Genomic DNA, 70944 nt, shown 5'->3' on the forward strand with positions numbered 1-70944 from the left:
TTTATCTCTATCCTATCTCTTTGTCTAAAACAATTCTTGTGTTTATGTCCCTTGTGGATGGTGGACCTCATTAGATCCAGCTTACACACACAGCTGAGGAAAGTGTTTTGCTGTTTATTAAACTGTGCAGTGTTTGCACAGGAGAGCCGGTGGAGCTGGTGCACAGGACCTGCAGCATCTCCTGCAGAGCTCAGTGGAGAAGTCTGATGGAGGAAAAGTGATGCAATCTCTGGTGGCCAATGAGGGAACCGGCAGACTGGGGGTGGGGGTGAGGAGCCAGGTTGTCCATACAGTGTCCAGCCTCAAGGGACTGTTCTCCTGCCTGTCCAGATGTCTTCAGGAGACCCTCTGGATCAGTGTCCATTGTAGAATGCTGCTGTCACTTCTTCTATACACTGGAAAATGACAGAAAACACCCTGGAAAGAAAAAACCCTTCTTTATGAAATCTTCTTTGAAATCTTCATCAGCAAGTGTCCCATTGAAACCTCTCCAGTTAGTTCTACAAGTCTTGAAGATGTGAATGAAATTACAGAAAGAAACATCGCTCTCTAGGACTTTCTGTGTTTTAATGAGTCCCATGGTGTATTTGGTGCTGAGACCATGAACCTCAGATACCAAGCACAGACTGAAGAATCTGCTCAAGAAGTCCAAGCCAGAAGCAAACTCCAAAGTACCTTGAAGCATTAATGGGCCCCACTGAGGGCTGTTCCTGACAAAGCCTCCCCAGGGACTCGTTAGAGCAGATAATTGGAGGCAGTGATTGCATCAGGCAAAGGCAAAGTGCAGCAGCTCTGATGCTGAGAAAACTCTTGGTTTGTCTGATGAAGGACAATGGCCAAGCCTTGAGCCCCTGCCCCTGGGAAGGGAGATCCTGTCCCTCACGTGTGGCTCAGGGCTCTTCCTGGGGCTGTGGGGAGTGCGATGCCCAGTGCAGGACAATGGTGTGACACTCCCTGGGGGTGCAAGGAGGCAATGGGTGCCATGGCCATGACAACCATGTGTCTCCTCTTAGGCCACGGTAGCAGGGACGTCAGCCATAGCCAAGGGGACAAAGACCTTGTGTCTTTCAGGGACATCCAGCCTTGCCAGTGCCCTTGGCCATCTCACCACAGTCCATCCTGCACTGTCCCAGGCCTGTGGCTGTTTCCCCACAGGCTGCAGACACCCCATGCGCTTCCCCACCTTGTTCTCACCCCAGTGTGTCCCCACCTGTGCTGCTGTCTCTCCATCCTCACCAGCTGTTCCTGGAAACACAAAGTCATGGCTGATCCAGACTCCCTCTGAATGACCACAGCACTGACATTTCTTTATCCTGAGCTCCACTCTGGGCCTCAAGAGCTGTAGTTTCTGATGGTTTTCCTTTCTCATCCTGTTTCCCACTACAAAAAAAAAAAAAAAAAAAAAAAAAAGTGCCATCATCTTGGAAAGTGATTTTCAAGAGTTCTTGAGCCACTACTATCCTTCCCTGTCAATGTTCTACCCCAGCCAGCAACTAAGACCACAATAGCTGCTCACGTAGTCCCCCAACCTATTAAGTGCGATATGGAAGATAACCGAAGGGAACGGAGAAACCCGTGGTTTCAGAAATAGCATTTTAATAAGACAATAAAATAGTATAATATACTACTACTACTATGTATATAATTAAATTAAATGAAATTTAAAAATTAAAATGAAATATAAGAAATGAAAGTAAATTAGATTTAGAAAATACACTCTGTACAATCCCTCATGTAACTCCAGTCCTGGAGAAAGGAGCAACTTGGTCCCAAACAACCAATCCCAGCAAGACAGAGCAAAAAGGCCCAAGGGCCAACTGCAAAATGGCAGAACAGCAAAAAACTCACAGTATCACAGTATGTTTGGGATTGGAAGGGACCTCAAAAGATCATCCAGTCCAATCCCCCTGCTGGAGCAGGAAAACCTAGGTGAGGTCACACAGGAACATGTCCAGGCGGGTTTTGAATGTCTGCAGAGAAGGAGACTCCACAACCCCCCTGGGCAGCCTGGTCCAGGCTCTGGCACCCTCACTGGGAGAAGTTTTTTGTCACATTTAAGTGGAACCTCTTGTGTTCCAGATTGATCCCATTACCCCTTGTCCTATCATTGTTTGCCACTGAGAAGAGCCTGGCTCCATCCTCATGGCACTCACCCTTTATATATTTATAAACATTAATAAGGTCACCCCTCAGTCTCCTCCAAGCTAAAGAGACCCAGCTCCCTCAGCCTTTCTTCATAAGGGAGATGCTCCACTCCCTTAATCATCTTTGTTGCCCTACGCTGGACCTTCTCCAGCAGTTCCCTGTCCTTCTTGAACTGAGGGGCCCAGAACTGGACACAATATTCCAGATGTGGTCTCACCAGGGCGGAGTAGAGGGGAAGGAGAACCTCTCTCGATCTACTAACCACCCGCCTTGTAATACAGCCCAGGATGCCATTGGCCTTCCTGGCCACAAGGGCCCAGTGCTGGCTCATGGTCACCCTGCTGTCCCCAGGACCCCCAGGTCCCTTTCCCCTACACTGCTCTCTAATATGTAATTTCCCAACCTATACTGGAACCTGGGGTTGTTCCTGCCCAGATGCAGGACTCTACACTTTCCCTTGTTAAATTTCATCAGGTTATTCCCCGCCCAACACTCCAGCCTGTCCAGGTCTCTGGATGGCAGCACAGCCTTCTGGCGTGTCAGCCACTCCTCCCAGCTTAGTGTCATCAGCAAACTTGCTGATAGTACACTCCATTCCCTCGTCCAAATCGTTAATGAATATATTGAATAATACTGGCCCCAGTACTGACCCCTGAGGCACTCCACTAGATACTGGCCTCCGACTAGACTCCGCACCATTGACTAAAACTCTCTGGCTTCTCTCCTTAAGCCAGTTTGCAACACACCTCACTACTCTATTGTCTAGACCACACCTCTTCAACTTAGCTGTGAGGATGCTGTGGGAGACTGTGTCAAAGGCTTTACTGAAGTCAAGGTAGACCACATCCACCGCTCTGCCATCATCCATCACCCTTGTTACATTCTCATAAAAAGCTATGAGGTTGGTCAAGCATGACTTATCCTTGGTAAAGCCATGCTGACTGCCCCTAATAACCCTCTTATCCTTGATATGCCTTGAGATGGCACCCAGGATAAGCTGTTCCATTACTTTCCCAGGGACAGAGGTGAGACTGACCGGTCTATAATTACCCGGGTCCTCCTTCTTGCCCTTTTTGAAGACTGGAGTGACATTTGCTTTCCTCGAATCCTCAAGCACCTCTCCCGTTTCCCAAGACTTGGCAAAGATGATGGAGAGCGGTCCAGCAATGACCTCAGCACCCGCGGATGCATCCCATCTGGACCCATGGATTTATGGATGTCCAGACTATTTAATTGCTCCCTAACCCAGTCCTCATCAACTAAAGCAAACTCCTCCATTGACCTGGCTTCATCCAGGGTCTCAGGGGTACAGGGCTCCCCAGGACAGCCTCCAGCAGAGTAGACAGAGACAAAGAAGGCATTCAGTAATTCTGCCTTCTCTGTATCTTCTGCCACCAGGGCACCCAGCCCATTCATCAGTGGGCCTACGTTGCCTCTGGTATTAGTTTTATCTGCTATGTATTTGAAAAAGTTATTTTTGCTGTCCTTGACCCCTCTCGCCAGCTGTAATTCTAAGGAGGCCTTGGCTATCCTAGCTGCCTTCCTACATCCTCTAACAGCAGCCTTATGTTCCTCCCAAGTGGCCAGCCCCTGCTTCCATGACCTGTAAACTCTCCTCTTCTGCTTGTGCATACCCAACAGATCCCTATTCAACCACGCAGGCCTCCTGGCTCCCTTCCTTGACTGCCTACATGTGGGGATGCTCTGATCCTGAGCGTGGAAGAAGCAATTCCTGAATGCCACCCAGCTATCTTGGGCCCCTTTTCCTTCAAGCAGTCTTGCCCATGGGATTTCCCCCAGCAGTTGCTTGAAAAGGCCAAAGTTAGCCCTGCTGAAGTCCAGGGTTGCAATTCTACTTGCTGTTCTGTTCCTGCCACACAAGATGCTGAACTCCACCATCTCGTGGTCACTGCAACCCAGGCAGCCCTCAACCTTTACTGCTTCGACCAGACCCTCCTTGTTAGTGAGGATGAGATCGAACAGCACTCCTCTCCTAGGCGGCCCCTCCACCATCTGCATGAGGAAGTTCTCATCAATGCACTGGAGGAACCTCCTGGACTGTGGCTGGCTGGCTGAATGGTCCTTCCAGCAAACATCAGGGAAGTTAAAATCACCCACAACAACCATGGCCTGTGACTGTGAGGCCACTCTCAGCTGCCCATAGAAGGCCTCATCAACTTCCTCAGCCTGATCTGGGGGCCTGTAACAGATGCCCGCAACAGTGTCACCCCTGCCAGCCTGCCCCTTGATCCTGACCCATAGACTCTCAACTCGCTCCTCATCCGCTCCTGGGCAGAATTTAGTACATTGTAGCTGCTCTCTCACATAGAGAGCAACTCCACCACCACGCCTGGCTGGCCTGTCTTTCCTGAAAAGGGCATAGCCATCCATGACCACATTCCAGTCATGGGAACTGTGCCACCATGTTTCTGTAATTGCCACCAGATCATAATCTCCGGACCGAACACAGGATTCTAACTCCTCCTGCTTATTCCCCATGCTGCATGCATTGGTGTGCAGGCATTTCAGGGAGCGAGCAGAGCACACCAATTTTCTGCAGAGGGCTCAACTATTTCCTATAATCTACGTTCAGGGACTGATTCGGTTGTTTGCACAGAGGTGGCCACTGCCTCCAACATACCCTGGGGCAGCTGAAGCGCCATGTGGGACTGGGAAAAGTCTCCCAGGACCTATGGGAGCTCTTCTGGAGCACGAGCTGGTAGGCGTGAGCTGAGGTAGGGGACCTGAGGGGTGGTGCAGGGCTGCTGGGTGGGCTGAGCAGGGACTTCAGCAGCACAGCAGCTCATTGTGTCCCTTTGGATGCTGCTGTGAGGTCACTTCTGTCACAGGAACTGACTGACCAGCAGCGGGAAGGCAAATACTCAAAGGTCATGAAGGCCATCAGAAAGCTGCTCCCAAGATGAGGACAGATTGGGGAAAGTCAAGGGGAACTGGGACAAGAGAGCTTGGAGATTTGGGGGAGGAAAGAATGGCTTGGCCAACAGAGATGAAAGTTTTGGAGGGTTTCAGGTAACAGTGACGTCGCTGTGACATTGACTGTGAAAACATTCATGTCAGGCCCTTACCTGGGCTCTAAGCAGTAATCTGAAACTCTAACCTTATCCCTATATGCTAGTCCTCACCCTGACAGTAATGCACTACTTTAAACCCAAACCTCAGAATTTACCTCTAAGCCAAATCCCAAACCCATAACCCTTTATTCTTAGTCTTATCCTTTTACTCACTTTAACCCCTACCCTGTATCACTAGCATTAAAATACCAGCCTCAACCTTCGCCCTCACCACAACCCTAAAAGAACCCCTAGCTCACAAAGCTAGCCCATACCCTTAACACTAACCACGCACCTAAGCAGATTGCCAGATGCTGAAATCCTAACTCTGAACAGCAAGCTCTAATCCCTAAATCGAACACCTCATCCCAAAGCTCTCATTCCCATGCTCAAGCCCCATCACCTCCAACCCCTCTCCCTACCCTACTGTGGTGGAATGCAACCCCCCTTCAGTTTGGAGGGAGCAGGCATGTCTCCCTCTTTCTCTGGTACTTGAGGCCAACAGCTTCTTTTGTTTGGCCCCAGAGCACCCTGGCCAGGCCCATTAGGAGAAGGGAGTGCCGAGGCGCCAGTGAGCCGCTGGGTTCCTGCGGCCAGTGTGGGGGATGTTTGGAGGCTCCAGGGGCACCCACAGCCAGTGTGGGGGTGCAGAGAAGCTTCTGGAATGCCTACAAGTCATAATCTGACCAGCCAGTATAAAAAACGGGACTCTCGTCGGTGACTCCGCCCATTGTGCGGGTCCCTTGGAGCACGAGCTTGGCCACTGCTGCCGGGAGCCACGGGCCCCCCCCCGCTCACTGGGACTGAGACTCCGCTTGCCTGCCGCCACGTGTGTAAGTAAAACTTCTCGCGGATTGCGAGCATATTTATATTTTCCGTGCACATTTGCACATATACTTACTTACACATTTGCACGTGTAAGTAAGTTTACCCTCGCACAATCGCGAGCGTACACTTCCCGTACTCAGTACGAGTGCGTGTATCTCTTTAAAATAATCCTGCACCATGTTTGGCGAGTGTGTGCTCCTCTGGGACTCAGGGCCGGCTCTGGCATTGTTTTGGTGCAGCCACGTGTATGCACACTGTGGACCGCCGGTTGTATTAGTTGCTGCCCCTTTAAGTTATTTCCTCAACTGATATCCGAACCTGTATTTAAGTCACTTTTTGGAGTGCTAAAACCCGGTTTCTCATTGGTTTAATAAAAGTTGTTGTGGACTCTGTTGTCCCTTAAATTAACCTCGGGGTGCCTCCGTGTAATATTTCGTGACACCTACTTAAGCAGTTTGGCGCGTTGGGGCAGCCCAGAGTTATTCTGGAGCAGCCACGGGGCATCTGAAGAGGGATGTGCACCAACATGCACAGAGCTTGACTGTTGTTTGCAAGGTCACTGCTGCCCTAGCGCCTTGCAGGACTGGCATGGAGATGCACCTGGCAGCCAGAGGAAGACACCAGCAGGTGCATGTGAGGCGTGGAAATGACCTTACAACCCTCGAGATTGTAAAGCAGGTATGCATTTACAGCACTGGCCACACGGGGAATAATTTCACCTACTACCTGTGTGTATTTCCAGTAGTTGTGAGCTTGGTTAAATGCAGTAAAGTGTTACATAGTCATGACAGTTCTAGGAACGCCTGTACATATTCAGAACGTGTCCCCGAGAAGGCGGTTCTTATTGCAATGAGTTCAGGAGACCATTTCCACAGTCTCCACCTCCGGCTCCTCCTGGTTGCAGCTGCGCAGTGATCGTGAACCCGGGTCCTCTTCTCTGTACCTTGGGTCCAGTGTGATGAGTCGGTTGGGACTCAGACTGCTGAGTTGCTTAGAACAGGTGTATCTCCTGTCCAGTGCCCAGGTTTCTGTTCTCTAGTTCACCCAAGGATGCACCCAAGGATTATTATTTTTGCAAGGTGTCACCAAACTCCTGTTTCTTGTACAATAATTTCCACAAAGCTAAGCAAGGTTAGGCAATAGTGATGTGGGTTAAGGGTTAGCTCTCTGTTAGCTCTTTAAGTCTTTAAGTGTTAGCCTTTTAAGTGTTAATTAGTCGATTGTTAATTCCCTGTATCAAGCTGGTGGAGGTGAAGTCACCCTGCCCAGGGTGGGGGAGGATGTGGCTGCCAGCACCCCGGTACCACCCTGGTGTGTACACGGGGACAGGCACAATGGGGCACAAAAGGTGCTAAGGAGCCATCACTGCCCTATTGGAGGCTCTGGATCTCAGGGGGATGTGCAACTGCCACGGTGGGGCATTGTGATGTCACTGGTGATGTCACAAAGGGCCCCGCCCAGGCACGCCTTTAAATACGGGGCAGGGAGGCGTCACCCCACCGTGGCCTGGTCCCGGTGAAAGAGGAGACGTGGCCACTCTCACCACCGCTATGTCCCATCCCTGGAAACTGTGAGGCCACTGAGAGCCAAACCTTCCCATTCCTGGACACCTTGTGCCACTCAGGGTAAAATTTCCTGTCCCTGGACCCATTAGGGCACCAAGACCTAAAATGTCCCATCCCTGGACCCCGTGGGCCACCAAGAGCCAGAATGTCCCATGCCAGAACCTAGATATCCTATCTCTGGAGTCTTCGGGCCACTAAGACCTAAAATGTCCCATCCCTGGATCCAAGATGTCCCATCCCTAGACACTTTAGGCCACCCAGGCCCAGAAGGACCCCATGAAGCCACCAAGACCCAGGTTGACCCATCCTTGGAAACTTTGGGGACACCAAGTCCTAAGATGTCCCATCCTTGCATTGAAGATGTCTCATGCCTGGAGACTTTGGGCCATCCAGGCCAAAGTGTCCCATCCCTGGACCGTGTGAAGCCACCAAGATGCAGGATGTCCCATCCATGGTCACTTTGGGCCACCAAGATGCAGGATGTCCCATCCCTGCACCCAAGATGTCCCATCTCCAGACCCCTTGGGCTACCAAGGTCAAGATGTCCCATTCCTGGACCCCGTGAGGCCACCAAGACCCAGGATGTCTCATCTCTGGACCCCTTAAACCACCAAGACCTAAAATGTCCCACCCCTGGACACTGTGGGCCACCCAGACTTATAATGTCCCAATTCTGGATCCAAGATGTCCCATTTGCAGCCATCTCGGGCCACCAAGACCTTAAATGTCCCAACCCTTGGATCCCTTAGACCACTCCGGCCAAGATGTGCCATCCCTGAACCCCTTAGGCCACCAAGACCTATAATGTCCCATCTCTGGACCCCTAGGGCCACCACAAGCCAGGTTGTTCAATGTCAGACCTCCAATGTCCTATTCCTGGAAACTTTGGGCCACTCAGATCAAGATGTCCCATCTCTGCTCCCAAGATGTCCCATCCCTGGACACTTTGGGGAAACCAAGACCCAGGACGTCCCATCTCTGGACCCAAGATGTCCCATCTCCAGCCCCCTTGGGCCGCCAAGACCTAAAATTCCCCAACCCATGGACCACCTAGGCCAACATGTCAATTCTGTGGATACTTTGGCCACCAAGACCAAGATGTCCCGTCTCTGGACCCCTTTTGGCTACTAAGACCAGCATGTCCTATATCCAGCCACCTTGGGCCACCAAAATGAAGATGTCCCATCTCTGGACCACTTGGGCCACCGAGAGCCCGGATGTCCCATCTCTGGACATTGTGAGGCCACCAAGACCCTGGATATCTCATCCCTGGAGCCAGATTGTCCCATCTCCAGCCCCCTTAAGCCATCAAGTGCCAAAATTTCTCATCCCTTTATCCCTTGCGTTACTCAGGGCAAGATGTCCCATCCCTGGGGCCCTTAGGCCACCAAGACCTAAAATGTCCCATCCATCCAATGGGTTGAGGGGGATCTCCAATGGGCTTAGGGATCTCCAATGGGTGGGGGGGGGATCTCCAATGGGCTGGGGGATCTCCAATGGGTTTGGAGATCTCCAAGGGGTTGGGGGATCTCCAATGAGTTTGGGAGGATCTCCAGTGGGTTAGGGGGATCTCCAGTGAATTGGGGGAACACCAATGGGTTTGGGGAGATCTCCAGTGGGTAGGGGGGGCTCTCCAATGGGCTTGGAGGATCTCCAGTGGGTTTGGGGGATCTCCAGTGAATTGGGGGAACTCCAATGGGTTTGGGGGGATCTCCAGTGGGCTGGGGGATCTCCAATGTGTTTGGGAGGATCTCCAGTGGGTTGGGGGATCTCCAATGGGTTGGGTTGGGAGATCTCCAGGGGGTTTGGGGGGGATCTCCAGTGGGTTTGGGGATCTCCAATGGGTTGGGTTGGGGCATCTCCAATGGGATTGGGGTGATCTCCAATGGGCTGGGGGATCTCCAATGGGTTTGGGGGCGACATCCAATGGGTTTCGGCATCTCCCATGGTTGGGTTGGGGGACCCCTGATGGGTTTGAGGGATCTCCAATGGGTTTTGCAGATCTGCAATGGGTTGGGGGATCTCCAATGGGTTTGGGGGGATCTCCAGTGGGTTAGGGGGATCTCCAGTGAATTGGAGGACCTCCAATGCATTTGGGGGGATCTCCAGTGGGTTAGGGGCATCTCCAGTGAATTGGAGGACCTCCAATGGGTTTGGGGGGATCTCCAATGAGTTGGGGGGATCTCCAATGTCTTAGGGAATCTCCCATGGTTGGGTTGGGGGATTTCCAATATCTTGGGGGATCTCCAGTGGGTTTGGGGATCTCCAGTGGGTTTGGCAGATCTCTCGTGATTTGGTTGGGGGATCTCCAATGGCTTTGGGGATCACCAGTGGGTTGGGGGGCATCTCTAGTGGATTGGGGGATCTCCAATGGGTTGAGGGATCTCCCATGGTTGGTTTGGCGGGATCTCCAATGGGTTTGGGGGGATGTCCAATGGGTTGGAGGATCTCCCATCTTTGGGTTTGGGGGGATCTCCAGTGGGTTTGCTGGGATCTTTAATGGGCTGGGGGATCTCCAGTGGTTGGGTGGGGGGGGATCTCCAGTGGGTTTGGTGGGATCTTCAATGGGTTAGGGGATCTCCAGTGGGTTTGGGGGATCTCCCATGGTTGGGTTGGGGGAATCTCCAAGGGGTTGGGGGATCTCCAATGGGCTTGAGGGGATATCCAATTGGTTGGGGGATCTCTCATGGTTGGGTTTTGGGGGTCTCCAATGGGTTGGGGGATCTCCAATGGGTTTGAGAGGATATCCAATGGGTTGGGGGATCTCCCATGGCTGGGTTTTGGGGGTCTCCAATGGATTGGGGGATCTTCAATGGGTTTGGGGAATCTCCCATGGTTGGGGGATCTCCAGTGGGTTGAGGGATGTCCAGTGGGTTGGGGGATTGTGAGAGTTGGTCTGAAGATGGAGCAGTATTTGCCTGACCATCGCCATCAAAAACTGAGAGAACTGAGGCCCTGACTGAAAGAACAGATGGACAATGACTTGGAGAGAGGCCCGAGGAGCAGCATTGTGTTGAACTGTTTTCTCCGATATGGGGGGGCTCCTGCTTACAATGGCTGCTGTGTGGACTTTGCTGCTGCTCCAGCCAAACCAGCCCCCGCCTCCTGAAAGCTGTTGTTATGAGGGTCTCTTTGACCCAGGGACAATCGCTGCCATCCAGAAGATGTGTTCTCACCTGCAGCCTCAGGTACACTTGTCCCTCACCTGCTTCCCCAAACAATGGCCAACAAAAAGGAGCAGGTCCAGCAGCTCGCCAAGGGTCCTGAGGTCACCCAATGGACCAGAGAGAGACCCCTGAATGTTGGACATGTTGGCAAAAGAAAGCGTGGATTTGTCGAGCCTGCGCAGTACGAGCCTGGGTTGCAAAGTCTAGGTGGAGACTGCCCTAAAACAATGGGAGCAAGGGGGGGTGAAGAAGCATAAAAGGTGACTCCAGAATGGACAGCGTTGAAGATCTTCCCACCAGAGGATCCTGAACCACGGCGGAGAACCAGCTGGACTCCATGGGACCGGAGACCAGAGGGAGCTTCTGGAACTGGACTGGTGATAAATGCTACCTCATTTCTCATCTTTTCCTTTACTTTTCCCCGTTTCTTTCCCCTTTCTCTTTCTTACTCTCTCTCTGTCATGTGCCGCTTTATGGACAAATTAATAAAGCAACACTGCTTGACTGAATTATAACCCCTTGGCTTTTTGGTCGCCTTAATTTTGTGCTCTGAGATCAAGTTAAAAGAACCATCACGAGTCCATCATCGAATGGACCGCGACACCCGCCCGCTCCCATCCCTCCCGAACCTGCACACAAGTGCTGCCCCAACACAAACCCGCACTGACACCCCGGGGAGGCAGCAGGAGGGCAGGGCGGGGGCTGCAAGCAGCAGGAGGACGGGGTCCCAGGGTGGCTGGGGGGCCTCACAGCCCCTGCTCAGGAAGAACACGGCTCTGTGGCTGTGACAAGAGTGCTCGGGGTCTGTGACGGCCCAAGGCAGCAGGAGCAGCCCATGGAGACTGGGGCCCTGGCAGAGCCAGAGCAGAGGGAACCCCAGCCCTGTGTGTCCCAGAAAGTGGCTCCGCACCCTGTGCCGGGCACTGGGGAGCACAGCTGCCTGCTGACCATTGTGGGAGGTGATCTGGGGTGTGATCCCCTCTGGGCCATCTGGAGTTTAAAGGGCACGGTGATGACCTTAGGGCTCACATCTGTGGGGTCACAGCCAGGACTGACCCTGGCACAGCAGCTCTGTCATGGCCTCTGCACTGTGGGACCAGCCTGGCTCAGGCAGGGCCTGGGGAAAGAGCAGCTGGGAATCTCGGGGTGAAGAGATGGGCACTGGGGAGCATCATGGGACCTGTTGGAGAGTCATTTTGACTAGAAACTGCCTGTGGCAAGCAGGATGGAAACCACCCCAGGGGTGTTTTTGGTCTCTGCTGCCCCTGATCAAACTCAGGAAGATTTCCTGACGCCTGGGCAGACACAAACCAGCTCCAAGTCAAAGTCCACTGACACTTTTAATAAGAACAAATATGATACACAGTGGAAAAAAGGGGAAAGTAGAGGAAACTCTGTGCTGTTTGTGCTGCCCATGGGCAAAGGGAGGCGGTTCCCGGTGCCACCCGGCTCTGTCACAGCCTTTGTGTGTCACAGATGTGCCAGAGAGATCTCTTCAGCGTCATCATAGCCCGTGCTCCCCGGGGACAGGGACGCGGTGTCTCCTTCAGCTCCAGGGACCCCGGCACTTCTCTGGGAGCACAGGCTGCCCCCTGCAAGCAGCAATGCGGGACATTGAAGCTCACCCCATGGGGTCTGTGCATCACCTTCCCCCTGCTCCTCACCACACTCAGCTCCTTCTCCCACCCTTCGGTCCCTCCACGGGAAACTCCTGGGGCAGGTTCCCCCTTCCCAGGAGGTTTAGGTCTCAGTGCAGCCGCAACCAGGGTGGCAGTGGGGATGGCACCCCAGGAACCAGCAGCGCTGAGTTTCCCTCTCACCTCTGGGTGCATCGCTGGGTCCTGCTCCCTCCTCTGGCACCCTGGGCATTTCCCGAGCTCCCTGTCCAGGGGCATCGTCCTCCCCAGGGTCAGAAACCTCCCTGACATCTTCATAGCCATCCACTGGGTCACCCCCAGGCAGAACAGGAACACCTGAAGAGAGAGGGGAGCTGGTGACAGTGAGCAGATCCATCCTGCAGAGCAGAGGATGGGAGGCGCTGGTGTTGGCAGCAGCACAGGAGACCCCCAGGTCCTCCACATCTCTGACGGTGACACCCAGTGACACCTCTATCCTTCACTTGTCTGCAGGCAGATCAGCCCCTTCCTGCTTCATTACCTGGTGCTGATCCCAGACCATCCTCCTCCTCTCGGTGCCCAGGGTAAGACTGCAGCTGGGTCAGGGACTGCTCTGAAGAGGAGCCTGGAGAGATGTGCAGTGAGTGTTATGGTATAGCCCACTGACCTGGTTTGTGGTCAGCACTGCTGGGGAGGGGACCCACAGAGCTGGGGCTGCATGGGGAGGAGGGCTGGGAATTCACCCTGCTCCCTGGGACAAGCCCTGTCTCAAAGGTGCTCCCAGAGCTGCCCCAGGACAGCTCTTCCCTCACTCGTCAATGGGTGCAGGGGCAGGAAGAGAGGGGCTGTCCAGCTGCGATGGACAAAGCGGGTTGGGAGGCAGCTCCTCTCCCGGGCCCAGGGCTGGGGTGCTCTCCCACAGACCACACAACCCCAGCACTGCAGGGACCACGGGCTGGGGGCTTCAGGGGATCAGCCCTGGTTTGGGGTGAGGGGAAAAGGTCCTGCAGATGTGCCCACACCCACCTGAGCGACCAAACCTCGCCTGCTTCTCCCACGCTGGGCTGTGCCCGATCTCCTCGTACACGGCCTCGGGGAAGAGCTCCTGGGCTGTCCTGGAGCCTGGGGACAGAGGCAGAGCTGGCATGGGGACAGGCAGAGGGCCAATGGGACCCCACTGTGCTCCCTAAACCTTTTCCTTGGCCCAGCCCAGGACTGCTCCAACAGCACAGCCCCAGGGTGCTGTCCAGGAACAGCTGCCACATCCCCAGTGAGGGCCACATCACTGTGGAGATGATCTGGGGCAGCATCACCCTCACATCTGCCCCTTGGAGACAGCGCTCAAGCGCCTCTGGCCCCTGGGTCACCCCCTTGTCTGACCCCAGAGCAGCTCCCGTGTTTCCCCTCCACCTGGAGCCGACCCCTGTCTGCCCCACGAGTCCATAGCAGGGCCCCCACCCTACCAAGAGCAGGCAGGGCTGGGCCATCCAGGGTCAGCCTGGGGCCTGACTCCATGGGGATGGGCCCTGCTGCCCTGTGTTCCTCCCGTCTTCTTCTTTGCCCCAGAGCGCCCTCCAGCACTAGCCAGAGCACTGCCAGCCTTGGCCATCTCCCCCAGAATAACTTCTCCCCCAGGATAACTTCTCCCCCAGAGTAACTTCTCCCCCAGAATAACTTCTCCACCAGGATAACTTCTCCCCCAGGATAACATCTCCTACAGTCCTGCTCTGCCATGTCTCCCCTTGCCCCATCTCTTGCTCCCACCACCTCTGGGCTCTCTCCACCCTTTGCTGCTGGTGCCCTATGGCCAGAGAGTCAATGGGGTGCATGGGACAGGTGGCAGCACACAGTCTCATCCCCTCAACTCTGCTTGTGCCCCTTACTGACCCCCCGCAGCACCCCCAGCCCTTCCAGGAGGCATCACTGGAGCTCTGTGGAAGGACACACCTCTGCGCCCAGCCCTGGCCCTGAGCGCTTGCCCGGCCAGCAGGGCCAGGAGCAGGCAGAGAAGGGCCCCCAGGATGATGCAGATGATGACGGGCACTGAGATTCTCCCATTGACAGTTGGACGGCCCCGGGTGGGATCTGCACGGACAAGAACATGGAAGAACAGCACCAGCCCTGGGAGAGGTGGAGGCAGCACCAGATCTGACCCCCATCACACAAGGCAGCAGAGAGTGGAGGGCCCCAGGGGGGATGATGGAGAAGCTTCCACCCTGCTGACTGAATTTCACCCCCTCCTCAACCCCCACACAACCACTCCCTCCTGGGAGTTTCACGCTCCAGCAAGGAGCCCCTTGCACCCCAGTGTGGGTCAGAGCCCGGCCCTGGGATACCCCGCCTTGGGGAGGACGCTCGCGGTGGGGATGCTGCTGTCCTGGGTGCAGCTGCAGAGGAGGAAAAGGAGAGCTGGGCTGAGAGGGTGGGAGTGCACGTACCAGGGAGCCTCCCCTGCAACACCCCGGTGTGTGTCTGTAGTGTCCCTGACACATCCCACCCCAATTGCCCCTCCCGTAGTGCTAGAAAGGGACCCAGGACAGGGCCCAGGGCCTCTGCTCTGGCCGCGGGCAGGGTGGCACAGGCAGCCCGGGGCTGGATGGTCCTGGAGCTGCAGGGCCCCACGGGCAGTGGCCCAAGGACACCCAGTTCCACTGAGGCTGCTCCCTGCTTGGCATCAGGCGGCTGCACCCCACAGGAACATTCCTGCTCTCGGGAGCTCAGGGGTCGTGCCAGGACCAAGCGGGTGAAAGGCCTTTCCCAGCTCCCTGCCAACACCTGACGAAGGGGTCCCAGCCCCTGCTCACCCGAGCAGCGCACGGCAGCGTCTTCCTTATGCCGGCAAGCACGTCCGTCCCCAGGCCGGGCCCAGCAGTCCTGCAGAGATGACTCCGTCCCCCGGCACTGCACCCGCTCCAGCCAGATGGGGCCTTGGCCCACCCCAAAAGCAGCCTCGTGCGGGGCAGACACCGCGGGGCCACAGCCCAGCTGCCTGCACGCCACCTGGGCATCCCGCATGTCCCAGGAGTCATCGCACACTGTCCTCCAGGAGCCGCGATGCCAGAGCTCCACTCTGCCCGAGCACCCGTCCTCGCCTCCCACGGCACGGATCTTCTCCCTGTCTGGAGAGGGCAAGGAGCTCCCACGGCACTCAGACAGCAGAGGAGCCAGGCAAGAGCAGCACGCGGAGGAGCAGCTCCCTACCTGTGCAGCTGCTGGAGTTGGGGCACGGGGCCAAAGGCTCTGGGGGCATTTCTGGGCGTCCCCCTGAGGAAGGAAACACTGTGGTGAAGGGGCTGGCTTGGGGGATTGTGCAGAAGAGAGCGGGGCTGAGCTCTGCTTGTGCCTGTGTGTGCCATCTTGGTCACAGAGCAGCAGGAGAGTGTCCATGGATGGGAGGCTCCTCTGAACCCTCTCTGGTCTCTGCTGAGACCGCACTTGGAGATGTCGCTGCCTCCCCCAGGCACTGCTGGTTGTCAACTGCTCCCGGATATGTGGGACACTGAGAACTGTGGTCACATCTGTGCCACCAGCAGCACAAGAGTCTGACATGGCAACGAAATCCCCTCCAAGCTCTTTCTCTGCATTTGCCATGCCCAGAGGGGAGCAGAAGCTGGGGTGGCACCAGTGCCCGCGTAGCTCACAGTTACCATTGCAGGTTATGTGGGTCTCATCTCGCAGGTCATCGCACGACTGTGGGTCCCAGAGGGTGGATGGACACTGCCAGAAGGAGCTGGTTCCCTTCTCACACTGCACATAATCCAGCCAGGCAGTGCCAGACACCCTGCCATAGGGCAGGCCTGTTTCCAGGGATCCTCCGTCCCCGCAGCCCAGCTCCTTGCACACCAGTGACACCGTGTCAAGAGTCATCGAGTTGGAGCAAACGCTCCCCCACGTCCCATTGTAGAAAACCTGGAGGCGCCCGGAGCAGCCGTCACTGTTCTCCAGCCTCAGGGCCACGAACTCTGGGAGGAAAGGCAGCAAGAGAACAGGCTGGTGTGGGGCTGTGGGAGCCAGGACACCCCTGCGCTCCCCAGGCCCCCAGCCAGGCAGGGCAGGGCCAGCAAGTCCCCCTCGCACCCAGGGCAGGGAGAAGTCCCTGATGGACACAGCCCCTGCTCTCCCCGCTCACCCTGGGGGACACTGAGCTCCCCAGGGACCCGGGTGAACTGAGGGCACCCGTGCATGGGTGTCTATAGGCCGGGCTCAGCCAGGGGCTCAGCCAGGGACAGCCTTGGCCATGCCCGGCTTTCCCTGCGTCCCGGCCTCTCGGGAACCATCGCAGCACAGCTCCCAGCACAGACCTGAGCACATGACGCCCGCGTCCTCTTTGTGCCCGCAGTCGTGCTGCCCCCAGGGCCCGGCAGCGCAGTCCCAGAGAGCAGCTTCGGCCCCGGAGCAGTTCACACCGTCCAGCCAGATCTGCCCGGAGCCTTCCCCGAAGCGAGCGGAGCCGGCCGCCTCCACCGCCCCTCCACAGCCCAGCTGGTGGCAAACGACGGTGGCATCAGACAGGTCCCAGCCGTCGTCACAGACGGTCCCCCAGCTGCCCTGGTAGTAGATCTCCACTCTCCCTGCACAGCGACCCAGCCCGTTCACCAGCCGGACCCGCCGGCTCCCTGCAGTGGGGAGAAAGCCCAGGAGCGGTCAGGGGGTGGCTGCTCCCCCACCCCATCATCTGTGGGCTCGTGCAGCGCCGCTCACCCCAGCAAATGACTCCCACGTCCTCCACAACCCCTCCCAGCAGGGCACTCCCGGGCAGGGAGGTGTTGCAGAGGGTCAGGCTGGCCTCGTGCCCTGCGCACCGGACCCCTCGCAGCCCCACGGGGCCCGTCCCTCGCTCAGGCTTTGGGGGGCTGTAGGCTTTTTCTGCCTCTCCACACCGCAGCTGCCGGCACACCACGCTGGCCTCCCGCACGTCCCACTGGTCGTCCAGCACTCTGCCCCACGTCCCGCGCTGGAAGATCTCCACTCGCCCGTCGCACCGGCTCCCGCCGCCCACCAGCCGCAGGGACGCAGAGTCGGCTGGGCCTGGGGAGAGCAGAGGAGCCGCAGCCATCAGCGGCACCGGGCAGCACGGCAGCCTCCAGGGAGGAGGGCAGGGGGGCTTGTCCGACCAAACAGGGCGAGAGCGAGCCCTGTGCTGACAAGAAGCGAGGGCAAAGCCCAGGCCCTGTCTGCAGCTCACACCGGGTCTGCTGCTGCAGGGTGGTGGGATGAGGCTCTGCAGGGCTCTCTGTGGGGATGGGATGTGTTTGTCTGCAGCCACAGGGATGGAGCAGAGCCCCACCAGCCTGTCCTGGGCTCATCCTATGGAACCCGGGCTGGGCAGTGGTAGCAGGGCCCAAGGCGCTGCCCTGGGGACAGGTCTCTGTGTCTGTTCAGACGGCAGCTCTCCCAGAGCAGAGCGGTCAGTCTGAGCAGGGAAAGCCCCCCAGGGCCCCTCCAGGGAGAAATTCAGCCTGGTGCTGCCATGGGACCCCTGCTTTGGGTGGCCGTGTCTCACACAAAGGGAAACAGAGCTAATGCACCATTTTCCCAGCACTCACCTGAGCAAATGACAGCAGCGTTGTTCCCGGGGGAGCACGGGGAGGCCCCCAGGGTGGCCACTGGGCACTGTCCCAGGTGGGCTTCAGTCCCGTCACAGTGGAATGAGTCTCTCCAGACAGGGCCGGTCTCTCTCCCAAAATGCTCTCCTCCGGGAATGGACTCAGCAAACCCACAGTTGAGTTGACGACACAGAACGTGGGCATCCGAGAGATCCCAGCGGGAGGCACAGAGGGTCCCCAGCTCCCCAGCACCTGGACCTCCACCCTCCCCACACACGCTGTGCTGCCGTTCACCAGCCTGAACCCTGTGTACTCTGGGGACAGAGGAGGAGAGAATCACAGAATCACACAATGTCAGGGATTGGAAGGGACCTCAAAGCTCATCCAGTCCAACCATCCCGCCGGAGCAGGAACACTCAGATGAGGTTACACAGGAAGGTGTCCAGGTGGGTTTTGAATGTCTGCAGAGTAGCAGACTCCAGAACATCCCTGGGCAACCTGGTCCAGTGTTCTGTCACCCTCACTGCAGACCGCACTCCCTCAGTTCAGCTGTGAGGATGCTGTGGGAGACTGTGTCAAATGCCTCACTCAAGTCAAGGTAGATCAGTCCACCGCTCTGCCATCATCCATCCACCTTGTTATGTCCTCATAAAAGGCTATGAGGCTGGTCAAGCATGACTTCCCCTTGGTGAAGCCATGCTGACTGCCCCTAATGACCCTCTTATCCTTGATATGGCTTGAGATGGCACCAAGGATAAGCTGTTCCATCAGTTTCCCAGGGACAGAGGTGAGGCTGACCGGTCTATAATTACCCAGGTGCTCCTTCTTGCTCTTTTTGAAGACTGGAGTGACATTTGCTTTCCTCCAATCCTCAGGCACCTGTCCCATTTGCCACAACATAGCAAAGATGATGGAGAGCGGTCCAGCAATGACCTCAGCCAGCTCCCTCAGCACCCGTGGGTGCATCCCATCCGGACCCATGGATTTATGGATGTCCAGATCGCCTAACTGTTCCCTAACCCAGTCCTCATCAATGCAGGCAAACTCCTCCATTGTCCTGCCTGCCTCTGGGGCCTCAGCGGTGTGGGGCTCCTAGGACAGCCATGGGAGAGTAGACAGAGACAAAGAAGCATTCAGAGAGGGCGGGTTGGTGCTTTTGCACCCTTGGTAGCTGGTGGAAAGGCCAGAGGGACAGAGGCGTTTCTTCTCCTTCTGCACGGTTTTCATGCTGCAGGCTGTCCCATGACCCCTCCGGCCCTACACCCACCCAGCACAGTCCTTGCTCTGTCCCCAACCCCCAGCACAACCCCAGCATTCAGCACCCCACCCCAATTCCTCACGTGTGCAGCTGACAGCAGCGCTGTTCATCTGGGGGCAGGCCTGGTCCCTGGACGACCCCGTGGAGCAGGTGGACAGGAGGGACTCATTCCCCACACACTGCAGCTCTCCATCCCACACGGGAGCAGCCCCTTCTCCAAAGTGACCTCCTCCAGACACAGGCAGGGCCACACCGCACCACAGCTCCCTGCAGACCAGCTCAGCAGCCTTGGGGCCAAAGCGGGAACCACAAACAGTTTTCCACTGGTTCCCATCACGGATCTCCACACGTCCTGAGCAGCGGCTCTTCCCGTCCACCAGACGGACAAATCCTGGACGGGGGAAAAACAAACCAAAAGAAAATAAGCAATCAAACCTAACCAAACAAAGAAACAAAAAGCAACCAAACATACAAAGCCAACGCCACACCTGGGAGCTCCCCAGAAATCTCTGACAGTTACATGTCCACATCCCACGTCACCCCAAGCAAGCCATGGCCAAACTGCCATTGCACATCCCTGGGGAAGCTGTTGGGGAAGTGCTGGTGACACAAACACATCCAAGACCGTCCTCCCCTTCTCTACAGCACCAGAGCACTCGAGGTGTGTGTCTGCCACACACTCACAGCCACAGGTGTGCTCAAAGGGTCCCACACAAGGTCCTCTGTGCCGCCCGGCACGCTCCCCCAGCACTGCAGCCGTGTGAGCCGTTGGGGTCCAGGAGAGCTGGCCCTGATGATGACGAAGCTGCAGCTGCTCAGCCCCTGCAGAGCTTGGGCCTGGCAGGACCATCATTACCTGGTGCAACCAGAGGCTCACTCTGATCCCAGGGTGTTCCTGGTTTGTTGGGAGGTTCCTTTTAGATGGGAGATGTCCCAGAGCACAGAAATGGAGCAGCTGTTATCATGATTTGCACTTTCCAGAGCCCTCCCCTGCCTGCTCCAGGGGGATGTTCTCATCCAGGGACACCGTGCTCTGCCCAGGGCTGCACAGGTCCCAGGCCAATGGCCATGCAGGGGACAGGAGACCCGCATGTCCCCCTGGCCTCAGCTGCCTCAGAGGGTGACAGCAGCACAGATGAGAGTCAGTAAGTGCTGGCAAAGACCCTTCTTCTTGGGTCAATGTGGGGAGCTGTGGGCATTCAGAGGGGTTGGGCAGCTGGTCAGCACTGCCGGCATGGGGTCCTGTCCCCTCAGGGCTGTCACAGCTTTCCCCAAGGACTGGTCGCACCAGCAAAGATAGTCCCAGCTCAGCAGCACAACTGGCCACACTGAGCTCAGATCGAGCATGTTTGTTTTTCCAGATGGCACAGCCAGGGCTCTTCCACCATCCCACACCCAAAGGTGAGCAACAAGCTGACCCCTTACCTGAACACATCACTCCAGCGTCGTCACTGTGACCACAGTCATGTTCACCCCATCCTGCATGTTTACAGTCAGACAGGGCAGATTCGGTGCCATCACAGCCAACATCATCCATCCAAATGGGGCCAGATCCTGCCCCAAAGTGTCCATACTGAGGAGCTCCAACAGCAGACCCACAGCCCAGCTGCTTACAAACCACTGCTGCATCGTTCATGCCCCAGTAGTCATCACACACGGTCCCCCACTGTCCCTGGTGTTTCACCTCCACTCTCCCGGCACAGCGCCTGCCGCCGTCCACCAGCCTCACCTCCACAGCACCTTCAAACACCAACACGGGATGAGTCAGGAGAGCACCGAGCCCCAGTGCTGCAGCTCTGGGGGAACCTCCTGCCTGGGCAGAGTCAGGGGCACCAGGGTGGGAGCCCCCTTCCCTGCAGGCTGTTCCCAGGGTGGTGCAGAGGTCCCTTCTATCCCCACAGGCTGTGCAAGGCTGGGGTGACCAGCTCCAGCCCTGCAGGGTCATTTATGCCCCACAGCCTTCCTTCTACCCTAATGGTCCTTTCAACCTGCCCCTGGCCCAGGCCCACCTAGAGCACCCACTCCTCCCCAGCCAGTACCCTGAGAAGAAACCTGTCCCCAGGGATCCCCAAGCACACGCTGCTGCTTCTCCCAGGGCCCCCCGCTCCCCTGGGCCACAGTCTGCCCTGGGCACCTCCCAGCTCATCATCTCAGCTCTTAGTGTATCCTCTGTGGAGAAACATGATGATCCCAGGGAGCCCAACCCAGCCCATGGCCCCCTTTGTCCTGGGGCATCAGCCCAGTCCTGCCGTTGTCTGTGATCCCCAGGAGGGTCAGGTCTCTGTTGCCTGTGTGAACAGATGCCCCAGTTCCCTTGTCTCAGCTGCACCAACTGTCCCCTCCTCAGCCTGGGTTTCACCCCAGTGTTCAGCACCCCACCCCAAGTCCTCACATGTGCAGCTGACAGCAGCGCTGTTCATCTGGGGGCAGGCCTGGTCCCTGGAGGACGCCCTGGGGCAGGAGGACAGGAGGGACTCATTCCCCACACACTGCAGCTCTCCATCCCATATGGGACCAGCCCCTTCTCCAAAGTGACCTCCTCCAGACACAGGCAGGGCCACGCCACACTGCAGCTCCCTGCAGACCAGCTCAGCAGCCTTGGGGCCAAAGCGGGAACCACAAACAGTTTTCCACTGGTTCCCATCATGGACCTCCACACGTCCTGAGCAGTGGCTATTCCCGTCCACCAGACGGACAAATCCTGGAAAAAAACACCAAAAAGCAAATCATACAACCCTGTGGTGAGGCAGGAGGGGTTGGGCAGCTGGTCAGCGCTGCCTGCATGGGGTCCTGTGCCCACAGGGCTGTCACAGTTTTCCCCAAGGACTGGTTGCTCCAGCAATGACAGTCCCAGCTCAGCAGACTTGTTGGCCACACTGGGACCTGCTCCTGCATGTTTGTTGCTTCCTGAGAGCACAGCCAGGGCCTTCCACCATCCCAGCCCCAAAGGTGGGAACAGGCTGACCCCTTACCTGAACAGGTCACTCCAGCATCCTCACCGTGACCACAGTCATGTTCACCCCATCCTTCATGTTTGCAGTCAGACAGGGCAGATTCGGTGCCATCACAGCTGACATCATCCATCCAAATGGGGCCAGATCCTGGCCCAAAGTGTCCATACCAGTGAACACCAACAGCAGACCCACAGCCCAGCTGCTTACAAACCACTGCTGCATCGTTCATGCCCCAGTAGTCACCACACACGGTCCCCCACTGTCCCTGGTGTTTCACCTCCACTCTCCCGGCACAGCGCCTGCCGCCATCCACCAGCCTCACCTCCACAGCACCTTCAAACACCAACACGGGATGAGTCAGGAGAGCACCGAGCCCCAGTGCTGCAGCTCTGGGGGAACCTCCTGCCTGGACAGAGTCAGGGGCACCAGGGTGGGAGCCCCCTCCCCTGCAGGTCCCCAGAGCAGTGTGAGGGTCCCTTCTGTCTCCACAGCTGAACAATGATGGGGGTGCCCAGGTCCAGCCCTGCAGGGTCATTCTCCATCCCACCACACAAGGCACCTATTTTCACCCCACCGGCCACCTGCCCCCCACCCGTGCCCACCCACACACTGCCCAGCTCTGCAGTGGGCACCCACTGCCCCCAGCCCAGCACCCCCTGAACAGCCCTGTGTACCCAGGGCTGCAGCTTCCCATGTAAACCACCTGCCCCAGCACCATCCAAACCAACCCCATCCCCAGGGCATTCCCTGTTCCCACTGAGATGATCCAGAGGATCTCACATCCCCTCCTCTCCCCTAGCATCAGCCCTGGGCCAGGCCCCCCAGAAGGACATGCCTCTACTGCAGATGTCCCCGTCCTCTTCTGTCTGTGGGGCACAAACTGCCCTCGTGGGGTCAGGTTTCCCTTTGAACAAGGGGCAGTGAGCAGCACATAAACCCTCTGGGCCAGCCCAGAGGTTTTCAGTGCCCTGGGGATGTCTGGGTGCTGCCATTGCCATTGAGGCCACCACTGGTCCAGAGGCAGAGTGCTGGGAACAAGGGGTCCCCAAGGGTACCCCAGGACAGGGGGGCTGTGAATCCAGCCAGGCATAGAACACTGGCGCCCTGGAAAAGGAGATACTGTCTCCCACCCAGACAGGCGCAGGGAAAGGCACAGGCTCCGTGGATCTGAGAACCTTCTGCTCCCTGTCTCAGCAGCACCTGCAAAGAAACCCCATTCCCGGAGAGATCCCCAAGACCACACTGGTACCCGCTGGCCCTGGGCGGTGGGACAATGAGTCAGCACTTACCCCTGCACAGCTGTACCCAGAGGAGCAGCCACAGCATCTGAGGGGACATGAGTCCCTCTGTCCCCATCCTGAGCCTCCTGCCCTGATGGCACAGCCCTCTGTGCCGCACTCCCTGCCACAGCTCCAGGGACTCGTGGGACCAATGATGGCGGGAGGGCAATATATCTCTGCAGATGCCTCCAGTTACAGGAGGAGCCAATCGAAGCAGCAGCACCTTTTTAGACATTATCGGGAGCTATCTCCCCTCTGACACGGCCCAGTCCTCCAATGAACTTCTCCAGCACCGTTCATGACCATATATGAGGGACGGCTCCGCTGCAGGTGTCACAGCACTGCAATGGTAGAACATCACAGGACAGGGCTGGTTGTAGTGGGGCAAACAGTTTTTCACCCCTTGAGCTCTGAGTGTGGACCAGGAGCACTGAGCATGTGCTGCGACAGGCACATCCAAGACCCCGAGGTGAGAGTGTCCAGTCACCCCAGTGCCGTAAGACCCAGGGGGCTGGGACTGCACCGGGGCTGTGTCAGGAAGGGAAGAAACAGCCCCTGTGACAGAGCCCGCTGTGCGGGGAGCAGCAGCTGGGAAAGGGCCTTAGCCCAGGGCAGAGCCCCATCCCTGGAGCGCTGGCTCACCCACCGCTCCCTGGAGAGCCCGCGGAAGGTCCCTCACAGGAGCTGGAGCTGGGACACGTCCCTGTCCTGGCAGCAGACGTGCAGCCCAGAGGCTCAGACGTGTCCCTGACTGTCAGCGAGTCACCGAGGGGCCGTTATTCCCCACGGGTGGATCAGAGCTGCAGCCTGCAGGTGCACAAACCACAGCCCCCGCGCTCCCCCCGCGGCGCGCGGGCAGGAAGTCTGTGGTTTCCTCCTGGCGCCGTGCCCGGCACATCCCTGCGGTGCCCCCGAGACACCCCCAGCCCGACGGCTGCAGCCAGGGCTGCAGGGGCTGCTCCTCCGGCCTTGCAGGCACGGGGCCAGGCAGCTCCTGCACCTGCTGGGGACCCTGTGACAGCACATGGACAGTTGGCACCGAGCTCCATGGCCATGGGGTATCACCAGTGACGTGAGCAGCACTCCTCCTACTGCCACTGCTGTGTGCTCATTGGTTACACTGACAGTGACCTCACACCCTCTACTGCCACTGCTGTGTGCTCATTGGTTACACTGTGGCTGCATATATTACATATATACATATATATATATACATATATATATATATATATATATATGTTCCTCAATTATATCCTGATAGTATCTGAACTAAACCCTTTTTTCAAGGGCAGAGTAGAGGGGCAGGAGAACCTCTCTGACCTACTGACCACCCCCTTCTAACCCATCGCACGTACCATTGGTCTCCCATCCAAGTACTGAGCGGGCCCAACCCTGCTTAGCTTCCCAGGTCAGATGAGATCGGGTGTTCTCAGGGTGCTATGGCTGTGTATATTGTATATATGTATATATATATGCTCCCCAAGTATATCCTGATAGTATCTGAACTAAACCCTTTATTCAAGGGCAGAGCAGAGGGGTAGGAGAACCTCTCTGACCTACCGACCACCCCCTTCTAACCCCCCCCAGGTCCCATTGGCTTCCTGGCCACAGGGCCCAGTGCTGGCTCATGGTCACCCTGCTGTCCCCAGGGCCCCCAGGTCCCTTTCCCCTACGCTGCTCTCTAACAGCTCATTCCCCAACTCACACTGGACCCTGGGCTTGTTCCTGCCCAGATCAAGACTGTACTGAGACCCCAGGGACCTCACCAGCACAACCTGTTTGCTCTGTGCACAGAGCCCTTGTTCCACACCGTGTGCACCCTGCTCAGGTCCTACAGCGTTCAGACATTGACATCTACCACCACCCCTTCCCCAGCCCTTGCCATGACACACGCACACAATGGTTTGGCTGGTGTGGCTCAGGTGGACCAGGGCAGGTCCCAGCACTCCTGACTTCTCCCCTGGCTCAGCCAGAGTAGTTGGGAACATTCAATCAGGTTATGAGCCTAAGGACAATGTGTCCCGTCCCAAGAGATGGGATGAGGGATGAATTAATCTTGACTCAACAGATGGGATGAAGAGGGAAGAAGGAAGAGAGAGAGAGAAGAGGAAAACTAAGATATCAGAAAGAGAAAGGGGGAGAGAGATCACAGATATCACCACCCCGCGGGTACATTGGTCCCGGGATGACTCTATGGGTCTCGATGGGTCTCTATGGTCTCTATGGTCTCTATGGGTCCCTATGGATCTCTATGGTCTCCGTGGGTCTCTATGGTCTCTATGGTCTCTAAGGGTCCCTATGGGTCTCTATGGTCTCCATGGGTCTCTATGGGTCCCTATGGGTCTCTATGGGTCTCTACGGTCCCTATGGGTCTCTATGGGTGTCTATGGGTGTCTATGTGTCTCCATGGTCTCTATGGGTCTCTATGGTCTCCATGGATCTCCATGGATGGTTCGTGGTTTCTTCTGGTAGTTGCTTGTCAGACAGATGGTTCCTCTTTATCATCCCCATTAGGCCATGAGGCCTTTCACAGCAACACTGTTAATTGTCCTTATCTTCTGCCTCCATGGCCATAAAACTTCGGGAAAGATAAGACGAGTTGTCATCTATCTCTTCCTCCCAAAGCAACAAAACCCAGACGTTTAAGGCATAACAAGGTCTTTGTTCTGCTAAGGATGGGGGGAGTGCTTCAAGGTTGTCACACAACGAAACCTGTTTATCACCAGCCTGCACCCCCCATTTGCCTTACAGGCGTCTGGGAGACCCCCACAACCAGTGGGGTGCCTCTGTTTGGCATCTTAACATCCAATTCGTGGTTCAGGGTTCATTGGCGTGTTCCTCTGCTTCACGTGGTCTATTTTGAGATCCCCTTTGGGTCTTTTCCATACTGTCCCCATGCACATGTTTTTCTGAAGCTGGCGTTTTCTCCTGGTTTCCCATGTTCACAGACAGTTTCCCTGTGTCTCACAGCACCGAGAGGAGCTCGGAGTCTGACCCAGTAATCCTGCAAGGCCCGTCCTGCTGGGCTGGGCTTGGATGTGGGGACCTTCCAGTCCAGCTCACAGGACTGGGCTTTTCTTTGTATGTTAAAGGATTTGCGCTGAGAGTCCATTGGTGGCCCCCTTGGGGGATCTTGGCCCTTGGGCATGATCCAACTTGCCTGTGTGCTCCCCACCTTCTGGAAGTTCCTCCCACCCCACACATCTGTGGGTGCTTCTGCACCTGATGAAGTGGGGAATGTGGACCCATCTTTGTACTTTTCTTTCTACTCTCATTAAAATCTACTTCTTCATTCCATTATGTCTTATTGGAGAAGGTGTTATCCATTTTATATGTACGCTATAATGGTTATGTATATTTAATTTATCTGGTTTTATACATATCTATATAAAATGTATACAAATACACATATTTATAGAGGTATATACACATTTTAAATACCGTATTTATTCATAAATAAAATAAAACAAAATAATAAAATAAAAATATTGTCTACTCATGGCTTGACCAGGTGTACTCCTGCTGGGTAAAAAATTGGCTGGATATCTGGGCCTGAAGAGTTGTAGTGAATAGAGTCAGATGCAGTTGGTGGAAAGCCCTTGAGGCGCTGGAGTGAGTTCAGAGAAGGGAATGGAGCTGGTGAAGGGTCCAGAGCACAGGTTTGATTGTGGGTTGTGGGATATTGGAACAGGCTGCCCAGGGAAGTGGTGGAGTCAGACAGGTCGATCAATGAGCTGTTCCCTACCATTAATGTCATGCTCAATATAAAGCTGGAGATGGCTTCTCCAGCTAGTTAGTTCAGGCTTTCTGGCTCCTTCGTTAGTTTTGTTTGGAAGTTCCATTAGTGCAGTGCTAGTTCAGTTTGATGATGTTTTGCTGTTTTTCAGTTGCCCCTTGGGCCTTTCTGCCTCTTTCATTTTTACTTTCTCATGCTGGGATCACCTGTTCAGGACCAGGGTGTTCCCTTCTTTTGGGCTGCCTGTTCCAGGTGACTGGAGTTATGTGGAGGATTGCACTATCATACATTTTATTTTATGTATATTTTAGTATCAGTATATACGTAGTAGTGCATTATTATTTTTTTTAATTGTCTTATTAATTTTGTTTTCTTAGCCCACGAGCTTTTCTCTTCCCTTTCAGTTCTCTCCCTTGGCCCACTTGGGGGGTTGGGGCAGGATGTGAGCAGCTCTTACGGTCTTAGTTGGTGGGTGTGGTAAAACCATGACAAGAAAGGGCAACAGTAGATTCAGAAATCTTGAAAATCACTTTCCAAGATGATGGGAGGAGGGAAACAGCATGAGAAAGGAAAACCATAGGAAACTGCAGCTCTGGAGGTCCAGAGTGGAGCTCAGGATCAAGAAATGTCATTCTGAGCACAGTGCTGTCGTCATTAAGAGGGACTCTGGATCAGCCATGGCTTTGTGTTTCCAGGAACAGCTGGTGAGGATGGAGAGACAGCAGCACAGGTGGGGACACACTGGGCTGAGAACAAGGTGGGGAAGCTCATGGGGTGTCTGCAGCCTGTGGGGAAACAGCCACAGGCCTGGGACAGTGCAGGATGGACTGTGGTGGACATGGCCAAGGGCGCTGGCAAGGCTGGATGTCCTTGAAAGAGCCAAGGTCTTTGTCCCCTTGGCTATGGCTGATGTCTCTGCCAGCGACGCCTAAGAGGAGACACATGGTTGTCATGGCCATGGCAGCCCATTGCCTCCTTGCACCCCAGGGAGTGTCACACCATTGTCCTGCACTGGGCATCGCACTCCCCACATCCCCAGGAAGAGCCCTGAGCCACACGTGAGGGACAGGATCTCCCTTCCCAGGGGCAGAGGGTCAAGGCTTGGCCATTGTCCTTCATCAGACAAACCAAGGGCTTTCTCAGCATCAGAGCTGCTGCACTTTGCCTTTACCTGATGCAATCACTGCCTCCAATTATCTGCTCTAACGAGTCCCTGGGGAGGCTTTGTCAGGAACAGCCCTCAGTGGGGCCCATTAATGCTTCAAGGTACTTTGGAGTTTGCTTCTGACTTGGACTTCTTGAGGAGATTCTTCAGTCTGTGCTTGGTATCTGAGGTTCATGGACTCAGCACCAAATACACCATGGGGCTCATTAAAACACAGAAAGCCCTAACGAGAGATGTTTCTTTCTGTAATTTCATTCACATCTTCAAGACTTGTAGAACTAACTGGAGAGGTTTCAATGGGACACTTAGTGATGAAGATTTCAAAGAAGATTTCATAAAGGAGGATTTTCTCTTTCCAGGGTGTTTTCTGTCAATTTTCAGTATATAGAAGAAGTGACAGCAGCATTCTACACTGGACACTGATCCAGAGGGTCTCCTGAAGACATCTGGACAGGCAGGAGAACAGTCCCTTGAGGCTGGACACTGTATGGACAACCTGGCTCTTCACCCCCCACCCCCAGTCTGCCGGTTCCCTCATTGGCCACCAGAGATTGCATCACTTTTCCTACATCAGACTTCTCCACTGAGCTCTGCAGGAGATGCTGCAGCTCCTGTGCACCAGCTCCACCTGCTCTCCTGTGCAAACACTGCACAGTTCAATAAACAGCAAAACACTTTCCTCAGCTGTGTGTGTAAGCTGGATCTGATGAGGTCCAGCATCCACAAGGGACATCCACACAAGAATTGTTTTAGACAAAGAGATAGGAAAGGATAGAAATAAACACAATTAATGTGTTGACTGCCATGTTAAAAAGAGCTCTGAAGAATGAGTCAAGTTTGTAACTCCCTGAAGCTCAAATCAGAAACCAGACAGTTGAGAGGAACTGAATGACCAAAGAGCAAGTGGAGGAGAAACCTGAGAGCACTGGGAAGGGCAAACGTCCAGACAGTGCTGGAAAGTTGTCCTTGGACAGGGACATTTAGTCAGGGGAGGTGGGAACTCCTGAATGACGAGGGAGATGAAATAACAGAGTGTTGGTAACAGAAGTACAGGGCAAGACCAATATTTCTTCTCCTATCCTTTGTACACTTCCCCATAATTCACTTTTTGGCTTTTTTCTTTTAAATTTTAATATGTTTAAAAAAACACTAAACAAAAATCTCCAATCAAACAAACAAACCAAAAAAAAGAAACAAAAACCCCCAAAAAACAAAGCAAAAAAACCCCTAAACCAACTAAACATTAACAACCAAAACCAAAACAACAACAACAACAACCACAGCGACAAAACAAACCACAAACAAAACAACAACAAAAAAGTGCGCCTTTCCAGACAGACATCAGTCATCAGCTGTCTCACCGTAAACAGCCAGTGCCATTTTAGGGCCCCAGTGTACCTGAGGTGCTGGCCTGGGATTGGCATCTATCACAGAGGACCTGGGGAGACCAGAGCACCTTGCAATGCAGGTGGAGCCTGGGCAGGAGTTCCCGGGGCATCTCCACTGGCACCAGGTGTTTGTGTCCCTGGAGCTGAAGATATTTGTGTCCTAAATCTATTCCCAGTTCTGGAAAACTCTTTCCATTTCAAAGAAAAGACCCCCTCCCCGCCAAAGAAAAATAAAGAAAGGTGTGTTGACACCTTCCTTTGCTTTGTATCTTTGTATTCAGTTCTTCTTATTTTAATTTTCATTGACGTTACCTGACATCTGATGGGCCTGCAGGCATGAAGCCAAGATCATGTTGTGTCTTACATAGCGCCCCATGCCCTCTGAACCTTCCCTGCCCAGGACTCCTCACACTTTGCCCAGAGTGTCACACTGAGGTGTTGGCTGGTTCACGGGCTGAGATGTTGGTTTAGATGGTCACCTACAGCACAGGTGGATCCTGCCCCATCATCGCCTGCTCTGCTCCAGTCTGAAACAGAGCCCAACATCACAATGGGATCATGAGAGAACTGAGGTTGAAGGGACCTCAGGAGTCTGCAGTCCAGCCTCTCACCAACTGGGTCACACCAAGGTGTTCAAGCCTTGATTCAATCAGAGCTTTAGCAGGACTAGAGAAGTGATCATCCCTTTGTACTGGGCACTGGTGAGGCTGCACCTTGAATCCTGGGGTCAGTTTTAGGCCCCTCATGGCAAGGAAGACATTGAGGTGGTGGAGAGAGTTCAGAGGAGGGTGACAAGGCTGGAGAAAGGTCTGGAGCACCAGACTTATGAGGAGCGGTTGAGGGAGCTGGGGCTGTTCAGCCTTGAGAAAAGGAGGCTGAGGGGAGACCTTGTCACTGTCTACAACTACCTGAAAAGAGGTTTTATCATGGAGGGTGTTGGTCTCTTCTCCCAAGTAACAAGTGATAGGACAAGACGAAATGGCCTCAAGTTGCACACGGGGAGGTTTAGATTGGATATTAAAAAAAAATCTTCAGGAAAAGGGTTTAGAAGCAATGGAGCAGACTGCCCAGTGAGGTTGTGGAGTCCCCATCACTGAAGGTGTTTAAAAGACATATAGATGAGGCTCTTAGGGACATGGTTTAGTGCCAGATTTAGGTTATGGTTGGATTCGATGATCTTAAGGGTCTCTTCCAACCACAATTATTCTATGATTCCATGATAAGTCATTTTTTATATTTTCTTTCTCAGAGGACCATGCAGCCTCCCTGAGAGCCAGGACTTTTCTGAGGTGTTGGAGAGATGTCTCACGGTCACACCAGCCAGTTCCACCAGCCCCTGTCTGTCCCTTCCCAGACCAAACCTTTTCTCCATATCCCAACCTTCCAGGTGAGTTTCTGGGACACAGCAAATGCTGTCCAGGTCCTCTGGGCCTGTTCAGAAGAGAACAGCAGGCCAACATGTTGATGGGCTTTCTGTGCCTCTAAAAGCTTTTCTGACCTTTTTTTCTCAATGTCCCACTTGTACCCAACCTTTCTGGTCCTTAGGCTGTGGATGAGGGGATTGAGCAGGGATGTGGGGAAGGTGTAGAAAAAAGGCTTTGCCAGACTGTCTTGGGAGGGCTGTTCTGGGCATCCCACAGTCCAGGATGAGGCTGCTGGAGAAAACAGTGGCACTGGTGAGACATCCAGGTGGAGAAGGCCTTGTGCCTGTCTACACTGGGGCAGAGAGCAGTGATGCATTCATGGGATGCCCATGTGAACAGGAAGGGGACAAATGGCTCTAAAATGCCTTCCAGCCAGTTCTTTACCCATCGCAGATACACCATCCAGGCCATGAGCTGCAGCTTCTCCAGGAGATGCTGTGGGATATGGTGTCACAGGCTTTACTGCAGTCTAAGGACACAACACCCACAGCCTGTGTGGCGGATTCACTCCCCACGACAGACTTTCCCTCATCTGCTCAGCCGGTCACCTTGTCACAGAAGGAGATCAGGGTGGTCAAGCAGGACCTGCCTTTCATCCAGCCATGCTGATTGGGCCCGATTGCTCGTCTCGTGTGTGTGACCTCACAGTCCTTTCCCAGCCATGTTCCTGCTGTTGGCCAATCCCCTGCAGAGGCAGAAGTGACCTCACAGTGCCCTCCACACCCATTGGTTCCTACTGGACTGTGAGTTCCTGAGACACAAGTGACCACATGACATCGTACCCACCGTCACCCTCCTTGTGGTCCAGTGTGTGAGCAGATCAAACTAAGCTGGTTGCATCAAATGTATCTGATAGATTTCCTATCAAGGGTTTGAGTGGAGAAACGATCCTCAGAGGAGCTGCTGTATTTACAGTGGAGCATTTTATATCTCTGCTTCCGCCTCTTCTTTTTTTTTTTCTTCTTCCTGTTTATTGTCTTGAAAGAGCTCTCCAAGGAAAAGATTCATGGAATCCTACAATAATGCGGCTTGGAAGAGACCCCTGAACACCATCTCTGTCCCACTGACCTTTATGGAATCCCAAGGAATAGCTGACAGCATTTGTTCTCCCTTGGGTATATCTCTCCACATACACACAATGGACATTCACATGATGTGTATGTTCACAAGTCATCTGTACAATGAACACATGGGCTTTTGACGTAGTATTTCATAGAATCATAGAATGTCCTGAGTTGGAAGGGACCCACAAGGATCATTGAGTCCAACTCCTGTCCCTGCACCAGACAACCCCACAGTTCACACCGTGTATCTGAGGACGTTGTCCAGTCTCTTCTTGATCACTGTCAGTCTTGGGACCGTGACACCTCCCTGAGGGGCCTGTTCAGTGTCCAGCACCTATTCCGGTTTCTGGCCTGCCACCTCCAGGGACAGAACTGACTTCACTGTCTCCTTCACAGCCATAGTCTTTGAACTCAGTTATGAGTTTCTGAGACACAAGTGACCTCATAATCCCATACCCATCCATCACCCTCCTTATGGGCCAGGACCTGACTAGATAAAAGTAGGCTTGTTTTATCAAATTGATCAAATCTATTTCCTATCAAAGATCTGAGTGGAGAAGCATTCTTTACAGAAATGTGAAATGTTGACACCTTTTCTGTGTCCTTCCCTGCCACTTTTTTTTTTTTTCTTTTTCCTGTTTGCTAAATGCACATTCGCTACCCAAAGTGCAAAGCCACTCCCACACCCAGAGATGAGATGTTGTTTATTACAGAGTTGTACAAGTCTGGATGCTGGAATAAAGCCAGCACATCAAATAGAAAAGGAACATCTATTATATACAAAACCTTATCCCTCCATTCAGACCCTCCCGGCAGTCCTAAAGAGCCAAGTGTTCACACATTCGTATATTGGTTACATAATCATTTTATCACCACGCATGCCTGTTGAGGAAACGTCCCGGGCTGAGCCTGTGTCTCCCATCCTAGGGATGTATATTTTAGTATTATAAAGAACGTAAAAGGAGCAAAGTTCAGCTAAAGGACACTTTATGTAACAGTCTTGAGACAGATGTTAAAACAAGACTCAACTGATCGTGCAGGCTCCAGTGTGTCAGCACTGCAAGGACAGTATTCTTTGCAAGTTCTGATTGGGTGTTTTAAAAGTCACTTTTATCTTTGTTAGTGGAGCAGACAGACCCAAACTGAGAGGATTTACAAATTTTAGGTTAGCAATTGCAGGCAGGATTCATTCTTTTAGCTGGTAAGGACTACGTCTTCTGTCTTCAAACACCTCTCCAAGGTAAAGATTCATTGAATCATAGAATAACTCAGGTTTGAAGAGAGGCCTGAACATCATCTTTTCTCAATCTCCTGCTCAAGGCAGAGTCCACCAGCTGATGTTATTCTTGGCCTCTGCCCAGCTTTGCATCATCCACAAAGGAGCTGAAAATGTGCTCCATGACAGGATGAAGGGGCAGAATAAAGACATTCAACAGTGTTGGCCCAAGTACTCATCACTGAGGGATGATGCTGGAAACCGGCTAAACAGAGGACTTTGTACCACTGATGATATTTGGGCTTGGTCATCCAGCCAACTTCCCACCCATCACAACATCCACATCTTTATCCCAGATCTCCCCAATCTTATCTAAGGCACCACAGGATACCATGTCTGGGGCCTTGCAAAACTCCTTGTACACAACACGCCTTTCTTTCCCCTGCCCATTTGGGTTCAGCAATCCCTTCCTTGTCCTTCTGCTGCCTGGACATGGCTGTAGGAGAAAGTGGCCCTCTCCCATCTCTCTCCCAGGGACAGAGTTAGGTTGACCAGCCCATAATTCTCCCAGTTCTCCTTCCTGCTATTCTTGAAGATGGGCTTTGTCCTCTGCCATTTTGAAGGACCACTGCGCCTCTCTGATTACTGTGGCACTTTTGAGACCACAATCCAGAATTTCCCACAGGGAAAGAGGGGCAGATGCAGGACTGTGTAGAACAGCATGTGATGGAGATGGCAAAGGTGATGGAGCAAACAGGGACACTTGCAATGAGCCTGTCCGAGTAAGCTGAGATGAATCTCACTGGGCCACTGGGGTTTGTTCGTGGAGTCACACACAGAAATATCAGGGTTCTGTCAGGTGTCCAAATCTGAGCTGGCCTCATGGACTCTGAAACACATTGAGATATTCAGGGTCAGATACTCTCCCTTATACACACAGAGGCAGAAGTCACAGTGTCTCTCTGGCCTTCTGTTCCTATTCTCAGAGATTGGGAGGCTCCTCAGCCGCACGGTGTGTTCCCATGTTCTGCATTCATCTTTGATGTCCCTCATCATTAGGAATGGACGTTGGCTCAAGGAAGCACATCCCAGTGCTGCATTCTGGTGGTTTCCCATGGGATATTAGTCCCAACATGATGTGACCTCAATAAAATGTCTGTTTCACAGGCCTTCATGGAACAACAAGGAATAGCTGATGGTGTTTGTGCTGACTTGGGTTCGTGTCACCTCACGTACACGATGTGCATGCTCACATCTCATCTGTACAATGCAAACATGAACCTCTCACCTACTCATTCAGTGTAATTCCATGGAGGGACAAAGAACTCTGAGCTGGGGTGAGAGGCCAGTGCTGGAAATGGTGGTTGTGAGGGGCCAGTCCATGGTGATTGACCTGGGGCTCCTTCCATGGGGTGTCCAGTGCACAGGGGCACAGCCCAGACCCTGCTCTGCTGGTCCTGCAGGTCTCTGGCAGGAGCCTGGCTGTGAGAGGACACTGCTGTGTGCCAGCCACACACTGTTCAGCTGTACTTTGATGTTTCAATCTCCAGGTTGCTGTCTTGTGAGAGTTCTTGAAAGAAAATTGAAGAAGACCTAAGCCTTTTGGCACTGCCCATAGGAGATCACCTTTCTATCTGGAAAGGCTGTTGTGAGGCCAGCTCTGTGACACAAGTGCCCATTGCCTGTCCCTGCCTGCGCCCACAGGACTGACACACAGCAGGACGGTGACCAAGCTGCCAGAGCACTCAGGCCTTGCACCAACACAAGGGATGAGAAGGAGAGTGTGGGAGTGGAACCAGAACAGCTCTGCAAGAACAAGCGCTGCTGCTCCCTGGCAGGGATGCCAGGATGGACTCTTTTCCCCTCCTCCCATGCACACAGGACCTGTCCCTGCAGCTCCAAACAGGCCTTGGAGGAAGAATATCAGTGAAAAAAAAACACTGCAGAGCCCTTTATTTTGTTTAAATACACAGAGAACATGGGTCCATATTTATACAGGCAGTGGGTTTGAAAAAAAGGCTGACAATTAATTACAAAGGGGATGACAGAAATATCATGATTTATTAAAAAATAAACACCACCACCCACCACACACACACAGAAGTCTGGGCCTCTGATGAGTTACATTAAAACTGTTATCAGTTAAAGAGAAGATGATGAACACTTTATTATTTTTTAAATGCATCCCACCATTAGCTTCCACAGGGCATCCTTGAGCTCCCTGTTCCTCATGCTGTAGATGAGGGGGTTCAATGTTGGAGGTATCAGCGAGTATAGAACAGACACCAGCAGGTCCAAGAATGGGGAAGAGATGGAGGGGGGCTTCAGGTGAGCAAAAAAGGAGGTGCTGGCAAACAGAGAGATGACAGCCAGGTGAGGGAGGCAGGTGGAAAAGGCTTTGTGCCGTCCCTGCTCAGAGGGGATCCTCAGCACGGCCCTCAAGATCTGCACATAGGACACCACGACGAAAATGCAGCACATAAAAGCCAAACTGGCACTAACCACAATAAGCCCAAGTTCCCTGAGGTAGGAGTGTGAGCAAGAGAGCTTGAGGATCTGGGGGATTTCACAGAAGAACTGGTCCAGGGAATTGCCCTTGCACAGGGGCAGTGAAAATGTATTGGCCGTGTGCAGCAGAGCATTGAGAAATCCAGTGGCCCAGGCAGCTGCTGCCATGTGGACACAAGCTCTGCTGCCCAGGAGGGTCCCGTAGTGCAGGGGTTTGCAGATGGCAACGTAGCGGTCGTAGGACATGATGGTGAGGAGACAATACTCTGCTGTTAGCAAGAAGGTGAAGAGAAAGACCTGTGCAACACATCCTGTGTAGGAGATGTTTCTGGTGTCCCAGAAGGAATTGGCCATGGATTTGGGGACAGTGGTGGAGATGGAGCCCAGGTCGAGGAGGGCGAGGTTGAGCAGGAAGAAGTACATGGGGGTGTGCAGGTGCTGGTCCCAGGCTATGGTGGTGATGATGAGGCCGTTGCCCAGGAGGGCAGCCAGGTAGATGCCCAGGAAGAGCCAGAAGTGCAAGAGCTGCAGCTCCCGTGTGTCTGTGAATGGCAGGAGGAGGAACTGGGTGATGGAGCTGCTGTTGGACATTGGCTGCCTGTGGGAATGAGGACCTGTGCAAGGAGGAAAAGACAGTGACACATCAGGGGACACTTCTCTGAGGAAAATAAACATGCTGTTTCTCATGGAAAACCCCCTCCCCGATGGAGGCGTCTTTCAGTTCATTCTCTCTTTCTACTAAGTGAGAAAAACAGTTCATCACAGTTTAAAATGCAGCTTGGGCATCTAAATACCATGAACACACCTCCGGGGCAAGATCCACTGAACTGGTGTCAGAACAAAACCTGACCCACACTCGCACCCCAACCCCAGAGAGCAAGAGCACCAGGGACAGGTGGAGAAACAGGGAAGAACACTGCAGTGCTACCAGAAAAAAAAGCAAGGACAGAAAGGCAGATGGGCATGCTGTGGAACCTTCTCCTTACCTGGCGGTGCTCACTACAACTCACATGATGACACTGTAGAGCAAGTACTTTTAGCACCTTTTCTGTGTAACACATTCCAGGAACCCCTCACCTGGAGGTCCAGCTGCTGAGGTGGAGACTCGTGACCTGGACCCCATGGCTTTGGGGCAGAGGGTCTGCTGGGGAGGAGAGGAGACCAGGGGTTGCACTGGGAAATGTGTCTGAACTGCAGGGGATGGCAGGGGGGGCTTAATCCACTCCCCAGCATTTCTGGTCCACCTCCCTCTCCCTGCTCATGTCTGTGCTGCCTGCAGCTGTGTGTCTGTCCCTGGTCTGCTCCCTGTCAGTGTCACAGACCCCGTCCCACCTGCTGTGTGCTCAGCTCTGTCCTGCTCACACCTCCTGGCACTGCCCAGGGGCAGCTCTGTGTGTGCAGGGGCTCAGGAGCAGCTCAGACAAGTCCTAATGAGAACTGGGATCTCAGTGTCTTCTCCAAAGAGAGAAATAAATCCCCATCTCCCACTGCACACCCAGCCAACCAAGAGTGGAAAACTGAAAGCACAGACTCCTTCTCTTGCAGCTGTTGCTGTATTGATGTCATTGTTCAGAAGGACCCTCTGCCATGTCTGTGGGGGGATCTGGAGCTCTGAGCAGCCCTGACCCACACAGCCCCTTCAACCCCACAAGCTCCCTGCCTGCCCTGCCGGGGGTCGCTCCTTCCCCCCACAGCTGCTGCCATGGGATCTCCCGGGCAGGCTGAGCGCTGACCCTGGCAGGCGGCAGAGTCCCTGCCCGGCACAGCCCTGGGGTGCAGGGACCCTGCTCTGCAGGACAGCCCTGGGCACCCCTGGGTGCTCACCCGGCTTCACAGCTGTTCAACATGACCTGACAAGAGCCCCGTCCTTACAGATCCTACAAGCTGTGCCTGTGCCAGTTTCAGGAGATGCCTCCAGGAGCTACAGCTGCACTGCCCTATAGCCAGAGACTTACCATGGCAAGGGCTGTAAAGGTTTCTCCTCCAGTGAGCTCTCAGTCATCCTCCCAGTCCTGACCACCTTTAATCTCTCTCTGCCTTGCTCGTCTGCTGAGATCCCCAGGCAGAGCCCTCAGCCCTGCTGCGTGTGCAGAGGAGCTGCTCCTGGGCAGAGCTGTCTCTCTGCAGCGCTGCCGCTGCCATGAGCTCCCTGTGTCCCAGGAGCCCAGCCCAGCTCAGCAGCACAGGAGCAGCCCAAGGTGCTTTAATGACCCCTCTGGTGGGTTTGGTGCTGAGTTAATGTTAATGGGTCCCTCTGAGGGAACCTACTGTGAAACAACATCCAGGTTCAGTTAGAGAAGAAAACTGGAGGTCAGGAAAAGCAAAGTAAAGGTGTCTCTGATGCTGAGTAAACCTGGTTGTGTTTCTTTCACAAAAGGCCTAGCCCTGACCCCCAGCCCTGGGACATCAGATCCTGTCCCTCCCACATTGCCCAGGGCCCTTGCTGGGACAGTGTGATGTGGGGCTGTGCAAGGCCAAGGGCGGGACTATGGTCCCACCCCTCCCAGGTTCCTGGCTGGGGACAAGGAGGCCATGAGGCCCCTGTGCTGGAAGGACAAGGTGTCTCCTCACAAGCATCAGACATACAGACAACAGCCACAGCCAAGGGGAGAAGGAGCTCATGTCTGGTGGGGCTTTCAGCCTCTTTACATCTCGTGATCATCTCCACGACAGCCTGTCCTGTGCTGTGGCATCCCCTGCACCTCTGTCCCTGCAGGCTGGAGACATCCCCCCTGCTGCCCCACCTTGCTCTTGTCTGAGCATCTTCCTTCCTTTGCTGAGATCTCTCCATCCTCCCCAGCTGGTCCTTGAAGCACAAAGCCTTGGGCTGATGCAGACTCCCTCTGCTGACCTGCTCCACCACAGCACTGCCCTTCCATCATATTCCTTCCTGCTCATGTTCAGCCTGGACTTTGGGCCATTATTTCTTTCTCATGCTCTTTCCCACTATGCAGAAACCTCCACCACCTCTGAAACCGCCCTTCAAGCAGTCTCAGGCTACTCCTGCACTGCTGCAGCCTGCCCAGCGCTGCTGGGCCAAAGCAGCCCAGGTCCCTCAGCACCCCACACCATGTGCACAAGGTCCTGAACCTGCCTTGGCACAGCCCTGCACTCTGCAGTTCCTCCCTGCTGCTCCAAACTGGGAAGCCGCACACTGGCACACACCCGTGTGTGTGGGTCACACCAGTGCTTAACCGAATGGGATGAGAACTGCAGGTGTCTGGATCCCCACGCTCCTCCTCACGCAGCCCTGGGTGCAGCTGCCTTGTTCATGGTGAGCGTGCACCACGGGCTGGTGTGGGGACCTTGTAGTGCCCAGGCCCTTCTCCTCAGGGCCACTGAGAACTCGTCATTTCATCTTGTCAAAAGTCAGACATTTCTGATGGGCGAACACCAGATATTCACAAGTTCTGGACTCCCCCTGGACTGAAGCTCCATTTGCTCAGCTGTTAATGTTTGCACACAGACGGCTTATCCTGATGAGGGCGTCTCTCCCAACATAACAGCATGAGGCATTACAGGAAACTGTAAATATCAACTCCTGGGTAAAAAGTGGGGTCTTGGGTGTCTGATACTTGTAACGCCAGAGGTCTGGAGTTTCTGATATTTCCCTTCATATGGTAGAGCAGTAGGATTACGTGGAGCTCTGCCTGGAGACAGACAATGTCAGCTGAATGTTGAAGAGTCAGCATGAGAGGGCAGAACAACAAGGGCAATGTTGTGGTGACTGGACATCAGCTACAGACTCACTGATGAGAAATTGGAATTAGATGAGGCCTCCTTCAGAGAAATGAAAGAAGCTTTGTGTTTCCAGGGCCGTGTCCTCGTGGCAGACCTGAGATATCCCAATATCTGCAAGGTACCAGCCATCCAGGAGGGTTTGGAGCTCATTGACAACATCTTCCTGACACGGGTGACTGAGGAGTCAGTGGGGTGAGGTGCCCTGTGGGACTTCACACTTACAAACCAGAAAGAATTGGTCACGATGGAACAGTCAGGGATGGGAAAGTGGAGCTGAGGCTCCTGGGAGATGAGAACAAGGCCAAGAGCAGGATTTCAGGAGAGCAGGATTTGGCTGCTGAGGGACCTGCTTGGGTCCTGTGGGATATGACCTTGGTGTCTGCAGAGCTTTTCTCTCCCATCTCCTCCCTCCTCTCTCCCACCTGCTGTTGTGCAGCGTTTTTACCCTTTCTCAAATACAATATCCCAAAGGTGCTGCCGGCATCACTGAGTGGCTCAGATTTGGCAAGGAGTGGGTCCATCTTGGAGCAGCTGAAATCAGCTCTGCCTGATGTCAGTGAAACTCCTGTTGCCTTCTCAGAGGTGACAACTGCAGCACACCCACACTCACCCTCAGACTTTGCCATGTAAACCCAGTACAGGGTGACAGTATGTTGGGTGTAACAAACTGCTGCATCATGGAGAAGTACTGGAAAAGATCTATCAGCAACCTGAGGAAATCACCAGTCAAAGAGCAGTTTCCCATGGGAAATTGTAATTGTTCTGACATTCACTGGTGTGGCATATTTGCAGGTGCAGTTTCAAAGGATCTTGGGCCAACTTCTTAACATGTCTGCTTTATGGGCAACAAGGGTGATTCGCACCTGGATCTGGAACTGGGAAACAAGGAAACCCTGGTGAGGGATGTGAACATCAGTGTCCACCTTGGCTGTCGTGACCAGGACACAGTGGGGTCCCAGGCAGCAGAGGGGAGGGAGGAAGGCCAGCAGCAGAGCACAGGCTGATGGGCTCCAGAGGAGAAGACTTTAACATACTGGGGGATGGTGAGCAAAGTGGTGACATGGAAGTAGGTCTGAAGGGTGAAGGAGCTCAGGAAATCTGATCAGCCTTACAGGACAGGCTGCTCCAAGCACAAGAATGATCTCCCCAAGCACACATGAAAAGAAGCATTTATCTCTTGAAGCTGCTCCTCTGAACTGATGAAGCTCCAGGGCAAAAAAGCAGCACACAGGAGGTGGAAACAGGGGAAGCTGCAAAGGAGGAATTTAGAAACCTTGTCCATGGATGTGGGGATGATGCCAAAGCTGATCTGGACTTGATACCTTCACGGAAAGGGCAGCAAGATGAGCGGACAGAGCTTAACTTGTAGTAAGAGAATAGACAGCGTGAACGTGGGCATGCTGCTGAACTTTGTAAGAGTAGAATCAGACGGGACTGAGGTTCTTCATGGCTTCTTTGCCTCCATCTTCACCAGCAAGGTCTCCTGGAACTTTGTTCCTGAAGGCAGGAGTCTGGAGAACACCCAGCAGTGGATGGGGCTCAAGTCAGGGGTGACCTGAGCAAACTCAGACACCATTACAGAACAGGAGATGGGTCACTTGACCAGCTCCTGAACACAAGTATCGCTGTGCTGTGGCACCTGAGATTGCCAGGAACACCCACCTCTTGGTCCAGAGGAGTGTGACTCCTCTTGAGCTGTCCTGGCCTGTCTCCTCATTCAAGTGGTGCTTTAGGCACCCACTTTTCTGAAATATTCAGTCCTTATCAGGAGATGCTCCAGATCACTATGAACAGCACACTGCTGAGACCACCTGGAAAGGGAGAGAAATGCTCTCTTTTAGACTGTTCCTGAAATCTCTCTAATCATCTACACCAGACTTGAAGCCTTTACTAAAATGATGCACAGAGCCTTGGATTGTAAGAGCATTTTATATGTTAGTGAGCCCTCTGGTGCCATGATCCTGAACTGCAGCTACTGAGAGAATGAACAAACCTCCAATGAACTGAAAGGCAGAAGCAAACCCCAAGTTTCTGAGGGTGTTTGGACCCCATGAAGGGCCATCACTAACACAGCTATGAAGTAAACAACCAGTGCAGGTCCCTGTCCCTGGAGGCTGCTGAAGGAAAGACTTGGAGACAGTGGTTCCAGGTGGTGAGGGCCATGTGGAGGTGGCTCTGGTGCCACGTCAGTCCTTGATGCTTGTTCATCACCAGAATGCTGAGCCCTGACCCCTGGGACCTGGTAGATTTTTCTCCAATGTATTTCAAGGTTTTTTCTGTGGTCAGTGTGAGTGTTTTGTGTTTTGGGGTGGTGTTTATGTCAAGTGCTGTTGCTTTAACTGCAAGACTCTGGATTTCTGTGGAGTTGGAAATGCCTGTGAGTTCCTCACAACTCATCCAGCTTCTTTCATACACCTGGCAATGGTCACCAGTCACCTCAATGTCTCAGTCCCGAACTTGCTTGAATCCCCTATTTGGATCCATAGCCCATCACTGCAGAAGGTTCATGTATCCACCAGGTTCATGGATAATTCCTGAGGACCATCCAAGTGTGGGCAGTGTAAGAGAGGAGCAGAGCAGGGTCAGCTCATGGGCCATGACTGAGCACAGCCACCCCAGCAGCAGCCGTTCCCCATCTCCCAGGCACAGCCATGCCCACAGCATGCAAATGTCACTGCCATACATGATTAGCCCAAGAGAGGCTTTTCTTCCTTCCATATTCCCAGGAAGATCTTCCTCCTGTTCCTCCTCCACCTGCAGACATCAACTGCTTTCCTGGGCTCAGACATGGCTGGAAGGGCTCACGGAAGCCATCAGCCATCTCATTGCTTCTCCCTGACATGCCCTGACCCTCTCCCACACCAGCAATGGCCAATCACGGCTGCTCAGGGTCTCCCGATCTTAAGAAGAGGCCTCGAGCTTCTTGGTTCTTCCTGGTGTTTATTCTGAACTTCCTCGCTCTCTCCAGAGTTCATGGTGAGCTTTCTTGTCCATAACAGCCCCTTTATGACCATGTCTTACTAAATGGTTGTGTTTTTATGATCATTTGTACAGAAAGGGCAGTCACAGGACACCACCCAATATGTCAAATCTGATGCCGAGTGAAATGCCGTAAAGCCCTGATGAGTTCCCCTGTGTCTGTGTCTCTCCTGGAAGGAGTCTGTCCCGAGAAGGGGATCCAGCTCCTGCCACTCTCTGCAGAGGCACATGAGCAGTGTCCATCACCTGGGGACACAAAGGGTGATGTTTGCCAGACACCCTTCATCTGACCCACTTAGATGTGTGCTTGTGGGTGAGGTATGGAGCCTTATAGTGCAAATACCTATTTAATTGTCATTGCCAGAGGGGCGACAACAGATGCAGTGTACCATTTTACAGATATGTAAATATAAGCATATAGGACTGACATTCCTAGACAAATTACACAAACACTTGAAGGATTATTCATGCCTTTAACATGATTATCCACAGAAGTCCCACCACCTTTACATCTCAGGAAATGGGATCCAGAGTCCAAGGGCAGGATGGTTTGGGCTCTGTGCTGGGATCTGGAAACTGAAACGTGCTCCCATCTCCCAGCCCCCTGCCCTCCTCAGTGAGGGTGTGAGACATTCTGCAGCGAGGGCTGAACTCACAGCCATGACCAGTATCTTATGTCCAACTGCAGCCAATGGTGTCCTGCCAGCTCAGGATTGGAGCTTCCTTTGCTGGAGGTGTTTAAAAGCTGTGGAGAGGTGGCACTTTGGGGTATGGTTTGGTGGTGGTCTTGGCAATATTTGACTTACGGTTGGACTCCATGTTCTTAAGGGTCTTTTCCACCCTAAATCATTCTATGATGTTATGATTTGGGTTGAAACCATTTCAATTGCATCACCTCCAGCTTCCCTCAGAGGTGGCTGTTGTGTGGCACAACTGTCCTGGCTCTCCAGGCAGGTTGGGCACTGGGTTGGTGCCTGCACTGGCAGTTTTTCCCTTCCTGGGGTAAAAGGCTGTTGAGGAGAGACAGTTGTAGAGATCTGGGTCACAGGGGTTTGCAGCAATCCTGTCAAACTCTGATCAGGCTGAGCTTTGGAGCCCAGGAAAAATGGAGATGTGCTGAAGGATGTTTGTGAACAGTGGTGCTGTCACTGATAACAGTAACAGGGAACTCCTTATTCTCACTGATGATCATGATGAACTAAAGCTCTGTAATTTCATTCCTAACAGTCATTTTTGCTTTTCCAAGCATCTATCACACCTCAGCAGTTGTGTCTTGAAAGAAGTTCTTAGAACAATGCTTTTTCTCTCTGTTTTTTTTTTGGTTTTTTTTTTTTTTTTTTTATAATCATATAAAGAGTACACCTCTTGGACAGAATTAACACAAAATCGTGCATCTTTCATGACTTTTCTCTTTTTTTTTCCCTGGTGTGAAGTGTTGTTGGAATAGGAGAATAGGGTTTTTTTGAGACAAAGGTGGCCAAGGAACAGATCCCAGGTCAGTGCAAAGGCCCAAAGGAAGCCAGAATCTTTGTGTGTATGCACTGACACACACTGTCACCTGCATTTCCAGTCTCTGCAGTCCCAACCGTGCAGCAGAGTCTGGAGTTCTGAGCTCCCTCATCTGCCCTGTGTGACACGTGTAAAATGGAACTACCCCAGTCAAATGGCTGGTTTTGATTCTCTTCACAGCCTGAACCACCACATGGGTCAGGAGATGAGCCAGGATACCCAACAAGGACACACATGCTCTGCACTTACAGTTCAGGTGTTCTCAGCAGGCATATCACACTGATATCTGGGTGCAAGGAGCTGGTCAAGAGCCTCGTCTCCATTTCTGTAACGGTGGCTTTGCTGCCTGGCTGATGTGTAGACTCTGTACATGGATGCTGACACCTCTTGAACAACCTGCTCTGAAAGGGTTAACAACGTGGGCAGTTCTTTCTGGAAGGGTATTAGGACAGCAAAAAGAAGATCCTGGTTGAGGCAAATGAAAAGGGATGAAAAAGTTGTGGTCAGGACTGTTTGGGGGCACTTGTAAAGCAGCCCTGCACTTCATGTGAATTATTCCTGTGGTCAGAGAGAACCTGATAGCTTTGTCTAAATTGAAAACATGAAGGGGAAGGAAGGACAGCGTCATTCAGGCTGGATGGGACCTCAGGAGGTGTCTTGACCAACCTCCTGCTCACAGCAGGGTCAGACCAGATTGCTCAGGGCTTTATCCAAACACATCTTGGTCACTTTCTGGGACAGAGTGAGTGCGCACTCCTGGGAAACAGCTTCCAGTGCTGGACTGTCCTCATGACTGGAAAGCTTCTCCCTTTCTACAGCACCTTTCCAAGCCCAACCATCCAGATTGTTTTTACCCATCTACTTACACACTGACACAGACCAGAATTTACTGCCTTGGGCACAAGAATGTTGTGGGGGATGATGCTGAATGCCTTGCTGACTTCCATGTAACAGACCACCACTGGTAACAGACCATCAATGTTATCCCCACGTCCACAACCCTGTCCTTTCCTCACAGAAAGCAAAGAGGATGGACAGGCACAACCTGACCGGAGTAAACCCCATCACATTCTCTTCCAGACACCCAGAAATGGGGTCCCAGTTGACATGCTCTGGGGCACAGCCCTTAGTTCCCCTGCTCACCCATTGGCCATTTTGAACAGTGCACACACTGTGTGAGAGCTGCCACTGGTCAGGGAGTCCCCCCAGTCTCCATGAGCTTTCACAGATGGTGGAGAGTGGCCTCACTGTGACATCGTCCTGCTGTCCCAGCTCCTGGGATGCTGCCCCTGCTGTCCCATAGACTAGAAAGGATTGTGTTAGTTCCAGTGACCCCTGACTTGATCCCCATCCACAGCTGGTTGTTCTCACTCCAGTCACAGAGGCCTTGCTGGTGAAGAGGGAGGACAAGAGGACACAGGGATTCTCACCTCTTATTATATTCATCAGTGGCCACACAGTGTCTTTGTTTCTCCTTTAACTGTTCCTGCAGTAGTAACAGCTCATTATGGGGCCCTTGAATTGCCTTCCAGGTCTAGACTGAGCTTTGATCTGGACTGTTGCTGTGCTTGGAGGCTGCTGTCCTTGCAGACCAGATGAACTCACTCCTGCCACCCTGCCTGGCAGTTCATTCCATCTGTGTCACAGCTCTGTCTGCAGCACTGACAGCTCCAGCTCCCCCAGTCAGGTCCCTGGCTGAGGACATTGCCTCACATCTGGGCTGAGCCACCCCAGCTGTGGCACCAGCCCAGCTCTGACCTGCCACATGAAACCTGGTACCAAGTGTCCAAGAGCCCATGTGTGCAAAGGCTTTGAATCAGAGCACAGACATGACATGGCCAAAGACTGATGAATGTCTCTCCAGACCTAGGGGTATAAAACCAGAATAAAATGCCTGAACTCATTCAACTGAAGATATTCCTCCCCTAGCTTGGAGAAATTAGATTCTTTGCTGTAATATTCCTGGTGTCCTGTCTAATGATGGGACAAGAAAAGTTGATTCTCATACTAATTCATTGTTCAATATAAAGAACACAATGATGTGTCACTTCAGAGGAGAGAGAATCAACATCACTGATTTCTTCAGGTTGTTTGAAAGGATGTGCCCCTGGAGCCCCAGGGACACCTGGAGGGAGCCCAGAGGGGCCAGAGAAAGGGACATCATGGGTTGCTCCTGTGCTGCTGAGCTGGGCTGGGCTCCTGGGACACAGGGAGCTCATGGCAGCGGCAGCGCTGCAGAGAGACAGCTCTGCCCAGGAGCAGCTCCTCTGCACACGCAGCAGGGCTGAGGGCTCTGCCTGCAGCACCGAGGGCACAGGAGCCAGGCACAGAGAGGGGAAAGACAATGTAGGGGGTTGGTTGCTGAGTGCTCACTGAGAGACAAATCTTCCCAGTTCCCTGCTCCAAAGACAAACCCCAGTGGCACAGTGAGATTCATCTCAGCTCCCTTGGACAGGCTCATTGCAAATGTCCCTATTTGCTACCTCTCCTTTGCCATTTCCATCACATGCTGTTCTACACAGTCCTACACCTGCCCCTATTTCCCTGTGGGAAATTCTGGATTGTGGTCTCAGATGTGCCAGAGTGATCAGAGAGGTTCAGAGGTCCCTCAGAAAGGCAGACGTCAAACCCATCTTCAGGAATGGCAGGAAGGAGAACTGGGAGAATGACAGGATGCTCAGCCTATGTCTGTCCCGGGGAGGGTGACAGGTTACATTCTCCTGCAGGCATCTCCAGGCAGCAGAAGGACAAGGAAGGAATTGCTGAACCCAAATGGGCAGGGGAAAGAAAGGCATGTTGAGTACATGGAGTTTTGCAAGGCCCCAGACATGGTCTCCTGTGGTGCCTTAGAGCAGATTGGTGAGATCTGGGATGCAGATGTGGATGTTGTGATGGGTGGGGAGTTGGCAGCATGACCAAACCCAAACATCATCAGTGGTACAAAGTCCTGTGTTCAGCCAGTTTCTAGTGGCATCCCTCAGTGATGAGTACTCGGGCCAACACTGTCCAACGACTTTATTCTGCCTCTTCATCATGTCATGGAGCACATTTTCAGCTCCTTTGTGGAGGATGCAAAGCTGGGCAGAGGCCTTGAACAACCTCAGCTGGTGCACCCTGCCTTGAGCAGGAGAAGGAGACAAGATGATGTTCAGGGCTCTCTTCCCACCTGAGTTATTCTATGGTTCAATGAATCTTTACATTGGAGAGCTGTTTGAAAACAGAAGATGTAGTCCTTACCAGTTAAAAGAATGAATCCTGCCTGCAATTGCTAACCTAAAACATGTAAATCCACTCAATTTTGGTCAGTCTGCTCCACTAACAAAGATAAAAGTGACGTTTAAAACACCTAATCAGAACCTGCAAAGAATACTGTCCTTGCAGCGCAGACACTCTGGAGCCTGCACAATTAGCTGAGTCTTGTTTTAACATCTGTCTCAAGACTCTTACATAAAGTGTCCTTTAGCTGAACTTTGCTCCTTTTATGCTCATTATAATACTAAAACACACATCCCCAGGATGGGAGCCCCAGGCTCATCCCGAGACCCTATCTCAACAAGCATGTGTAGTGGTAAAATGATTATGTAACCAACATGCCAGTGTGTGAACACTTGGCTCTTTAGGACTGCCGGGAGGGTCTGAATGTAGGGATAAGATTTGTACATAATAGATGTTCCTTCTCTGTCTGTTGTGCTGGTTTCATTCCAGCGTCCAGACTTGCACAACTCTGGAATAAACAAGATCTCATCTCTGGGTGTGGGATTGGCTTTGCACTTCAGGTAGCGAATTCACCATGAGCAACCAGGAAGAAGGAAAACAATAAGAAATAAAAGAGGTAGGAGAGGACATAGAAGAGGTTTCAACATTTCACATTCCTGTCAAGAGTGCTTCTCCTCTCAGATCTTTAGCAAGAAATAGATTTGATCAGTTTGATAAAACAAGCATAGTTTTATCTAGTCAGGTCGCGGCCCATAATGAGGGGGATGGATGGGTGTGGGATTATGATGGCAGCTCAGTCTCCGAAACTCATAATTGAGTGGAAAGACTTCGTCTGTGAAGGGGAGAGTGAGGTCAGTTCTGTGTCTGGAGGTGACAGCCCAGCAGCAGGGACATGGCTGGGAAAGAACCTCTGCCCAAGTGCCCACAGGTCTTAGCCAGGAAGAGAGACGGGTTGTCATGTCCATCCCACCTGAGAACATGACGGAACATCGGCAGGGACATGGTCGTGTCTGTCAGAGAAGCTGAAAGGCCAGCAGCACTCATGGGATTTAGAAGATCATGGCAAGGTGACTTGTCTCTGGTCAGGTAAAAGACAACAAGAAGCCTAACGGGTTGGGTTCCCTGCATGAAGGGCAGTTTATGAGATGGTCCAGCTTTTCTTGATAGTGGGAAGAAGCAGGAAAGAGAAAAAAGAAGTCTACTTGGAAGGTGAGGAATGGATATGAGGAGGAAGAAATGTCACTGGAAGGTCAGTGCTGTGGGGCAAGAGGTCACCCAGAGGGAGCTGGATCAGCCCATGGTTTGTGTTCCAAAGAGCAGCCAGTGAGGGTGCAGACACAGCAGTGAAGGTGCAGAAATGCTGGGGTGAGAGCAGGTGGGGAAGCGAGATGGGTGTCTGCAGCCTGCAGGGAAAGAGGGGCAGGGGTAGCACCGTGTAGAACAGCCTGTGGTGGAGATGGCAAAGGGCGCTGTAAGGCTGGAAGGGACCCACAGAACCCAGGTCTCTGTCCCCTTGGCCATGGCAGTTGTCTCTGCCACTGAGGCCCAGTAGAAGACATGTTGTCCTCATGGCACTGGGGCCTCCTTGCAGCCCCATGGGGAAGCTGGAAGCTGTTGTACCAGCGTTGTCCTTCCCTGGGCCTTGCACACCCACATCCCACGGTCCCAGGAAGAGCCCTGAGCCGTGTGTGAGGGACAGGATCCCCCTTCCCATTGCCTGCAGGTCAGGGCTTCTCCTTTCTGCTTCAGAAAGCAAACCAAGGGGTTTCTGAGCATCAGAGCTGAAGAAAAGACTCAAAGGAGACCTCATGGTGGCTACAGCTTCCTCACAAGGGGAGAAGGAAGGGATGGCACTGATCTGTTCTCGGTGGTGACCAATGACAGAACCAAAGGGAATGGAAGAAGGGTGTACCAGGGGAGATACAGGTTGGACATGAGGAAAAGGTTCTTCCCCCAGAGGTGCTGGACACTGAACAGGCTCCCCAGGGAGGTGTCACGGCCCCAACCTGACAGTGTTCAAGGAGAGACTGGACAACGTCCTCAGACACACGGTGTGACCTGTGGGGTGTCCTGTGCAGGGACAGGAGTTGGACTCCATGATCCTTTGGGTCCTTCCAACTCAGGACATTCCATGACTCTATGAAATACTAGGTCAAAAGTCCGTGTTTTCATTGTGCAGATGAGTTGTAAACACACACATCATGTGCATGTCCACTGTGTGCATGTGGTGAGATGAACCCACGGGAGCACAAATCCATCAGCTATTCCTTGGGGTGCCATAAAGGTCAGTGGGACAGAGATGGTGTTCAGGGGTCTCTTCCAACCTGCGTTATTGTAGGATTCCATGAATCTTTTCCTTGGAGAGCTCTTTCACATCAGAATAGACAGAGGAAGAAGAAAACAAAGAGGCAGAAGCAGAGATGTAAAATGCCCCAGAGTAAGTACAGCAGCTCCTCTGAGGAACATTTCTCCACTCAAACCCTTGATAGGAAATCTATCAGATACACTTCATGAAAGCAGCTCAGTTTGATCTGCTCACACACTGGACCAAAAGGAGGGTGACGGTGGGTACGATGCCATGTGGTCACTGTGTCTCAGGAACTCATAGTCCAGTAGGAACCAATGGCTGTGGAGGGCACTGTGAGGTCACTTCTGCCTCTGCAGGGGATTGGCCAACAGCAGGAACATGGCTGGCAAAGGACTGTGAGGTCACACACACCAGACGAGCAATGGGGCCAATCAGCATGGCTTGATGAAAGGCAGGTCCTGCTTGACCACCCTGATCTCCTTCTGTGACAAGGTGACCGGCTGAGCAGATGAGGGAAAGTCTGTCGTGGGGAGTGAATCCGCCACACAGGCTGTGGGTGTTGTGTCCTTAGACTGCAGTAAAGCCTCTGACACCGTATCCCACAGCATCTCCTGGAGAAGCTGCAGCTCATGGCCTGGATAGTGTATCTGTGATGGGTAAAGAACTGGCTGGAAGGCATTTTAGAGCCATTTGTCCCCTTCCTGTTCACATGGGCATCCCATGAATGCATCACTGCTCTACCCCAGTGTAGACAGGCACAAGGCCTTCTCCTCCTGGACCTCTCACCTCACCTGTGCCACTGGTTTCTACAGCAGCCTCATCCTGGACTGTGGGATGCCCAGAACAGCCCTCGCAAGACAGTTTGACAAAGCCTTTTTTCTCCACCATCCCCACATCCCTGATCAATACCCTCATGTACAGCTCAAGGACCAGGAAGTTTGGGCGCAAGTGGAGCTATGAGAAAAATGGTCAGGAAGGCTTTGAGGTGCACAGAGAGTCCATCAACATGTTGGCAAGCTGCTCTCTCTGAACAGGCCCAGAAGACCAGCACAGCATTTGCTGTGTCCCAGAAACTCACCTGGAAGTTTGGGATATGGAGAAAAGGTTTGGTCTGGGAAGGGACAGACAGGGGCTGGTGGAACTGGCTGGTGTGATCGTGAGACGTCTCTCCAACACCTCAGAAAAGTCCTGGCTCTCAGGGAGGCTGCATGGTCCTCTGAGAAAGAAAATAGCAAAAATGACTTATCATAAAATAATTGTGGTTGCAAGAGACCCTTAAGATCGTCGAGTCCAACCATAACCTAAATCTGGCACTAAAACATGTCCCTAAAAACCTCTTCTGTATGTCTTTTAAACACCTTCAGTGATGGTAACTCCACAACCTCACTGAGCAGTCTGTTCTGTTGCTTCAAAACCCTTTCCCTGAAGAATTTTTTCCTAATATCCAATCTAAACCTCCCCGTGTGCAACTTGAGGCCATTTCCTCTTGTCCTATCACTTGCTACTTGGGAGAAGAGACCAACACCCTCCATGATAAAACCTTTCAGGTAGTTGTAGACAGCGACAAGGTCTCCCTTCAGCCTCCTGTTCTCAAGGCTGAACAGCCCCAGCTCCCTCAACCGCTCCTCATAAGTCTGGTGCTCCAGACCTTTCTCCAGCCTTGTCACCCTCCTCTGAACTCTCTCCACCACCTCAATGTCTTCCTTGCCATGAGGGGCCTAAAACTGACCCCAGGATTCAAGGTGCAGCCTCACCAGTGCCCAGTACAAAGGGATGATCACTTCTCTAGTCCTGCTAAAGCTCTGATTGAATCAAGGCTTGAACACCTTGGTGTGACCCAGTTGGTGAGAGGCTGGACTGCAGACTCCTGAGGTCCCTTCAACCTCAGTTCTCTCATGATCCCATTGTGATGTTGGGCTCTGTTTCAGACTGGAGCAGAGCAGGCGATGATGGGGCAGGATCCACCTGTGCTGTAGGTGACCATCTAAACCAACATCTCAGCCAGGGAACCAGCCAACACCTCAGTGTGACTCGCTCTGGGCAACGTGTGAGGAGTCCTGGGCAGGGAAGGTTCAGAGGGCATGGGGCGCTGTGCAAGACACAACATGATCTTGGCTTCATGCCTGCAGGCCCATCAGATGTCAGTTGATGTCAACGAAAGTTAAAATAAGAAGAACTGAAAACAAAGATCCAAAGCAAAGGAAGGTGTAAACATACTATCTATTTATTTATTTATTTATTTATTTATTTATTTTCAAGTCTTTGTACGGAAGTTTCTATTCTTTGGAAAGTAAAGAGTTCTCCAAAACTGGGCATGTATTTATGACACAAATATCTTCAGCTCCAGGGACACAAACACCTGGTGCCAGTGTAGATGCCCTGGGAACCCCTGCCCAGGCTCCACCTGCACTGCAAGGTGCTCTGGTCTCCCCAGGTCCTCTGTGACAGATGCCAATCCCAGGCCAGCACCTCAGGTACACTGGGCCCCTAAAATGGCACTGGCTGTTTATGGTGAGACAGCTGATGACTGATGTACTAAGGGTAGGAGAAGAAATATTGGTCTTCCCCTGTACTTCTATTACCAACACTCTAGTATTTCATCTCCCTCGTCATTCAGGAGTTCCCACCTCCCCTGACTAAATGTCCCTGTCCAAGGACAACTTTCCAGCACTGTCTGGACGTTTGCCCTTCCCAGTGCTCTCAGGTTTCTCCTCCACTTGCTCTTTGGTCATTCAGTGGCCTCTCAACTGTCTGGTTTCTGCTTTGAGCTTCAGGGAGTTACAAACTTGCCCCATTCTTCAGAGCTCTAATTAACGTGGCACTCAACACATTAATTGTGTTTATTTCTACCCTCTCCTATCTCTCTGTCTAAACCAGTTCTTGTGTGGGTGTCCCTTGTGGATGCTGGACCTCATCAGATCCAGCCTACACACACAGCTGAGGAAAGTGTTTTGCTGTTTATTAAACTGTGCAGTGTTTGCACAGGAGAGCAGGTGGAGCTGGTGCACAGGAGCTGCAGCACCTCCTGCAGAGCTCAGTGGAGAAGTCTGATGTAGGAAAAGTGATGCAATCTCTGGTGGCCAATGAGGGAACCGGCAGACTGGGGGTGGGGGGTGAGGAGCCAGGTTGTCCATACAGTGTCCAGCCTCAAGGAACTGTTCTCCTGCCTGTCCAGATGTCTCCAGGAGACCCTCTGGATCAATGTCCAGTGTAGAATGCTGCTGTCACTTCTTCTATACACTGGAAAATGACAGAAAACACCCTGGAAAGAAAAAACCCTCCTTTATGAAATCTTCTTTGAAATCTTCATCAGCAAGTGTCCCATTGAAACCTCTCCAGTTAGTTCTACAAGTCTTGAAGATGTGAATGAAATTACAGAAAGAAACATCTCTCGTTAGGGCTTTCTGTGTTTTAATGAGCCCCATGGCGTATTTGGTGCTGAGTCCATGAACCTCAGATACCAAGGACAGACTGAAGATTCTGCTCAAGAAGTCCAAGTCAGAAGCAAACTCCAAAGTACCTTGAAGCATTAATGGGCCCCACTGAGGGCTGTTCCTGACAAAGCCTCCCCAGGGACTCGTTAGAGCAGATAATTGGAGGCAGTGATTGCATCAGGCAAAGGCAAAGTGCAGCAGCTCTGATGCTGAGAAAGCCCTTGGTTTGTCTGATGAAGGACAATGGCCAAGCCTTGAGCCCCTGCCCCTGGGAAGGGAGATCCTGTCCCTCACATGTGGCTCAGGGCTCTTCCTGGGACTGTGGGGAGCGCGATGCCCAGTGCAGGACAATGGTGTGACACTCCCTGGGGGTGCAAGGAGGCAATGGGGTGCCATGGCCATGACAACCATGTGTCTCCTCTTAGGCCTGGCTGTCAGGGACATCAGCCATAGCCAAGGGGACAAAGACCTTGGCTCTTTCAGGGACATCCAGCCTTGCCAGCACCCTTGGCCATGTCCACCACAGTCCATCCTGCACTGTCCCAGGCCTGTGGCTGTTTCCCCACAGGCTGCAGACACCCCATGCGCTTCCCCACCTTGTTCTCAGCCCAGTGTGTCCCCACCTGTGCTGTTGTCTCTCCATCCTCACCAGCTGTTCCTGGAAACACAAAGTCATGGCTGATCCAGGTCCCTCTGAGTGACCACAGCACTGCACTCAGAATGACATTTCTTGATCCTGAGCTCCACTCTGGGCCTCCAGAGCTGCAGTTTCTGATGATTTTCCTTTCTCATGCTGTTTCCCACTACAAAAAAGAAAAAAAAGTGCCATCATCTTGGAAAGTGATTTTCAAGAGTTCTTGACCACTACTATCCTTCCCTGTGAATGTTCTACCACAGCGAACAACTAAGACCACAACAGCTTCTCACATAGTCCCCCAACCTATTAAGTGCAATATGGAAGATAACCGAAGGGAATGGAGAAACCCGTGGGTTCAGAAATAGCATTTTAATAAGACAAGAAAAATAGTATAATATATTACTACTATGTATATAACTAAACGAAATTAAATTTAAAAATTAAAATGAAATATAAAAAATCAAACTAAATTAAATTAAGAAAATATACTCAGTGCAATCTGTCATGTAACTCCAGTCACACGGAACAGCCAGTCCTGGAGAAAGGAGCACCTTGGTCCTGAACAACCAATCCCAGCAAGACAGAGCAAAAAGGCCCAAGGGCCAGCTGCAAAATGGCAGAACAGCAAAAAACTCACTCAAAACTCCCAACAGAATGGAACTTCCAAACTAAACTAACCAAAGTACCTGGCAAATCTGAACTAACGGAAGTAACCAGCCAGAAATGTCAGCTCCAGCTTCATACTGAGCGTGACACTAATTGTAGGTGTGGGAATATAAGGGAAGATTGGCAAGAAGGAGATTTGTAAATACGCTTAAGTGACTGTACCCAGAGTTTAGAAAACACAAATCACACTAATTTAGGTTTAGCCTTGTTTGCTTCACAAGTTGAACCTCTGTCTTTACAGAACACAGACTTGTGAAATCTTAAAGGCACCTCCTCAAACATCCTTGAAATTCCTGCTCTACTCAATGACAGGAAGATGTGCCAGGGGAGGGTCAGGTTGGACATGAGGAAAAGGTTCTTCACCCAAAGGTGCTGGACACTGAACAGGCTCCCCAGGGAGGTGTCACGGCCCCAACCTGACAGTGTTCAAGAAGACGCTGGACAACGTCCTCAGACACACGGTGTGACCTGTGGGGAGTCCTGTGCAGGAACAGGAGTTGGATTTGATGATCCTTGTGGGTCCTTCCAACTCAGGACATTCTATGATTCTATGAAACACTAGGTCAGAAGTCCATGTTTTCATTGTACATGTGAGATGTAAACACATGGCTCAGGGCTCTTCCTGGGACCATGGGATGTGGGTGTGCAAGGCCCAGGGAAGGACAACACTGGGACAACAACTTCCAGCTTCCCCATGGGGCTGCAAGGAGGCACCGAGGCCCCAGTGCCATGAGCACAACATGTCTTCTCCTGGGCCTCAGTGGCAGAGACAACTGCCATGGCCAAGGGGACAGAGACCTGGGTTCTGTGGGTCCCTTCCAGCCTTACAGCGCCCTTTGCCATCTCCACCACAGGTTGTTCTACACGGTCCTACCCCTGCCCCTCTTTCCCTGCAGGCTGCAGACACCCATCTCACTTCCCACCTGCTCTCACCCCAGCATTTCTGCACCTTCACTGCTGTGTCTGCACCCTCACTGGCTGCTCTTTGGAACACAAACCATGGGCTGATCCATCTCCCTTTGGGTCACCTCTTGCACCACAGCACTGCCCTTCCAGCGACATTTCTTCCTCCTGATATCCAGTCTCCACTTCCCAATCTGCACTAGGTGGCTTTGGTTTTTTTTCTCTGCTGCTTCTTCCCGCTACTTGAGAAAGCTTTACCACCTCAGAAACTGCCAATCAAGCAGAGATCCCAGCCTGTTATTCTTCATGTGGTCTTGCACTTGACCAGAGAGAAGTTACCTCACTATCATCTCCTAAATCCCATGAGTGCTGCTGGCCTTTCAGCTTCTCTGATACACACAACCATGTCCTTGCTGCTGTCCCGTCATGTTCTCAGGTGGGATGGATGTGACAACCTGTCTCCACTATCCTGGGTAGGATCTGTCAAACTTAGGCTGAGGTTCTTTCCCAGCCATGTCCCTGCTGCTGGGCTGTCACCTCCAGACACAGAACTGGCCTCACTGTCCCCTTCACAGCCACAGGATTCTGACTGGATTATGAGTGACTGAGACACAACTGAACTCATAATACCATAACTATCCATCACCTTTTTTATGGCCCAGGACCCAATCAGATAAAAGTATACTTGTTTTATCAAATTTATCAAATATATTCCCTACTAAGGATTTGAGTTGAAAAACACTCTTCAGAGGAACTGCTGTATTTTTGTTGACAACATTTAGAACTCCTTTTCTGTCTTTTATTCTTTTTATTCTTCCTCTGCCTATTCTGCCTTCAAAATCATCTCCAAGGGAAAGATTCATTGAATCGGAGAATAACTTCAGGTTTGAAGAGAGCCCTTGTCTCACTTGTCTCACTGTCCTGCTCCAGGCAGGGTTAACCAGGCGAGGTTGTTCAAGGGTTCCTCACAACTATGCATCATCCACAGAAAAGCTGAAAGTGCACTCGGCACATTATACAGAGGGAGAATAAAGACGTTTAACAGTGTTGGTCCAAGTGCTGGTCACTGAGGGATGCTACTAGTAACTGGCTGCACGGAGGACTTTGTACCGCTGATGACATTTGGCTTGATTGTCCAGCCAACTTCCCACCCAGCTTCTAATTCTCCAGCCCAGAGATCACTGATCTGGCTACTAGGACACCAAGGATCAACATGTCTATGACCCTGCAAAATTCCGGGTATGACGGCAGGTTGACCAGCTGTTAATTCTCCTTCATGCTTTTCATGCAGATGGGTTTGATATCTGCCTTTTCCAAAGACCTCGGAAACCCTCTTACCACTTTGTCTTACTTTTGAGAGCACAACCCAGAATCACAGGCAAGGGTGACAGAGCAGACAGGAGCACTTGCAATGAGCCTGTCCCAGCACCTGAGATGAATCTCACTGGGCCGCTGAGGTTTGTTCCTGGAGTCACACACAGAAATGCCAGGGTTCCATCAGGCCTCCATATCTGAGTTGGTCTCAGGACTCCTTCTGCACCCAGGGATGCTCAGAGACAGAGTCTGTCCCTTTTACACACAGAGACAGGAGTCACAGTGTCCCTCCGGCCTCTTGTTGCCACTCCAAAGGGGTGGGAGACACCTCAGCTCTGGTGTGTCACCCTGCTCTGCACTAATCTGAGATGTCCCACGTCATGAGGAATGGACACGGGGAGCTCAATTAAGGAAGCACAACCCAGTGCTGCTTTCAGGCAGTTTCCCATGGGGTGTTACTTCCAACAGGAAGTAACCTCAGGACCTTGTGTGTGCCACAGGTCTTCATGGAACCCCAAGGAACAGTTGATGGTGTTTGTGCTCACTCGTGTTCATGTCACCTTACATCCATGATGTGCGTGCTCACATCTCATCTGTACAAAGCAACACAGACTGTTGAACTATTCATTGAGTGTCCATCCATGGAGGGAAGAACAGATTCTTTGGGTGAAAGGCCAGTACTGATAATGGTGGTTGTGAGGAGCCAGTCCATGATGACTGATTTGAGGCTCCTTCTGTGGGGTGTCCAGTGCACAGGGGCACAGCCCAGCCCCTGCTCTGCTGGTCCTTCAGGTCTCTGGCAGGAGCCTGGCTGTGAGAGGACACTGCTGTGTGTCAGCCCGGCACACACACACTGTTCACCTGTACACGGGTGTTTAATCTGTGGATGACTTTTATAGGAAAATGCTTGAGAGAAACTTTGCAAGAAGATATAAACCATCATGCACTGCCCTGAGGAGATCATCTTTCTATCTGGAAAGGCTGTTCTGGGGCCAGGTCTGTCACAGCAGTGCCCATTGCCTGTCCCTGCCTGCGCACACAGGACTGACACACAGCAGGACGGTGACCAAGCTGCCAGAGTACTCAGGCCTTGCACCAACACAGGGGATGAGAAGGAGAGTGTGGAGTGGAACCAGAACAGCTCTGGAAGAACAAGCGCTGCTGCTCCCTGGCAGGGCTGCCAGGATGGACACGTTTCCCCTCCTCCCATCACAGGAACTGTCCCTGCAGCTCCAAAAACCCTTGCAGGAAGGATATAGTGAAGGATATAGTGATATAGTGTCATTACAGAACCCTTTATTTTGTTTAAATACACATAGATCATGGCTCCTCATTTACACAACCAGTGGTTATAAAATAAAAGCAGATAGTGATTTAGAAAGAGGGTGACAACATTATCACATCAAAACCAATGTCAATAACAAAAGAAAATAGAGATGAGAGGCGGGACCTGCAACTAGTTACATTAAAAATGCTAAGTAGAAGCAGATGGGCAATTTATTGCTTCAGAAAACACCAAGATATGAGTTTCCAGAGGGCATCCTTGAGCTCCTGGTTCCTCATGCTGTAGATGAGGGGGTTCACTGCTGGAGGCACCAAAGAGTACAGAACAGACACCACCAGGTCCAGCCATGGGGAGGAGATGGAGGGGGGCTTCAAGTAGGCAAACATGGCAGTGCTGACAAACAGGGAGACCACGGCCAGGTGAGGGAGGCAGGTGGAAAAGGCTTTGTGCCGTCCCTGCTCAGAGGGGATCCTCAGCACGGCCCTCAAGATCTGCACATAGGACACCACAATGAACACAAAACACATGAAAACTAAACAGGCACTAACCACAAGAAGCCCAAGTTCCCTGAGGTAGGAGTGTGAGCAGGAGAGCTTGAGGATCTGGGGGATTTCACAGAAGAACTGGCCCAGGGCATTGCCCTTGCACAGGGGCAGTGAAAATGTATTGGCGGTGAGCAGCAGAGAATTGAGAAACCCAGTGGCCCAGGCAGCTGCTGCCATGTGGACACAAGCTCTGCTGCCCAGGAGGGTCCCGTAGTGCAGGGGTTTGCAGATGGCAACGTAGCGGTCGTAGGACATGATGGTGAGAAGAGAATACTCTGAACCAAGCAAGAAACAAAAAGAGAAGACCTGGGCAGCACATCCTGAGTATGAGATGGCCCTGGTGTCCCACAGAGAGTTGGCCATAGATTTGGGGACAGTGGTGGAGATGCAGCCCAGGTCGAGGAGGGCGAGGTTGAGCAGGAAGAAGTACATGGAGGTGTGGAGGTGCTGGTCCCAGGCTATGGTGGTGATGATGAAGCCGTTGCCCAGGAGGGCAGCCAGGTAGATGCCCAGGAAGAGCCAGAAGTGCAAGAGCTGCAGCTCCCGTGTGTCTGTGAACGGCAGGAGGAGGAACTGGGTGATGGAGCTGCTGTTGGACATTGGCTGCCTCTGGGCATGAGGACCTGTCATAGGAGGAAAAGGTATAGATTGAGACTTCTCTGGAGAAACCAAAGCCATTTCCGACAGACCCTCCCACCCCGTCACACAAAGAGACACTTTTTCCAGGAGAACGTCCTGGCTGGAGCCCTCGTCGGTGCTTGATGAGTGTGCAATGAAGAGCAGGGTCTCTGCCCAGGGGCTCCTGAGGAGTCAGCCTGACCCTGTGTGATCGGGTGGGCAGGGGCCAGTCCTGGGGTTCAGCTTTGTCAGCTGGAACCGCTCCTGGTGCAGAAGGGACTGTCAGCATCTGTACCCCCAGGCCTGAGAAACTGAGTTGGAGAGGTTTGGTTTTTCTACAGCTCCCTCTCCACTCCCACCCCGGGGAGTGTTGTTGGGTGTCAGAAACCCTCAGCATTTCTGCTGCACTCAGGGAGAACAGAGTGAGTCCTGCAATACCAGAGGGTGCCTGTGGGTCAGTGCAGGGTGAGGGCAGCTGGTCTGTCCCTCTGTCTTGCTCCAGCTGCCCTGGGCTGGCACCTTTCTGAGATGGGGGCTGATCACACTCCCATGTTACCCTGAAAAGCCACCAGGCACTGCTGAGAGCAGAGGGATCCACCTCAGACCATGACAGGTCTCACCCTTTCCTAAGGTCTCAGCACCCAACGTTTAGCGCAGGGCACACATGGCTTATTCCCCAGCCCCACAGACTGCATTGCCCACAGCCCACAGGTCAGAGCAAAGCTGGGACACGTGTGCCCATGGACACACCTGCAGGAAAGGACCCACAAGATCAGGCTGTGACTCTGCAGCTGAAACTGCCATCCCCAGAGAGCCTGACAGCAAGAACAAGATCCCAACAGCAGTGACCCAGAGCAGGGGAGCAAGAAGGACAATGCGGTGAGGGGGGGTGTGAGAGAGGCCAGGGCAGAGGCAGCCGGGCACTCAGACAGCGTCACCCTTCCCCAGCTGTGCAGCCACCTCCCAGACACCAACACTGCCGGGCAGCTGCTCTCAGCCCCTGTGCTCTGCAGAGGAACTGCAGCTCTGGCTGCACAGGAGCTGCTTCATGCCTTGGAGCCCCCGGCCCTGAGGGCAGAGGCTTTGCTGGGTGGGACAGGAGGCCAGGGGGCTGCTCACAGGAGGGATCTGACCTGCAGGGGGTCACAGGGACTTTTCTCTGTTCTCCCCCCCATAACAATTCCGGGTTTGGTTTCCTCTCATTTCTGATCATTTCCCTGCTGCCTGGAGATTCTCCCCTGGGAGGTGTTTCCCTGTCCATGTCTCTTCCCTGTCAGTGCTCACAGACCATCCCACCCTCTGTGCCCTCCCCCTGGCCCTACAGATCCTGCCTGTTCACAGGGCACTGCCTGGAGGCATCTTCCTGTCTGCAGGCTGGAAAACAGGACAGGTCAGACTAAGGCTGACAGGTCCAGCCAAGGTGATGCAGGTGCTGTGCACAGGCAGAGGGGTGGGGAAGGGATGTCATGAGCCTTCTGGCAGATGTACTGATCACTCACAGTTGCAGTTAAGAAGTTTCAGTGACTTGTTTAAGCATGAGAGCTCATTTTCATTTTATCCTTTCCTGCACCCCCCATCCCTTGGGAGAGGAGACTGAAAAGACAGGTTCAGGAAAGCTCCTTATCTGTCTGGTAATCCCTGCAATGATCTTGTCATTGGGGCATCCCCTTGGAAAAATGCTGGGGGTAATCTGGAGCTGTGACCAGCAGTGACCCACAGAGCACCCTCTCCACCGCAGAAGCACCTTTCCTGCACAGTAGGGTTTGCTCCTTCACACAACAGCTTCTCCCCTCAGTGTAGTGGGATCTCCCGGGCAGGCTGAGCGCTGACCCTGGCAGGCGGCAGAGTCCCTGCCCGGCACAGCCCTGGGGTGCAGGGACCCTGCTCTGCAGGACAGCCCTGGGCACCCCTGGGTGCTCACCCAGCTTCACAGCTGTTCAACATGGCCTGACAAGAGTCCTGTCCTCACAGATCCCACCAGCTGTGCCTGTGCCAGTTTCAGGAGATGCCTCCAGGAGCTACAGCTGCACTGCCCTGCACCAGAGACTTACCATGGCAAGGGCTGCAAAGGTTTCTCCTCCAGTGAGCTCTCAGTCATCCTCCAGTTCTGACCACCTTTAATCTCTCTCTGCCTTGCTCGTCTCCTGAGATCCCCAGGCAGAGCCCTCAGCCCTGCTGCGTGTGCAGAGAAGCTGCTCCTGGGCAGAGCTGTCTCTCTGCAGCGCTGCCGCTGCCATGAGCTCCCTGTGTCCCAGGAGCCCAGCCCAGCTCAGCAGCACAGGAGCAGCCCAAGGAGCTTTAATGACCCCTCTGGTGGGTTTGGTGCTGAGTCCATGGACCTCAGACCCTGAGGGGAAGCTGAAGAAACTTTTCAAGGAGTCAAAGTCAGATGTAAACTCCAACGTTTCTTGTAGCATTAATGGGTCGCACTGAGGGACACAACTGAGAAACTGTTCCTAGGATCCGGTTAGAGAAGAAAACTGGAGGCAGTGATGACAGATCAGGAAAAGCAAAGTAAAGGTCTCTCTGACAGTCAGTAAAGCTGGATGTGTTTCATTAGCAAAGGACCAAACCTTGACTACCCTTTGGAAATCAGATCCTGTCCCTCCCACATTGCCCAGGGCCCTTCCTGGGACAGTGTGATGTGGGGCTGTGCAAGGCCAAGGGAAGGACTATGGTCCCACCCTTCCCAGGTTCCTGGCTGGCGACAATGAGGGTTTTGGAGCTCATTGACAACATCTTCCTGACACGGGTGACTGAGGAGTAAGTGGGGTGAGGTGCCCTGTGGGACTTCACACTTACAAACCAGAAAGAGTTGGTCAGGGTGGAACAGTCAGGGATGGGAAAGTGGAGCTGAGGCTCCTGGGAGATGAGAACAAGGCCAAGAGCAGGATTTCAGGAAGGCAAGCTTTGGCCTGCTGAGGGACCTCCTTGGGTCCTATGGGATATGACCTTGGTGTCTGCAGAGCTTTTCTCTCCCACCTCCTCCCTCCTCTCTCCCACCTGCTGTTGTGCAGCGTTTTTTACCCTTTCTCAAATACAATATCCCAGAGGTGCTGCCGGCATCACTGAGTGGCTCAGATTGGGCAAGGAGCGCGTCCATCTTGGAGCAGCTGAAATCAGCTCTGTCTGACATAGGTCAAACTCCTGTTGTCTCTCAGAGAGGTGACAACTGTAGCACAACCGCACTCACCGCTAGTTCCAAGACTTTGGCATGGAAACCCAACATAGGGTGACAATGTTTCGGGTGTTGCAAACTACTTGATAATGGAGAAATAATGGAAAAGATCTTCTGTCAGCAAAGCAAGGAAATCTCCAGTCAATGAGCAGCTTCCTATGGGGAACTGTAATTGCCCTGATATTCATCGGTCAGGCAAATCTGTAGGGTCCAACAGTCCAGAGGATCTTGGGCCAACTGCTTAACATGTCTGCCTGCTGGGCCAACAAGGGTGATGCTCACCTGGATCTGGAACTGAGAAACAAGGAAGAGCTGGTGAAGGATGTGAACATCAGTGTCCACCTTGGCTCTTGTGACCAGGAGACAGTGGGGTCCCAGGCACCAGAGGGGAGGGAGGAAGGCCAGCAGCAGAGCTGCTGGTGGGCTCCAGAGGAGAACAATTAGACACACTGGGGGATGGCGGCCAATAAAGGTTGTGACATGGAATTAGGTCTGAAGGGTGAAGGAGCTCAGGAAATCTGAGAAACCTTACAGGACAGCCTGCTCCAAGCACAAGAATGATCTCTCCAAGTACCAACATAAAAAAGTGTTTGTCTAGTGAGGTTGCTCCTCTGGACTGTTGGAGCTCCAGGGCACAACGGCAGCACACAGAAGGTGGAATCAGGGGAAGCTGCAAAGGAGGAATTTAGAAACCTTGGCAAATCTCCCCTGGACTTGATACCTGCAGGGGAGTGTAAGGGCAGCAAGATGAGCTGACGCAGTTTCCTTACAGTAAAAGAATAGACAGGGTGAATGTGGGCCTGCTGCTGAACTTCAGAAGAGTAGAATCAGACGGGACTGAGGTTCTTCATAGCTTCTTTGCCTCCATACTCACCAGCAAGGGCTCCGGGGACCAGACTCGAAAGCTTCAGGAAAATGATGCACAGAGCCTTGGCTTGAAAGAGCATTTTAGATGTTAGTGAGCCCTCTGCTGCCATGATCCTGAACTGCAGACACTGAGAGAATGAACAAACCTCTAAATGAAGGGAAAGGCAGAAGGAAACTTAAAGTTTCTGTGGGTATTTGGGACCCCATGAAGGGCCATCAATGGCACAGCTGTGAAGGAAACAACCAGTGCAGGTCCCTGTCCCTGGAGGCTGGTGAAGGAAAGACTTGGAGACGCTGGTTCCAGGTGGTGAGGGCCATGTGGAGGTGGCTCTGATGGCATGTCAGCCCTTGATGCTTGTTCATCACCAGAATGGCTGAGCCCTGATCCCTGGGACCTGGTAGATTTTTCTCCAATGTTTTTCAAGGCTTTTCCTGTGGTCAGTGTGAGGTTTTTGTGTTTTGGGGGTGGTGTTTATGTCAAGTGCTGTTACTTTAACTGCAAGGCTCTGGTTTTCTGTGGAGTTGGAAATGCCTGTGAGTTTCTCACAACTCATCCAGCTTCTTTCATACACCTGGCAATGGTCACCAGTCACCTCAATGTCCCAGTCCCACTCTTGCTTGAATCCTCTATTTGGATCCATAGCCCATCACTCCAGGAGGTTCATGCATCCACCAGGCATTTCTTCCTTCCATATTCCCAGAAAATCTTCCTCCTGTTCCTCCTCCACCTGCAGACATCAACTGCTTTCCATTTCTGGGCTCAGACATGGCTGGAAGGGTTCACTGAAGCCATCAGCCATCTCATTGCTTCTCCCTGACATGCCCTGACCCTCTCCCACACCTACAATGGCCAATCACGGCTGCTCAGGCCTCCTGCTCTTCAGAAGAGGCCTCGAGCTTCTTGGTTCTTCCTGATGCTTATTATGAACTTCCTTGCTCTCTCCAGAGTTCATGGTGAGCTTTCTTGTCCATAACAGCCCCTTTATGACCATGTCTCACTAAATAGTTGTCTCTTTAAGAACATTTGTGCAGAAATGAAATCTCCAATTACATAGAAACTGATGCCAAGTGAGATGCCATGAAAATCTGATGAGTTCCCCCTGTGTCTGTGTCTCTCCTGGAAGGAGTCTGTCCCGAGAAGGGGATCCAGCTCCTGCCACTCTCTGCAGAGGCACATGAGCAGTGTCCATCACCTGGGGACACAAAGGGTGACGTTTGCCACACCACCCGTCATCTGAACCACCTATATATTTACTTGTGGACAAGGTATCTTGCCTTATACTGCAAATACCTATTTGATTGGCACTGCCAGTGGGGCTTTCATGAATGCAGAGTACTATTTTACAGATATTTAATTATAAATATGTTAAACTTTTTTTTTTCTTTAAAAAAATGACATTCTTAGACATATTACACAAACACTTGAAAGATTATTGATGCCTTTTAACATGATTATCCTCAGAAGGCCACCAGCTTTGCATCTCAGGAAATGGGATCCAGAGTCCAAGGGCAGGATGGTTTGGGCTCTGTGCTGGGATCTGGAAACTGAAACGTGCTCCCATCTCCCAGCCCCCTGCCCTCCTCAGTGAGGGTGTGAGACATTCTGCCAGCGAGGGCTGAACCCACAGCCATGACCAGTATCTTATGTCCAACTGCAGCCAATGGTGTCCTGCCAGCTCAGGATTGGAGCTTCCATTGCTGGAGGTGTTTAAAAGATGTGGAGATGTGGTGCTTTGGGACATGTTTTAGTGATGGTCTTGGCAGTGTTTGATTTACGGTTGGACTCCATGTTCTTATGGGTCTTTTCCAGCCTAAATGATTCTCTGATTCTATGATTTGGGTTGAAACCATTTCAATTGCATCACCTCCAGCTTCCCTCAGAGGCTGCTGTTGTGTGGCACAACTGTCCTGGCTCTCCAGGCAGGTTGGGCACTGGTTTGGTGTCTGCATTGGCAGTTTTCCCCTTCCTGGGGTAAAAGGCTGTTGAGCAGAGACAGTTGTAGAGATTTGGGTCACAGGGGTTTGCAGCAATCCTGTCAAAACCTGAGCAGGATGAGCTTTGGAGCCCAGGAAAAATCTAGATGCTCTAAAGGATGTTTGCGAACAGTGGTCCTGTCACTAACAGGGAACTCTTTATGTTTTTTGCCCCCTTTTTTTTTTTTAATAATTTCAAGAGTACACCTATTGGACAGAATTACCCCAAGATCACCCTTCTGAAAGAACTTTTCTCCTTTTTTTTTTTTTTTTTTATTTTATTATTTTTTTTTTAAATTTTTTCCTGTTGTGAGATGTTGTTGGCACAGGAGAACAGTTTCTTTTTGAGACAAAGATGCCAAGGAACAGATCCCAGATCAGTACAAAGGCACAAAGGAAGCCAGAATCTTTATGTGTGTGCACTGACACACACTGTTACCTGCCTTTCCCATGTCTGAATACAAAACTGTGCAGCAGAGCCTGGAGTTCTGAGCTCCCTTCATCTGCCCTGTGTGACATGTGTAAAATGGAACTACCCCAGTCCAATGGCTGGTTTTGATTCTCTTTACAGCCTGAAGCACCACATGGGTCAGGAGACAAGCCAAGATACCCAATGAGGACTCACATGCTCTGCTCTTCAAGTTTAGGTGTTCAATAGCATCTCAGAAGACATGTCATGCTGATTCCTGGCTTCAAAGAGCTGGTCAAGAGCCTCATCTCCATTTCTGTAATGGTGGCTTTGATGCCTGACTGATGTGCAGACTCTGTACATGGATACTCACACTTGTTGAACAACCTGCTCTGAAAGGGTTAACAAGACGAGCAGTTTTTCTGGAAGGGTATTAGCATACCAAAAAAGAAGACCCTGGATTGGGGCAAAAGAAAAGGGATGCCAAAGTTGCTGTTATAGCTCTTTAGATGTACTTGTAAAGCAGCCCTGCACCTCATGTTAATTATTCCTGTGCTCAGAGAGAACCTGATAGCTTTCTCTAAATTGAAAACATGAACAGGATGAAAGGACAGCATCATTCAGGCTGGATGGGACCCCGGGAGGTGTCTTGACCAACCTCCTGCTCACAGCAGGGTCAGACCAGATTGCTCAGGGCTTTATCCAAACACATCTTGGTCACTTTCTGGGACAGAGTGGGTGCGCACTCCTGGGAAACAGCTTCCAGTGCTGGACTGTCCTCATGACTGGAAAGTTTCTCCCTTTCTACAGCACCTTTCCAAGCCCAACCATCCAGATTGTTTTTACCCATCTACTTGCACACGGACACAGACCATAATATCCCACCTTGGACACAAGAATATTAGTGGGTGACACTGCATGTCTTGATAACTTTCAGGTGACAGACCATCAATGTTCTCCCCATGTCCACAACGCTGTCTTTTCATCACAGAAAGCAAAGAGGACGGACAGGCACAACCTGCCCTGGGCAAACCCCATCACCTTCTCTTCCAGACACCCAGATATGGGGTCCCAGTGGCCATGCTCTGGGGCACAGCCCTTAGTTCCCCTGCTCACCCATTGGTCATTTTGAAAAGTGCACACACTGTGTGAGAGCTGCCAGTGGTCAGGGAGTCCCCCCAGTCTCCATGAGCTTTCCAAGATGGTGGAGAGTGGCCTCACTATGACATGGTCCTGCTGTGCCAGCTCCTGGGTCTGCCCCAAGAGCAAGAGGAGAACTGCTGACCCTCCACTAGATTTGCCTTCTCAGCACTCTCTCTGTTATCTGTGCATCTCATCTCCCTCATCCTCCAGGTATTTCCTCCTGCCCTGACTAAACTGACCATGTCTGCAGTCCCATTTCCAGCAGCTGATCTGCACACAACACTTGCCATTGCTCTCTGGGTTTCCCTTCCTCTTACTGTTTGATCACTCACACACTTGTCAACAATCCAGTTGCTGCTTTCAGCTTCAAGGAGTTAAAAGCTTCCTTGTCTTTCAGTAGTCTGCCTAATTCTGTCTTTAGCCAACTCTTTTATTGTGTTTATTTTATAATTTCCTTTCTGTCTACAACATTTCTTGCATGGTTCTGCCTTGGAGAAGGTGAACCTCAGTGGTGGCAGCTTGTCCTTGGTGTACAGTTGAGGAGCCTGTTTTCTTTTAATCATGACTCTCATCAGTTGTATTTTGTGTGTTCAAGGGTAAAGCAAAGTCCCTCTTTGCTGTGAGCACTTGGGTCTGCAAGGAGAGCAGGTGGGAGCTGGTGCAAAGGAGCTGGCACACCCAGCTGCAGATGCAGTGAAGTCTGGTGTGAGGAAAAGGGATGCAAGGCCCAGGGGGTCAATGAGAGAAACGATGGGGTTGGGGAGGTGAGGAGCAAGGTTGTCCACACGGTGTGAGACCTCAAGGGACAGCTTCTCCAGCCAGTCCAGACCTCCTTAGGAGAGACCCTGGATCAACATCAGACAATGCTGGAACCACCTCTTTGCCAAACTGAAAAGGATTGAAATACACCCTTTACAATAGAAAGACTTCTTTATCAGAAGCTTTTTGAAATCTTTCTCCATAGTTACACAAAGAAAACTCTCTAATTAACTATACAAGATTGGAAGGGCATTACAAGTAGAGACATGGTTTGTTAGAGCTTTCTTGAGTGTAATGAGCCCCATGGTGCATTTGGTGCTGAGTCCTTGAACATTGCTCAGGTGCTGAGAGGAGACTCCACAAACCTTTCCAGAAGTCAAAGCCAGAAGGAAAAAGTACTAAGTTCCTTGAAGTATTAATGAGTTCCACTGAGGGCAAGTACCAGCAGAGCCTCCCCAGGGACTCACTAGAGCAGAGAATTGGAGGCCATGATGGCAGATAAACAAAGGGAAACGTGCAGGCAGCTGAGGTGCTGAGAAAACCCTGGGTTAGTTGGGTGAAGCAGAGAGGCCAAGGCCTGACCCCCAGCCCCTGGGAAGGCAGATCCTGTCCCTCACACATTGCTCAGGGCTCTTCCTGGGGCAGGGGATGTGGGCTGTGTGGTGTGAGTGAAGGACAATGGGGTGACAGTTCCCAGCCTTACTGAGGGTGTGCAGGAGGCCATGAGGTGCCCCAGTGCCTGAGGACAACACGTCTCCTCACAGGCCTTGGTGGCAGAGGCGATGGCCATAGCCAAGGGGACAAAGACTTGGGTTCTCTTGGTGACATCCAGCCTTGCCAGTGCCCTTTGCCATCTCCACCACAGGTTGTCCTACACTGTCCCTCAGCTGCTGCTGTTTCCCTGCAGGCTGTAGACACCCATCTCGCTTCCTCCCCTTGCTCTCACCCTGGTATTTCCATACATTGACTGATGTGTCTCCACTCTTGTGCTGTGTTCCTGGAAACACAAGAAGATGGACCTATCTCATGGTGCTTCTGGATGTTTTCTTATACCACAGCACTGCCCTTTGAGTGACATTTCTTCCTCCTCATGTCCAGTCTCCATGTTCCAGGCTGCGCTGTGTGTCAGTGTTTCTGCTGTAGAGAGGGGGACCCTGAAAACGACTGACCTGTCAGCCTCTTACCTGTGCCTGGAAGATCATGGCTCAGATCCTCCTAGAAGGTGTGCTAAGGCACAAGGGGGACAGGGAGGTTATTTGAGACAGCCAGCACAGCTCCACCAAGGGCAAGTCCTGCCTGACCGACCTAGTGGCCTTCTACGATGGAGTAACTACATCAGTGGACAAAGGAAGGGCTATGGATGTCATCTATCTGGACTTCTGTAAAGCCTTTGACATGGTCTCTCACAACATCTTTCTCTTTAATTTGGAGAGGTATAGATTTGATGGCTGGACTGTTCTGTGGGTGAGGAACTGGCTCAATGGTCGCACCCAGAGGGTGGTGGTCAATGGCACAATGTCTGGATGGCCACTGGTGACAAGTGATGTCCCTCAGGGGTCCACACTGGGATCAGTACTGTTTAATATCTTCATCAATGACATAGTGGGATCAAGTGCAGCCTCAGCAAGTTTGCGGATGTCACCAAACTGAGCAGTGTTCCTGATATGCCTGAGGGACAGATGCCATCAAGAAGGGCCAGGATAAGCACGAGAAGTGGACCCATGTGAATCCCAGGAAAGACATGGATGTGTTGGAGAGGGGCTAGAGCAGGGTGACCGAGATGATCAGAGGGATGGAACAGCGCTGCTGGGAGGACGGGCTGGGAGAGTTGGTGCAGTTCAGCCTGGAGAAGAGAAGGCTGCGGGGAGACCTTATTGTCGCCTTTGTGTACTTAAAAGAAGACAATAAGAATGATGGGGACAAACTTCTGAGCAGGACATGTTGTGATAGGACAAGGGGTCATGGTTTTGAACTAGAAGGGGAGAGTTAAAGCCCAGATATGAGGAAGACATTTTTTACAATGGGGAAGATGAAATAACAGCACCAATTGCCCAGAGAGGTGGTGGATGCCCCATCCCTGGAGACATCCCAGGCCAGGCTGGATGGGACTCTGAGCAATCTGAGCTGGCTGAAGACGTCCCTGCTCATAGCAGAGGGTTGGACTAGATGGCCTTTCAAGCTCCATTGCAACACTCTCTATGATTCTATGATTCCTTCCTCCAAGGAAAGCTCCACCACCTGGGAAATGACCCTTCAAGCAGAGAATCACAGGATCATAGAATCATAGAATCATTTGAGTTGGAAGAGACCATTAATATCATGGAGTCCAACCATAACCTAACTCTAGAACTAAACCATGTCCCTAATAGCTTCATCTATACATCTTTTAGACACCTCCAGGAGTGGTGACTCAACCACTTCCCCGGGCAGCCTGTTCCACTGCTTCACAAACTTTTCCATGAAGAAATGTTTCCTAATATCAATTCTGCACATTTTCTGGCACAAGCTGAGGCCATTTCCTCTCATCCTATCACTTGCTACTCAGGAGAAGAGCAACACCCTCCATGCTACAACCTCTTTTCAGACAGTTGTAGAGAGCGAGAAGGTCTCCCCTCAGTCTCCTTTTCTCCAGGCTAAACACCCCCTTGTCCCTCAGCTGTTCCTTAGAAGTCTTGTGCTCCAGACCCTCAACAGCCTTGTCCCTCTCCTCTGCACTCACTCCAGCACCTCAAGGTCTTTGCAACAGTGAGGAGCCCAAAACTGAACCAAGGGTTTGAATTGTGGCCTCACCAGCATCAAGTACAAGGGGACGATAACTGCCCTGTTTCTGTCCACTACTCTATTCTTGATACAAGCCAGGAGGCCATTGGCCTTTTTGGCCACCTGGGCACACACTGGCTCATGTTCACCTGCTGTCAATCAACACCCCAGATTGCTTTTGCCTCTTTGTTTTCTTCTTCCTCTGTCTATTCTGACATGAAAGAGCTCTCCATGGAAAAGATTCATGGAATCCTACAATAACACAGGTTGGAAGAGACCCCTGAACACCATCTCTGTCCCACTGACCTTTATGGCACCCCAAGGAATAGCTGATGGCATTTGTGCTCCCTTGGGTTCATCTCATCACATGCACACACTGGACATGCACATGATGTGTATGTTTACAACACATCTGCACAGTGAAAACTTGGACTTTTGACCTAGTGTTTCATAGAATCATTGAATGTCCTGAGTTGGAAGGACCCACGAGGATCATGGAGTCCAACTCCTGTCCCTGCACAGGACACCTCACAGGTCACCCCGTGTGTCTGAGGACGTTGTCCAGTCTCTTCTTGAACACTGTCGGATTGGGGCCGTGACACCTCCCTGGGAAGCCTGTTCAGTGTCCAGCACCTCTGGGGGAAGAACCTTTTCCTCATGTGCAACAGACCCTCCCCTGGCACATCTTCTGCCATTCCCTTGGGTTCTGTCATTGGTCACTAGTGAGAAGAGATCAGTACCGTCCCCTCCTTCTCCCCTTGTGAGGAA

At 52.5% G+C, this 70944-nt stretch overlaps 2 protein-coding genes, 1 long non-coding RNA gene and 1 pseudogene across 4 annotated transcripts; all 4 read right to left on the minus strand.

Moving 5' to 3' along the window:
* Nucleotides 1-12097: 12097 nt before the first annotated feature.
* Nucleotides 12098-12733, minus strand: LOC309448794. Its single transcript, XR_014185853.1, has 2 exons — nt 12597-12733; nt 12098-12368 (listed from the first exon to the last, which is right to left on the minus strand). It is a non-coding gene; the product is annotated as an uncharacterized lncRNA (long non-coding RNA).
* Nucleotides 12734-16208: 3475 nt separating this feature from the next.
* Nucleotides 16209-30095, minus strand: LOC309448702 (scavenger receptor cysteine-rich type 1 protein M130-like; annotated as a pseudogene). Its single transcript has 9 exons — nt 30032-30095; nt 22169-22483; nt 21765-21897; nt 21589-21647; nt 20622-20936; nt 17939-18252; nt 17094-17414; nt 16694-17008; nt 16209-16354 (listed from the first exon to the last, which is right to left on the minus strand). The product of its transcript is annotated as a scavenger receptor cysteine-rich type 1 protein M130-like (transcript).
* A 5503-nt stretch (nt 30096-35598) lies between these two features.
* Nucleotides 35599-36522, minus strand: LOC309448703 (olfactory receptor 14J1-like; the record flags this gene model as incomplete). Its single annotated transcript, XM_082070429.1, has 1 exon — nt 35599-36522. The coding sequence occupies one exon, from the start codon at nt 36520-36522 to the stop codon at nt 35599-35601; it is 924 nt and encodes a 307-aa protein (XP_081926555.1).
* Nucleotides 36523-58135: 21613 nt separating this feature from the next.
* Nucleotides 58136-58900, minus strand: LOC309448790 (olfactory receptor 14J1-like; the record flags this gene model as incomplete). The annotated part of the gene is made up of 1 exon (XM_082070542.1): nt 58136-58900. The coding sequence occupies one exon, from the start codon at nt 58898-58900 to the stop codon at nt 58136-58138; it is 765 nt and encodes a 254-aa protein (XP_081926668.1).
* Between the last annotated feature and the right edge of the window lie 12044 nt (nt 58901-70944).

The sequence above is a fragment of the Streptopelia decaocto genome (genome assembly GCF_964273445.1).
Source record: "Streptopelia decaocto genome assembly, chromosome: 21".
Lineage (NCBI taxonomy): Eukaryota > Metazoa > Chordata > Aves > Columbiformes > Columbidae > Streptopelia > Streptopelia decaocto.